At 32.0% G+C, this 72,089-nt stretch overlaps 5 protein-coding genes across 7 annotated transcripts; 3 read left to right on the forward strand and 2 right to left on the reverse strand.

Annotated features, from left to right (window-relative positions):
- Positions 1-6,707: 6,707 nt before the first annotated feature.
- On the reverse strand, positions 6,708-16,784 carry LOC142609726 (kinesin-like protein KIN-14L). The gene is made up of 20 exons (XM_075781432.1): positions 16,739-16,784; positions 16,401-16,509; positions 15,887-16,044; positions 15,469-15,615; positions 15,093-15,357; positions 14,457-14,557; positions 14,270-14,341; positions 12,606-12,707; positions 12,133-12,207; positions 11,388-11,469; positions 10,843-10,938; positions 10,540-10,713; positions 10,352-10,458; positions 9,949-10,129; positions 9,659-9,821; positions 9,239-9,489; positions 8,877-9,040; positions 7,524-8,212; positions 7,240-7,421; positions 6,708-7,106 (listed from the first exon to the last, which is right to left on the reverse strand). Exons 2-20 carry the CDS (start codon positions 16,465-16,467, stop codon positions 7,030-7,032), a joined length of 3,153 nt encoding a protein of 1,050 aa, XP_075637547.1. The 5' UTR covers positions 16,468-16,509; positions 16,739-16,784; the 3' UTR covers positions 6,708-7,029.
- An 8,129-nt stretch (positions 16,785-24,913) lies between these two features.
- Positions 24,914-30,423, forward strand: LOC142610877 (agamous-like MADS-box protein AGL18). 2 transcript variants are annotated; one of them, XM_075782846.1, is made up of 8 exons: positions 24,914-25,144; positions 27,258-27,339; positions 27,446-27,507; positions 27,826-27,925; positions 28,574-28,615; positions 29,386-29,427; positions 29,517-29,659; positions 30,071-30,423. In XM_075782846.1, the coding sequence occupies exons 1-8, from the start codon at positions 24,963-24,965 to the stop codon at positions 30,156-30,158; spliced, it is 741 nt and encodes a 246-aa protein (XP_075638961.1). In that variant the 5' UTR covers positions 24,914-24,962; the 3' UTR covers positions 30,159-30,423. The 2 variants fall into 2 exon arrangements, with proteins under 2 accessions (XP_075638961.1, XP_075638962.1); XM_075782847.1 differs by having other exon boundaries at positions 27,449-27,507.
- A 4,707-nt stretch (positions 30,424-35,130) lies between these two features.
- On the forward strand, positions 35,131-36,966 carry LOC142609536 (protein MIZU-KUSSEI 1). Its single transcript, XM_075781138.1, has one exon. The coding sequence runs from the start codon at positions 35,909-35,911 to the stop codon at positions 36,719-36,721; it is 813 nt and encodes a 270-aa protein (XP_075637253.1). The 5' UTR covers positions 35,131-35,908; the 3' UTR covers positions 36,722-36,966.
- Positions 36,967-54,160: 17,194 nt separating this feature from the next.
- LOC142611010 (putative disease resistance protein RGA1) lies at positions 54,161-57,943 on the reverse strand. Of its 2 annotated transcripts, XR_012839937.1 has the most exons (3): positions 55,223-57,924; positions 54,884-55,111; positions 54,161-54,747 (listed from the first exon to the last, which is right to left on the reverse strand). XR_012839937.1 is itself a non-coding variant. In XM_075783002.1 (2 exons), exons 1-2 carry the CDS (start codon positions 57,764-57,766, stop codon positions 54,953-54,955), a joined length of 2,703 nt encoding a protein of 900 aa, XP_075639117.1. In that variant the 5' UTR covers positions 57,767-57,943; the 3' UTR covers positions 54,161-54,952. The 2 variants fall into 2 exon arrangements, 1 of the variants encoding a protein (XP_075639117.1); XM_075783002.1 differs by having other exon boundaries at positions 54,161-55,111; positions 55,223-57,943.
- Positions 57,944-66,352: 8,409 nt separating this feature from the next.
- On the forward strand, positions 66,353-70,646 carry LOC142609910 (short integuments 2, mitochondrial). The gene is made up of 6 exons (XM_075781635.1): positions 66,353-66,870; positions 66,977-67,118; positions 67,241-67,311; positions 68,425-68,521; positions 68,909-69,126; positions 70,198-70,646. The coding sequence occupies exons 1-6, from the start codon at positions 66,499-66,501 to the stop codon at positions 70,447-70,449; spliced, it is 1,152 nt and encodes a 383-aa protein (XP_075637750.1). The 5' UTR covers positions 66,353-66,498; the 3' UTR covers positions 70,450-70,646.
- The last annotated feature ends 1,443 nt before the right edge of the window (positions 70,647-72,089 follow it).

Genomic DNA, 72,089 nt, shown 5'->3' on the forward strand with positions numbered 1-72,089 from the left:
TGACAAGATTTTTTTAATGAGTCATTAACTTGTTAATCGCCACATAATGGGTTAAAAAAGATAAATTCAAACATGTTTGATGCCAAAATTTATCAAATATTTAACAGATGTAAGAGCACATTTTACAATAAAAAATAGAATTGCGAAAAATAAAATTATATTTCTATAACTATTAGACCAATTTGTTTTAAGAACATCATTGGATTAATTCAAATATTTGGGGGGGCCAACTCTTATTTTTATAGACTAAACTTTGAAAATACTAAAATAATTATATATATATATATATATATATATAATTTAAAAATTTTCAAAATTTTGGAGGGGCCAACCTTCAACACAGCTCCGCCCCTGATCATAACGATGCAATAAAATAAGTAGTAATAGAAGATTGATTTTTAAGTTTATTTTTAATCCTCCCATCTTTTGGACAAGTATATATAACTTATTCAGCGGCAGTTCTAGGATTTTCTTCTAGGCGAGTCAGCAAGAACTAAGAAGATAAATTTTGAATAAGAGATGAATTTTGCAGTTTATGTAGATTTCTTATTACAAATTTGTTCATAGTGCTAAAATGAAAACAAAAGATAAACTATAAGTTCATTTGATATATTATTTCTTAATACAATAAACATATTAATCATTGTTGCTAGAATTAAATTTTAAAAATTATTTATTATTTATAAATACAATAAACATATTAATCATTGTTGTTATAAGTGAACTTTAATTATTATTGCTTAAAATGCTTTTATCTATTAGTTTATATCTTTACTAATTACAATTATTTTATTTACCAATTCAACTCAATTTTGACAACTATTTGTTTTTTTATAATTGTATTGAGAAAAATTTTGTTGTGTTAAGATTTGTATTTATCTTCACTCAATCATTCCCCTATGTCATGCCCCATGCCCCATGCCCCTTGTCTTTTTTTTTTTTTTTTAATTTTTAGAATCACCCATGTTTAATTATTTAATTGCTTTTTAGTGTAACATTTTGTTTTAAAAAAACTAAAATATTGTCAAGATGATCATATTCAAGCTTACTTCATTGAACTTTAAGAAAAAATGGGTGAGGGTTCAAAAGTTCATTTTAAAGGATCAAAACAAAATTATTTTAAAATAATTATACATAATTCTTCATTGAACCCCCTAAGCTTCATTTATTCCATCCTGCAAGCCTTTTCTCCACCTATTTTTGGAATTTTAATATGATTCGTGTATAATATGGATTATAAGTTTTATTCCCCTATGAAATTTAGAATTAGGCATGGTATTTAATTATAAGTTTCAAAAAGTTTGCTAAAATTAATTCTATGACACCACTCAAAAGATAAACCCAAACTCGATCACGTTACTAAAACATAGATTATATAATCCATATATACAACATATATATAGAGAATGTTTTTTTTTTCTCACATTCATTTTTTATTGTAAAATGTGTTCTTGTGTCTGTTAAAGTTTTAGATCATTCATGTCTTTGAATACTTCGTTAGTTCAATTGAAATTTTTTTACTTACTTTAGTAGACAATTTGGTAACTTATATTAAAAATAAAAACTTTAAGGATTTACTATGAAGGATACTAAATTATATATGTGTATAGATATATGTGTTTGTGTATGTTTATAAAAGTTTGTATAACCTAATAAATTAGTATCATAAGTTGACTTCTTCAAACAAAAATTTTTGGCTACGCCCCTGTTAATTGATATCATGAGATGTAGGAGTTTGTTAAAGCATCACCATCTAAATTTTTTCTTATCACATCTAATTTAGAGTTTTATCAAGAACATAATTAAAATTTTCCTATCCAGTTGTCTCATATGAGATGTCCAATTGTTCATAGATAGGCTAGTATTTTATTCAATAATTTGGCAGTTTGTGCTGTAAATCATACAGGTCCCTAACTAGTAACTAGTCCACCCTATGTGTGGCACTAGAGAGAGTAAAGTAAAAAAACAGTAAAATGAAAAAATATCTTAAACCACGTTCAAAGAGATGACCAGAAAGATAGAAAAAGATTTTAGAACGACTAGGTTGATTTTCTAAATAAATTAACATTATCAATAAATTTTTTGATGACCTCATTTCACCATAAGATGGAATAAATACAACTCTTAGTAGAGTTTTTTTATTTTAGAGAGGGACTTGATCAATTTATTGGTTGAGAACTCCTTTGAGCTCTGTCTAGGCCCCCAAGTTTGAAATTTATTGACCAGAATAAAATATTTTTGAACTATGTAATCTCTTCTGAAAATTGTTGGTGATGCAAATATAGCTAGATCATAGGTTCCTTGCCATGGAGGCAGCATTCTGGTGCCTCCATCTGCACCCAACCCAGGCACCCATATTCCCAGTGCATCATGGAGACAAAGAAAGAATCCTCAACGTCCCTATATGCTGCTGCATGGGGCTTATTATCAGGGCACCCATATCCCAGCAGCTTCAACAACCAGTACTACTGCTCCAATGCTAGGCACACCGTAGAAGAGTTCTCTCACAACTCCCTCTCTATGACCAAGTGGGGTACCTCCTCCATATCCATCCAACAGCCCCAATGAATATATGAACAATGTACACCTGTTCTTTATCTATACATATAGAACAGCAGTACTATTCAGAGAGAGAGAGAGAACTAGCCAGATGATAAATAGAGCAATTATATATTGTATGGATGGATTATATAAATCTATGTTTTAGTAACGTGATCGAGTTTGGGTTTATCTTTTGAGTGGTGTCATAGAATTAATTTTAGCAAACTTTTTGAAACTTATAATTAAATACCATGCCCAAATTCTAAATTTCATAGGAGAATAAAAATTATAATCCATATTATACAAGAATCAAATTAAAATTCTAAAAATAGGTGGAGAAAAGGCTTGCAGGATGGAATAAGTGAAGCTTAGGGGTTCAAATGAAGAATTATGTATAATTATTTTAAAATAATTTTATTTTGATACTTTAAAATAAAGTTTTGAACCCCTAACCCATTTTTTAAAAAAATTTCAATCAAATAAACTTGAATATGATCATCTTTACAATATTTTAGCTTTTTTAAACATACACTAAAATGCTGCAATTGAGCGTGGGTGATTCTAAAAAGAAAGAAAGAAAATAGACAGAGGGCATGGGGCATGGGGCATGGGACATAAGGGAATGATTGAGTGAAGATAAATGCAAATATTAACACAGCAAAATTTTTCTCAATACAATTACAAAGACCAATAGTTGTCAAAGTTGAGTTGAATTGGTAAATAAAATAATTGTAATGAGTAAAGATATAAACGAATAGATAAAAGTATTTTAAGCAATAATAATTAAAATTCACTCATAACAATAATGATTAATATGTTTATTGTATTTAGAAATAATAAATAATTTCTAAAATTTAATCTTAGCAATAATAATTAATATGTTTATTGTATAAAAAAACAATATATCAAATGCACTTATAGTTTATATTTTGATCTCTTTCTAGCACTATGAATAAATTTTTAATAAAAAAACTACATAAACTATAAAATTCACCTCTTATTCAAAATTCATCTTCTTAGTTCTTGCTAACCCGCCTAGAAGAAAATCTTAGAGCCACCTCTGGATAAGTTATATATACTTGTCCAAAAATACACTCAAAAATTAATCTTACATTACTGCTTGTTTTATGCCTTCGTTACGATGCATATAATCAATTTCATGTAACCAGTAAGCTGGATAAGTTTCAAAGGCACTTTCTATGGGAAAGATAAGAACACCAAAAACTATTACTAATTGGATTGGAGTGGTTAGCTCTACGAGTGAAAAATAGGTGGTTTGGAAGTTTGGTTCTTTCCATCATGAATCATGTCGTATGCGGAATGTATAGCTTTGGAGATCCAATAAAGTTGAAAATTGAGTTTTGTCGAGGCCCACATTTGAGGTTTCATTCATATTACAATGCCCTCATGGGCTCTACAAGGCACAGTTTTCCATGGAACAGCATATAGGGTCCGCGAAAGATTGCGCCTTTTGTATGGACAGATTGTTTTATCTCTTCATTTTTTTTCTTTACCTTGCATTAGTCAATATATTAGTCCCCGATTATTTATTCTGGCATTGGCTATGATGTGTCATGTGTGTGCCGGTGCCATGTTCTTCTTTTTAAGCTCCTCCTAACACATAATGCAACAATTAATTTATTGTCATGATCAACATTTTGACTGAGTTGGGTGAAATACAAAAGATTGTTCACAATCTATCACCCATTTTAAAACAGTAAGGCTATAAAAATTAAATGCAAAACCATATAAAAAATTAAAGGAACTAAAAACTTAGAACATATTAGACAGCAATTTCTTTCTCATTTACAATTTTTTTTATTCACCCAAAATTAATCAAGTTGAACATCGAGTTGTGGCTTAAAAAAAATTATGAAATAATTTCCTACTGAATTACTAACAAGCAATCCCTAAAAAGCAGTATAATTTAAAATATAATTTCATGATTTCATAATTATAACTGAAATTTAGGAATATGTGTACGGATTTGTGCAACAAACATTAACATTAATGTTTTCCATTAAGAGAAGTGCTACATCCATAATATTTTTAAACATGTTCACAACAAATCTTAAGTGATAAATTGTTCTTGGTTCTAATTTGAACCTAGCTCTAAAATTACTGTTTTACCCGTCAATAACTAAGAGTAATAACCTATCTTTTAGGATTCGTTGTGAAAGTATTATAAAAATGTTGTAAAACATAGTATATCTTTCCATTAATCCTAATGAGATTTTAATAAATAAATTATTATAATAGTACTCTAATTTAATAAGATAACCCTGAAAAACTCCTGAAATCAAAATATCAAAATTTAGCAAATGATAAAAATAAAAACCTACCTACATCCCTCCAATATCACCATTCCATTCCAACGCATTAAAACCTCTTAATCAATAGACCAATTATCTAAAATAGAAACTGCAAAGCATTTGTAAGTTGTGAAAACATTGATCAGTTAAATTCTCAACTCTCCTGGAATAAAGCAATAATTATATAGCAAAATTTGTGATTGCTTTTGTAGTTTTAATTAGGAGAAATCCATAATTTATATATTTTTTTAAAAATTACTTAGGTTGGTTTGTTTCACCATAAAATGTCAATCTATATTCGCCTTTTACAATATTTATGTTTCAACAAAGATATATAGATTCTGCAAAGACAAAGTATAAAGCCTTATGAATACATAGTCAATAATGTCTCATATTATTATTATTTTTCAAATAGAAGATAGAAAATGACACACAATATCGAAACTCTATTCACTATAACCTCAATATCAAAGCACAGAAACAAAAACATAAAAAATTAAAAAAAGAAAAAAGAAAAAAACTAGCTTTCTTTCTTATTTTTTAGTGGTGGTAGCAAAAAAAAGAAATTTGTGTTTATTTATTTATTTTATATATATAATTTTAATTTTGAGAATCTAATTTATAAGTGGATAAAAAAATTTGAAAATCAACAGAACAGTAACCCTATTTTTTAGGCAACATTTTAGTATGAGTTAGGATTGTATTTTTACCGGATTATCTTTTAGTTTTGTCTCTACTTTTTTTTTTTTTTAGGAAAAGTTTTGTCTCTAATTAAACCTAGAAAAATAGGGGTATTTAAAAAAAAAAAAAAAAAAATCTAGTTCAATCAGGGAAACCTTTTAATAATGAGAAATGATATGTCCACAACATTTTTACAACAAATCCTAAGTGGCAGGATGTTACTGGTTGTTATTGTTGGGGCAAAAAAGTAATCTTAGTGTTAGGTTCAAATTTGAACCAATAACAACTAACCACCTATGATTTGTTGTAAAAATGTTGTGGACGTAGCACCTCTCTTTAATAATAGTATAGAAAATGCCAAAAATGCCAAACCACCACATAAATAAAACCATGATTTGCTCTCCCTCTCTCTCTCTCTCTCTCTCTCTCTATCAAGACCATCATATTTTGGTTTTGTTTAAAAAAATTTTAAATGGGCTATTCCTATTTTTACCCCTTCTTTTTGGGCATGATGATTAGGAAGCATATAAACAAAATTGCTGCTAAGTTACATGGTGTTCCAGATATGCTAATGGGATACTATATATATACTATATAGTGATTGAAATTGCCGAGGCAACTTTGTTGCAGTTTCCAGCATTATAGATAGCATTTTTTTATTCTTATTGTGAAAACTAAAAGCTGAAAACTGAAAACACTGTAGTAAAATAATTTTTAAATGTATAAAAAATACTGTTGATGTCAAAAATTACTGTTCATTGGCCTAAAATTACTGTTCATGGCCAATGAACAGTGACAGACGCGCTGAAAAAAAAAGATAAAAAAAGAAGCTCAGACGTGGACGCTGGACGTGGACGCGCTATCCAAACTCCACCTCAGTTCTCGACTTGTTGCACTTTCTAATTAGTTGCTATTATATGTGGCGGTGGCCACTCCAGCAATTATGTTCAGAGCTCGTAATTGTTCATATTAATGGTTATAGGCTTCTGTTTACCATATGAATGGCACATCAATGGCAGAGAATAAGATGTGCAGAATTATCAAAACAAAAAAAAAGAGCTCATGCCTTCTTTAAACTTTTTCTTGCTATATATAATCGTTATATAGTATAACATTGGTATAAAACAAAATTTTATTTAACCAAACATAAATTTAAACTCAAGTAACATACCATTTGGAAAATGAAACCTTTTATTACAAAAAAAATTACAGCGTTTCAGTATTTTTACATGAAGTGATGAAGAATTAGTTAACAAGAAGCAAAAGACATTTTGCAGTCAAAATTGGGCTATAGAATCAAGTAGATCGATAACAAGTAGACATTATATTCCCTTTCTACATGGGCAGCATGTTGATCGCGTCAGATAACACAATCCAACAGCAAAATTCTCTTTCTAGGCAATGTTGGAGTATGTTGTAACTCAAATGTCAGCAATGTTAGTATGCTTCGAGTCAAAGCACTGCTGCAGTCATACAACTAGCATCATCATACAATCTATAGCCACCTCTTACTTATCTTTGTTGATGGGTGTACTGGAGGAGGTGTCTTAGCATTCCTATTTTCTTTTGTGTCTACAAAAGAAACCAACATTGATCTCAGATCATAAAGACAAAGAAGATTTCGCTTGTAATATGGTTTAAGGATAGTGTTAAGTGTGTAACCAATATTAATCTCATGCAATGACACTTGTATTGGTTTACTTACTAGAATCATTTGACTTCCCTCCAAGAGAAGATCTTCGGGATTTGTCAGACCCTGACGCTGGAATGCCAGTTAGTGATTGTCTCCTATGAGTCCTAGCATTAGCTGTCACTGGTGACTTGGGACCAATGACATTAGTAGCACCTTTGATGGGTGTCTGGAGGTCCGTCAAATTCTGTTGGTTCCTGAAATTTGACATTGAAATGTTGAAATGATAGTGTGCCAGCCAGAGTTCCTCTCTATTATTAGAAATGAACCTTTTTTTCCCCTAAACAAACTAGTCTCACCTTTTCTCAGAGACGTTAATCAGTTTTCCAATTGTCCGCAGTGATCTCCTTATTTGAGATCCCTTACCATTTGCGCTACCAATCAAGTTGGGTGTTTGGAAATCTGTAGAAAGAGTGAGCTCACTTTGCATCATATTCTGAACCTCATTTCTGGCACGTATCGGCGGTTCAGGTGACTTTGGTTGCTGAAGAGTTGGAATTTGTGTTCTACCATCTGTTCTAATAACTCGCTTCTGATAGGTAGTACTAGTAGGACTTCGAGGAGCCTTGGCATGAGAGGCCTCCATCATGGAACCACCATTGCTGAAATGCCCAAAAGGCCTTGTAACTGCTTCTGCATCTTGAATTTGGCCATACTTTGGGATTGATACTGCATCAAATGGTTGAGGTTTGATTGCATCATCTGACAATTTTATTAGCAAATTATCCTTCTTAGCATATTTTGGACCTTCCGAACTCAATCTTCTTGAACGAGTTGGTATGGAAGGGGTTCCCTTCCTATCTTCATTATTCATTGCTTTCTCAGTCTTTGTAGCGCTACAATTTTCAATGCTCAGTCTTCGAGGACGTGGAGGGGTTCTCTCAGGCACTGCTTTTGGTTTTTCAGTTGGAGATCTTGGCTCCTTTATTTTGCTGAACTGCATATTCTGTGTTTCCTTTCTTGTCAAGGCCTTTTTAAGGCTCTCAATCTGCAGAATTTAATAATCTATGAATAAGAGAAAACATTTCTTGGCTTCTATTAGAGGAGCCAAACATATAGCATACATGACCTATCATAGCCAAACATTTGTCTATCCATTTGTTTTTTTTCTAAGACACATAAAAGTCAAAGAAACCAACACTAAGACAATAACTATTCTCTCTTGTACAATTACAGGCACACAAGAAAACACGAGCCTTTAAAGTAAGAAGTTGATGAAATAGCAATAATCTTCAATTAGAACAGATTTTGTGCTATGAAATTTCCAAACAAAAATATTTCCCTGACAAATGTTCCGAACTAGGAAGGCATCCAAATCAATTAATACAAACACTGACTATAGCATTCTTTTTTTCTTGAAAAACAAAAAACGTTGACATTGGAAATGGTTTCCAACAAGATAATCCTGAAATCACAATTAACCATGATTGGTACTAGTGCCTGAAAAACTACTAATGCTCTATTAAAGCCCCATAACTGCAGGATGGCCCAAATAAAGTGGGCTTGCAGAAGAAAATCCAGATTCCAGACAGCCAATCAACTTTTGATATGAATGACAGCAACAATTGGTCCAAAGATGGGAGACTAAAGGGGATATAAAATGAAGAATTACAAAGCACAACTGAAATGGAAATTTAAGTGAATTTGATTACCTGTTCCTTGAGTTGCATAACCTCACTGCTCTCCTTGTTCACACGAGCAGCACCAAGTTCAATAGTTGAAACCCTCTGAGCAAACTTCAAAGTACTGACTGTTTCACCAAAAGAATCTTCTTCCGGACTCACATGAGCAAACATTAATGTTTTAGCATGTCCACCTATAATACAAATTTCCACGTAGAAGATATTGTCAATACAAAGATCATATGATTTTCTATTTAGAAAATGAATCTAATCCTTTTGAAAGAAACAATCCTATAAAGTAATGTGACATGATCCGATTGGAGAACCAATTAAAAAACAGATTATATTATAAAGAAACAAGCTAGTGGTTTGTAAAGAGGCACATTGCAGACCTAAGGAGTCTTGCAAGAGAAGTGTGAGTTTGCTGTTTCGGTAAGGAATGTGAGAGCTTTTCTGAGCCAAGGCTGTAATAACATCTCCTAAACAAGAAAGAGACTTATTAATATACTGTGCCTCCTTAAGCCTGTCTCCTGTAACTTCAGATTTGTCCACTCGTTCACTTCCAGCAAGGTCTACCAGATGCAGGCAACTGTGGATAGTGCTTCCTGATATATCTTTGCCATGCACATGTACTGTGAGGACACTGCATATACATGCAAAACAACCACATCTTTATCATACTTAACTATTTATAATTTTCAAACTTGACAAACTTCAAATACTGTATAGTCCAGCTGTGAAAAAAAAAAGGATTTCTTTCTCCAATAACTACTAAATTTAAATAGATCCCGAATCAGCTCCTAAATACTAACCTGTGGGAACGACTACTACTGTTGTTAATTGCGGTAGAGCTGACAACACGATTCACCTCACCAAGTTTCATCAAATTCAGAACATCAGTGGTGGACTTAACAGGATGCATTGTAGCATCTGGAAGACTTAAGCCATTGTCACCAGTACAGCTCCGAATCTCTAATGTATGCTTAGTTAAGAAAATAGACTTACTAAATTTACGTCATAAAAACACCACAAGATATAGAGTTTCATCTTCTATGACATATCAAGGTTCATTTGTAAAGTTAGAAAGCCAATATGAAAGGATATTTGGTGGTTGATGAATCTTCTGTAAGAAGGTCTCGTACTTGTTCATTATATATTTCGACCATCTGGACATGAATGTCATAATTTATGATGTCCTTCCTTCTATTAGACAGCTGGAACAGATCTTTCAGAGCAAGATAATTAATCCCCCTGTCCTTCATTGACCCACCTGATGGACCACTCTGTCACCATATAAAAGAGTCAGATGGAAGAATCTTGGTTAGAAATGATGAAAAACTCATAATAGCCTATAGCTGCCCTTTGTTCTGTATACATGGATTACAAAACATAAAGGCAATTCATTATCACAGTAAAGGTATCCAGAACAAATAAGAAATAGGATATAGGAAAAGCTGCTGAAGGTAATTACAATCAAGCTTAATCTGATAATGTATATATGTTACCATGGTATGTGTTTTTCCAGATCCAGTTTGACCGTAGGCAAAAATGCATACATTGTAACCATCCATCACAGACCTAATTAGTGGTTGTGTGTCCTTAAAAACCTCATCTGAAATTAAAAGGACAATATTGATTAAAAAATTTGATTAATGTAAGAGCCATAAATTAGAAAAATCTCATGTAATATTACCTTGGGTGGCAGCTGGACCAAACACCCGATTAAACTGAAAAACTTTCCTTCCATCTTTTTGGGATTTTAGTGGGTCTAAGATCACAAGTGAACCATCGTCTCCAACGAAATCTATCACAGTTTTGGCTTCATAACTGAAAGATGGTCTAATTCTACAGTAAACTCGAATATTACCTGAAAATCAGGAATTAATCATTAGATTCACCTTAATGCTGAAAATAAAACTGTCCCTTCAAATACAGCAAAAAAAAAAAAAGAGACATATACATATAGTCAACTTTTGTGTCTCAAAAGTACACCAACCTTTCAAGTCCTGGACCATGTTGTATAAATTTCTGTTCTCTTTTACAACCCTGTAATATCCAACAGCAGCAAAAGACAACTCCTGTACCTGACTTTCTGAACCAACAAAAAAATAGCATATTTTACACTTCAAGAAAAATTCATTGTAAAGGCCTCTATAATGTGCATATGGCAAGATCATTCAAGACATTGATTGATCAGTAAAAAAAATATTAACTGCTAAAAAATATGTATATTTTCAAGAAGAAAAATACTAAAGAACCCCCCTGCTTTTCAGAAATCATTGATAAATATCGGATTATGCTAAAACGTAGCAAGTGGAGTCAAAATTGCAGTTTACTCCGTCAGTATGGATGAAAGAGAACATGGTCTAACAAAAATATCTTTATAAATTGACACAAATTACAAAAATGGGAAATGGTTTGGTCTTTACTTTTTTGAAAAGATACATATAAGTTGATTTGAACTTTGATAACTAATTTACAGTTATAATCCATAACCAGAACATTAACAATTTACTGATTCTAGTTCCCCTAGCAACATACCTAGGTCTTTCAAATCTCTCTGCACCTGGGACTGCAAGTAGTTGAATTCCCTCTTTGTTGATGACAAAAGGCCCTTGAGATCCTGCAATATGAACACAACATTCTCAGATTAAGAGTCCATTTGGATACCGCTGAAAACTGAAAACACTGTAGCAAAATAATTTTTAATTGTGTGAAGAGTGCCGTGAAACCCATTTTTAATGAAAGTTTTGTTTAAAAAAGAGGTTTGTGGGTCCCGTGAACAGTGCACAGGACCCATTGGAACTCAGTTAATGCTTTTCTAAAAAAAAAAAACGTAAAATGCTGGACGTGGAACGTAGACTCAGTATCCATACGGGTACTAAGATTAGATATATGCAACACTCCTCCAATGCATGTCTTTTTATAATCATATTAGAAAACCAACCGCATTTTCCAATTGTCCTTTGGTTTAAACAGAAATTTTGTAATAAGATTTGATGTTAAATGGGAATAATTACATTAATCTCCATGCTTCCATGTTTATATTATCAACCAGGATTGAAAGATAATCAAAACTCTTCACTTTTAAAATTAATCAGAAATTTATAATCAAACCAATTTTAAAACTCATCATATCTGATTAGGAACTTGAGTATGCCACATAAGCCATTCAAACAGTGTAAATGGTAACCTTCAGACAATGGAAGAAATTTTTTTCCTCAAAATCTACAAGAAGTTTAGGATTGGGAGCAAATTAAAGAAAAAAAAAAAAAAAAAAACTTACCAAAAGTTCCTTTTCTTGCATTTGAAATAGACTCCTATGTTTGCAGTTACCTTTGCTCAAGCAAGCTCTGCAACTCTATAAAAGAGATGTACAAAATTCAAATGACAATCAGGTGCAATGTTTAACACAATATTTAAATCAAGCTAAAGTGAGGAATAAAAACATTTCATATAGTGAAATAACATCCTTCTTGGACAAGTTTCCTCCAAAGAATATCCTCCAACACATTATGTGTCAATTTATAAAACCATCCACATGTATTAAATCACATGACTCAATATATAGTTCATGTGACTAAAAGGATACCTGAATGATCGTTTGAATCACCACTTAGTGAATTGGAAGAATTTTTCTCCAAACTGGTTTAGAAGTAAACTCTATCCTCAAGAAGGCCAAAATTGACATAACTAGTAATTTTTCTTTGCTTTGAGACTTCAACCTTTTTTATAATAAGATTAAGCATAAGATGATACCTTGGAATTTTCAAGGGGGGATGTTTCCTCCAAAGGCATATGTGTTGATTGGAGAGCTGAGCTACTTCTATCTTTCAATAAATCTCTTAACTTCATTTGCAACTGATTTGGACAGAAGATATAAAAGCTTTTAGGGAAGAGAAACTTAAAATGATAAATAAACCCACACTTTTCAACTTAAGACTACAAGAAGTTAATTTGAAATTGAATTTCTACCAGGCTAAAATAAAGAAAGGGGAAACAGTTATGCAGTAAGACAACAATTGGAAATAGATGATTAATCTAATTGAAACCAAAGATCCTAGAGTCCCCTCCTTGGTGGTGACAAGTAATTTCTAATAGCGCACCGTACACTTTTCTAGCCTATATTTTAAGTTAGGTGATTGAACACCCAGACTGCACAAACCTAATGCCACTGACATATTTCAGTAGCAAACCTACAATAACTTTTTAACTGATGGTCCAAAAGAGTGTTTTGCATCATTACAATAATGAGTTCAGATCTAACAATGTTGATTATTACTTATTTTCATTGACAAGTAAAAAAGAACGAATTATTGATAGTTAAAATGTGGTCAAATAAGATTGTCAAATGTACATGCCACTGTATCAACTCTTGTTCTGATTATGATTATATCAATTATGTACTGTTTTAGTAAATAATAATATGAATACTGTAAACTATTGACCTTCACCTATTTCTGATTGATACCTCAACTCATCTCAACTGAGCCTTAATCCTGACTAATTGGTAACTACAGGCCTTAAATTGTCATCTTTATTTAGCTTAGAAATCAGATCGCTTAATAGCTATTACATAACAATTTATCTCTGACATGCAATTGTGATGTGGAAACCAAGTGATTGTCAAACTAATTAACAAAGTCTTTGTGTAGGTTCACAAAGAAATTCAACAGTTATACTTACAAGCGCTGCTTGGTGCACCAGAAAAACTATTGCCTGAGTTTGACACGAGTATGGGCAAAACAATCCAAGGCAGAAATATACGTTATCACATGTAATGTTCCCTACTTAATCTCCCATTTTAATCATAACAAGACCTATTATACTACAGCAAAGAAAAGTTTCCATAAACCATAGAACTTTTCCCGATATCAGTCCCTTATACTAAGGTGCGGTTTGGATACAGATTATCCTGCGTCTGCGTCTGCTGCTGCTGCGTTTTTTTTTTTTTTTTTTTTTATTTCTGCTGATGCACGGGTCAAGGGGACAGCGGCTACTGTTCATGCACTGTGCATGAACAGTAACCCGCTTTTGCTGACTTTTCAGCACATTTGTGGGTCCCGTGTACTGTTCATGGGACCCACAACTTCACTTTTCAGATTTTTTAAAATTAAAAATGGGACCCACAGCACTATTCACACATTTAAAAATTATTTTGGTACAGTGTTTTCAGTTTTCAGTTTTCAGTTTTCAGCAATAAGCTGTATCCAAACGGACCCTAAAACTGATAAAAAAGAGGAGCCAAACCAAGAATAAAAAAGGTAAATTTTTTTGAAAGTTCTATTTGGTTATCCTAATCTACAACTGTGTAATTCAATATAAATAAATAAATAGACCCTCACACTTGAAAATTAAACACATCTTCAGAATATGTGTCTAGGAAAAGAATAAAATCTTTTCATCAGTAAAATAAAACGGACCTCAGGGAATTTATTCTGAACCTGTTCCCCCAAACAACTTGACATGATTCTACTGAATAGCTTTACTGGATCCTGTAGCACAAGAGAAATATAAGAAGGAAAAAAAATCAACTTCAAATCTGACTGTAATTCAATATTTATAAGTAGAATCAAAGTAAACTTCTCTAATGATGTAACTTATTGTTACCATGTTTCTGTTATGGGAGGAAGCAAGGAGGTTCTCATCAATGTTTTCTTTTGAGTCAACCATGCAGTCAACAATTAACTTGACAAGTAATTCTATATCTGCTGCATCACATGAACAAAAGTAGAATGAATAACATTGTATTCACCAAGTAAAAGGGAAGAAAAAATAGGTACCGTCTAAAAATTTATTTTACAACATTATGTGAAATCATTCTGGATCTTTCTTTAGCAACCAATGCCATTATGCAAAATTTCTAGAAATGTCTATACAAGTTACCTTATGAAACATTTGATTTGATATAACAATGAGTGAAAGAATCCTGATAGATTATTTTAGTTCAAGAGCTTTACTAATTGTATACAAATGCAGTTATTTTAACTCGGAAGTCTATTGATGGAATCTTATTATTGACCATATTCACTGCTATTTAATTCAATGAGTTTGACATTGATTTTGATGATATTTAACAATGACTGTGAAATTGTCTATGTACAATGGCCTAATAAAAAAGATCAAAGCTAAGTAACGCCTCATTGATTTATCAAGCAAATATTAGTACATATGTATAACTACCTAGTAGACTATATGCATATATGAAACATAGACAAATACATAATGAAGAGTGACCAATTCAACCTTCAATAGGTGCCTGTTTCTGATTGTCACTGTCAATAGGTGGCTGTTTCTCACATGTTGCAGACATATCTAAGCGCCTACAGGAGTCTGATGAGATTGCAGCTGAGGCTCTAGCATGCATCCTACTAGCAGAATGCACGGAGAATGGAGATTTAACATTTTTTAGAAATCCATTCCCTCCGCCCATCTGCTTCCATTCATGATATGATTTAAGAGTCAATATGCAGTCAACAACCTTTGCTGCTGACCCTGCCTCCATTGCATCCTGAGAAAAGTGCATTCCAACAATTACTTAGCAATAGGTACATAGTACATACATACATACATACATATATATATATATGCGCATCCATATAAAATAATGTATATAGCTTACCCTGTCAAGATCAGAAGCTTCAAAAGCAGGCAACTTCAGCTCTTCAACAGCCACCAAAAAGTTCCGGACATTCTCAAAGTACTGATAGGCAGGTAGCGGTTGTGATTCCCAGAGGACTGATTGTAAATGTGATGGATTCTCCACAACCTTAAAATATTAATCAAAATCAAAGCAATCAGAATAAAAATTAAAATTAAAAAAAAAATGATGCCTAATCTCAATTTGGGACACACATAAAATGACTAATCACGGCCTAATAAGAGTATCGAGCCTAATTTAGTAAAGGTGGGATTGTTAACTTTTGAAAAAACGAAATCAACATATAAGATAAACATTCAGTGGTTCACTTTCCTCAGGTTTCTCAGCAACCAAACAAGAAGGTAGATAGTTATTATAACCTCAAGTAGCAATGTAATACCTTAGGCACTGCTCCTGGGTTAATCTTGTTGATGGCATTGCATAGGACCAGACCATTTCTCAAGCAAGAAATGAACTCCCTCTCTGATGGCTGCTTCGATATGTCCAGCGGACCCACCAAACTCTCAAGCCAACTGACTGCTTGGTATCGCCTCCAAGCTGCAAAAATTAGCATAAGAAAAGGGATCATTAACACTCATTCCTGAAAAAACCAATAATATTTCCATGTTTGGCTTCCAAGAAAATGCAAGAAATCACAAAAATAAATACATATAAATAAATAACAACAATAATAAGCTAACACTAAGACTCAAAAAACTAAAAACCTAAACTTGGCTTTGTACCTCATTTCTTGGAAAAAAAAAACAGAAACAACCGCTCATTAAAAAAATTCAAACTTTCCATTACTTTCTTTCCAATTCTTCAACTTTCTTTTCTTTTCTTTTCTTTTCTTTTCTTTTCAGCAACCAAACAGATACACAAAAACGTGAAACTAAATTGAGAGAAAGACTGACCTGCTTCTTCAGCCTTTCTTGAAGCCAAATTGAATTCACGCAACCCACTTCTTGCTCTGTCCTCCATTGTAAAAAGCCACCCAATCTCTTTGCTTTCTTGAAAAAGCACCTGAAAATATCAGAAACCCATTAAAACCCAGAAATAAATCACACAAATGAACAAAACCCAGAAATCACACTTCCATTTCAGTGATCAAAAACCCAAGAAAGTAATCACATTCCCATTTTACATACTTGTTCAGATACTGGGTACAAGTTCTTTCACTGTCGGATTAAAGAAAAAACCATAAAGACCCAGAAAACAGAGAGAGAGAGAGAGAGAGAGAGAGAGAAATTACTTGGAGTTGAAATAGAACAGAGAGAGTGAGAGAGTGAACTATGGTTGTTTTGGTTTTGGGTTTTTTTTTTTTTTTTTAATAAACTTTTTTATTAGGTTCGAATCCGAACCTGAGGTTTCGGAATCGTAACGTTACTAATTGAATTTTTTGAATTCAAATGAGTAGGGGCAGATGTGCTTTTCTTTAGGTAAGAATGATTGATCCTAGCCGTCTCTTTTGTTGACCAAGTAGTATAAATCAAAGGACCAGATTTATAGTAAAGGGTGTTGTATTTTAAAAGAATTTTTGGGTTGGGCTTTTACTAGAGGCCTTTGGGTTTTGGTTTGTTTTGTGATTTTGAATGTATGAGACTATCAGATTCTCTTCAGTGTGATTTCTTTCCATTTGTGTATGGCTTGCCTTATATAGGTACTAGTAATTAGTAATTTCAAATTCAAGCTTTTCTCTTTCTTTTAATCAAGATAGGAATTTTATTTCTTGAAAAAAACTATTTTTAATTAAAATTCTAAGGTTGTGTTTGGCATTCGCTTAAAAAATCAGGTTTTTTTACTATTTAACTTATTTTTGCTACTATTCAGCTTATTTTTGCTACTATTTATAAGTCTAATTGTACTTTGTGGCATTATTCATGGATCTCACTGTACTATTTAAGCTACTTTTTAGTTTTATTTACAATACATTCAGTAAAAAAATTTCAGTTTCAACTAAATAAGCTGATCCTAAATAGGCTTTAAAAGTTTATGGTATAATTAATCGCGAATGGAAAATAATATTATCATATTTAAAATGAAAAAACCTTTATATTTAACAATTAAAAATTCTCATATTTTTCAAGTATTGAGTCTCAACTCTCAAGTAGCGTAATTAGTCCTTAAATAAAAGTTGTAAATTTAGAACATGTCTTATTATTTAGTGAAGAAAGAGTTATGAATAAGGGATGGAAGGATATTTTGTAAGTTTCAATCGGTGTTTTTTGCTTCTTGGTGTTTTTTGCTTCTTAAATATTGTTATATGTAAAACACTTGCAAATCACATGCGTCAACCTTTGATTATTGTATTGGCGTGAACGTGTGCATGCACTAGAACCTAAATATTTGTTGGCTTGTTAACTAAAATTAGTTCTTATTTCCATTTCATGCTTGACTAAAGACCGTTTGGAAGCTATACTCTTTAACATTTCCAGTTCATACTTGACTTTGACTAAGGCTTGTTTGGCTCCTGTTAACTAACTCCTCTCCTTTTTACATTTTGAATACCCACAATAATTTTAGAGAAAATAGTCAAAGTACCATATTTAAAAGAAAAAGAATATCAAGATATGCAACCAAGGTTAAAAATAATGAGTATTAATTAGCTTTAACTTTTAAAAATTCTTATTGTCAAATAATTTATTTAATAATTGATGTGTATTTTATCGTTAAGAACATATTATATTGTATAGTCAGAAGTTTATAGATATACATGAAATTCCTAGGACTACTATAAAATTAGTATTGCAAACCCTTGGAACCGTATATTCAACTTTTTTACATGTGCCCACGTCCAATATTTACCACACACAAAAAAAAAAAAAAAAAAAAAAAAAACTCTATGCATGTTTTTTTTTGGGGCTTAAAAAGATATGAAAAAAAAAATGTCACGTTTTAGGGCTCATAATTCATAAAGCTTTATATTTTGTTTTCGTCATTATATAAAATATATTTTACTTTTATCTCTACAGTCACCTAACTAACAAAAATTCTTTACTACAAATGTACGGTTGTATTGTGCAATAACTACAATCGGTGGATGATGGATTTTTGGTAAAAGGTCTTTGTTACTTTACAAAGAAATTGGTCTTTTAGGTAAGGTTGTAAACTTGTAATTCTTGTATTAGATATATCTAATTACATTAACAGATGTGCACATTCTCAAAGACCGAAGGGCTACATGTTTCATGTTAGCATTTAGATACTAGGACCTTCACTTGTATTCAATAACAACTTAATTCTCTCTAGACAAAAAGTTGTGATCACCATTCAGACAAGACTGGTCATTACAAGGACCATTCACTGACATAGCTAACAGAATCTTCGGGTATAAAATTTAAAAAATGGTGACTTATTATTCTTTCCTCAAAAAAAAAACCTCCACCCCAACTTTCTTGTACTTTCTCTGCAATACTGCAACCGAGTACAATATACACGCTTTCCTAACTTTCTTTTTCATCATGGACCAAGTAGATCCACACAAGTCTTATAGTCCAAGCGAAGATCGAGGCTCAAACCCGCAGCAAGACTAGGGATGTTTCTTGATTTTAAGCAATCAAAGAGTTCATCAAAAAAAAAAGCAGTCAAAATTATATATATATCACTTGAGTAAGAAGAAGAAGCTATGGATTAATTTAATTTTTAAAAAGAGTAGATGAACTTGACTTAGCTCATGATTTTGTGATACATAGCTTAATCCAAGTAATAAATTTTTTTCCCTTAAAAGGGACTAGTAAAAGATGTAGTGTATTTTAAAACTATACAGGAAATAATTTCTTTCACTTTATGCTTATTTATTTTTTGGATTGTTGCCAATGCCTAATGGTATAATGAGTTTGTGAAAAGCTATAAATTTAAGTGGAATAAAATAATAAAGCTAATTTTTTTGGATGCGTGGATAGTTGAGAGGAGGGAGAGGTGAAGTTTGAAATTTTAACTATTAACATGAGACACTGCAAAGGATATCATAACCTTTTTATTATCACTTAAATTCCAAATTAAATTAAAAAGAGCTATTGAATGTGTCTTTGTCTCATCTACTAAACAAGTACATTTTTCATGATGTAAAATTTTTATTGGATGGATAATATGTGTGCCAAATAACTATATTAAAAAAAAAAACTACCATTGGTAATAGTAATAATTTTTTTAAAAACGTTTATTGAATAATGATATTCATATTGAGGGACTTTTTATTTTAGTTTAAATGGCAAATTCATTTTCATCAACAATTTATGTATTAAAATTATATAGTTTTGGGATGAGTTGACACTCACTGTTTTCATAACAGGACCGGACCGGGGGGTCGGACCGTGAAAACGGGGAACCGAGATGAAAACCGGTAGTTTAAAAATTAAAAACCATATTTTTAGTTGATTCCGTGAACCCCTAAAACTGGGGTTAGACCACAAGAACCAGTCAAGAACCATGCGGTCCAACCCCTTAGCAATTTTTTTTATAAAAATAACTTAACATAATTTTATTCTACTTAATTAAATTATCCATCTCTTACAATGAATAAAAAAATATAATTAAAATCCTTCAAAGATAATCAACTTTACTTCAAAAATTAATCATAAATTTTAATGTTTTCATGGTTATTATTTTATTTTATTAACTCTCTTATTTAATTATTAAATATATGCTTGAAAATCATTAAATTTTCCTCACATATATAGATATATTAGTCAATTTCGCTAGTTTTATAAATTTAATATCTATATTTAGGCTTTAATTAATTATTAAATTAATTATGATATCATCACGGTTCGACCCCGGTTCGACCTCGATTCGACCTCAAAAACCTTGAACCTCTCCCTTTTACGGTTCAATGAACAGTCTGGGTTTCAAAACCTTGGTTGACACACAAAAATTAATAGAAAATTCATCAACAGATATAGACAAACGTTTAAATCTGGATGCTATGTAATGTTAGGGGTATGAATCTAAATATTCAAATTTTAGGGGACAATCAAAATTATCCTAAACTTTAAATATGTAAATTACATTTAAATCATAATTTTAAAAGCCTTATATTTTTTAGATAAATTAAAAAGTACACCTCTGAAGTTTAAGGTTGTTTGTATTTTATACCTTAAAGTTCACCTCCATTAGCTAAAACATTCCATCTATTAGTGAACTCGCCTACGTGGCTGTCCAGTGACACGCTGGAGTCTAACATGTAATTTTTTTTGCATGTAGACGGGTTCTGTAATAGAGGGGATGCTTCTACAAATTGAGATAAACTTTAGGGTGTAAAATTCAAATTTTCAAATTTTTGGGTGTAAAATTCAATTTATCAAATTCCAAGGTGTAAAATCCAAGTAACTCTAAACTTTAGGAGTGTATTTTGCAATTTACCCATATTTTTCAATTTACCCTTATTTTGATTTATAGCTTTACCTCTGTGTGTGGACTCTAATTTACCGATAAGCCCTAAATATAATAAATATATTTTACCTTCATCTGTTCAATGACTCACTTGATGAAAATAAAAATGATAAATTCAAGTAACATTTGATCTAATTTTTTATGATGTTACATCATTCATTTTTTAAAGGAATATATCTACAAATCAACCTTTGAATTACAATGTTTTGTTATATTTTTTGTAATTACAAATATCGAGATGATTGAAGATCAATAACTATTTCATCATAAAAATTTTAAATTTCAAGTATGAAATTTATAAGCAAAACATGAGTTTTGCATAAATAATATTATACAAAACATAGGTTTATGGATTACACAATAAATAATATCCAATTAATAAGAAATATACGAGGTGAGATTCAAGTTACACTCAGGGTAATTTTTTGCAACATTACACAACTCAATAATTTTTTATTTTGACAAGTTCACCATAAAATTACATTCTCTCCTTATACCTTTCATGCATGCAAAATTTCAATACTATCAAATATCATTAATTATCTCGTGTAAAAATTTTAAATTTCAAGTTTATTGTATTTTAAAGTAAAAGTTGTTAAGTACACCTCTAAATCTTGGGATTGTTTGGATTTTACACCCTAAAGTTTGAAAATTTGAATTTTATACCTTGAAGTTTACTTTTGTTAGCAAAAGTAGCCCCACCAAAGTGGTAAAAAAAATTATTCATTTGATGCTAGTATGTCACTTAACGACTATGTAGACGAGTCCTCTAATAGAAGAGTTGCTTTGCTAATGGAGTTAAACTTCAAGGTATGGAATTAAAATTTTCAAATTTTTAGGTGTAAAATTCAAACAACCCTAAACTTTAGAAATGTACTTTTGCAATTTACCCTACTTTTTTTTTAAGGTATAACTGTAATTTTGCACATCATTTCCCAAATAAAATAAGATAATAATAGCTTAGTTGTACAGTCCCCTTTTCCTTTTCATACAAGGAAGAGGTTTTTACCCACCATAAATGTATGTGCTAATAAATAATAATATCTCATAAGTTATTTACATTTGATATATACATGTAAAGAAGTTGACTCTCTAAAAAAAAGGTTGAGTCTTTTTTTATTTGAAGAAAAAGAAGAAAGAATTTGAGAAACTAATATAACATAAGAGTAATGTTATAGCCACAAACTATTTTACAATATTTTTGCAAACTGTTAATATGTCCAGCTTTTTATTAGTTTTCATCTGGGCCCACTATTAAATTCATCTTTTCATTTACCAATAATAACTCACTACGTCCACAACATTTTTACAACAAATCATAGGTGGTTAGTTGTTATTGGTTCAAATTTGAACATAACACTAAGATTACTTTTTTGCCCCAACAATAACAACCAGTAACATCCTGCCACTTAGGATTTATTGTAAAAATGTTGTAAAAATGTTGTGGACATATCATTTCTCTAACATAATTGAATCCAAACTCATAAGTTTAAAGTTTTCAGTTAATTGATATTATTTCAAAGTGTTATCTTCCTAATAAGTGGTATCCATATAGGCTAATTCAAGATGTTATCCATCGAATAAGAAATATCCATATATATTATACTTGGAGATGGGGATGTGATAAATATGTCTACATCGCACAAGGTAAGTCCAAAAAAAACTACAAAAATGATATTTTAGGAAATTTGAATGTTAAAAAAAAGCGCCACAATATGAATTTTCATATATAGGATTGAGTGTTTACGCATGATTTCTAATTTTCTATATGAGAATCCATGGGTGACATCCACGATGTAAATAAGCCCAATAGGTTTTTACTTTTATTTTTAATATAGACAAGAATAGGTTGTACGAGTAGGATTGTCCATTACTTATAAGAAAAAGAGGTCTTTAAGGTTTAAGCCCACATATGAGCAATGTCTCTCATGCATGAAGGAGAGAATGTTGAGTGTATAAATGAAAATCTCAAAATGAAGAAAATTGAAAAACTTAAGAAATTAATACAATACAATACGAACAAAAATGAAAAATATCATTTTCCCACAAAAGAAAATCTAAAAAATAGCCCCATTATAGACAAAAATTGCTTGAGAACGAAGCAAACAAATTTATTTATTTATATATATTTTTTAAACTAAGCTTACCCAAAAATGCTACCAATAGATTTTCTAACAGGAACGAAGATTGAGGATTGACTATGCCTTTCTGGGAAATCAAAAAACCCTTTGAAAAAAATAGTATGTTTTATTTCTCTTTTTTGCTGAATTAGTATGTTTTATTTCTAATTATTGAAAATCCTTACCTCTTATTGTTTACTATCAATAGAATATATATATTTTGTCAAAAAAAAAAAGAATATATATATTATTCTTAGGCAATTATTGCCACATATATATATTTGCTATTTGGTAATAAGGTTGCGTTTGGGAAAAATAAAAAATATTTTCTTCTCTTTTTTCCAAATTAACGTACGGCATTCAAAGTTTTTCTTTTGAGATGGACGTACGGCATTCATATACTTGATCTTTTCTGAGTCCAACTCTAGTGTCACGGATTTCATAGAATCACATCGGATCAATATCTGACATAACAAGACCAATGAAAATAGAGGATGCAGCATTAGTTTCAAAATTTCCTTTAAAAGATAATTTTTGTTTTCATAATGAGCTAAAAAATTATTTCTTTTACCACTAATTTTTTTTATAACTTTTATTTAAATAATGTTTTTTGTGTTTACCATCTCGTTATGTGTTAAAAAATTATAAGCCTAGCACCTTTGATATGGGTTTTTTTTTAGTGTTTTATGTTGTACTATTTTAACACAATTGATGTAAATGCTCTAACAAATTGAAGTTATAATTTAAAGTTTTAAAAATGTTAAACTTTAAACCTCAATCCACAAAAACTACAAGCACAACGCAATTTCACTTAAATAGACTAAAATTTAATTTGTTACTTTAAAATCTAATTATTGAATTTTTTATTTTTAAAGTTATAGAGTTTAATTTGTTAAACCTATAAAATAAGGTTTAGAATAAAATTTCATTAAAAAAAATCAAACTTTTAAAGAGTCATTTTTAAGACACAACAAAATCTTACAAAATTTTCATAACAAGTTCAAAGTGTCAACACACCAACAATGACAATAATAAAGAAAAGATGATTTTTTTTATAAAAAAATTCATAAGTTAAAAAAATAGACCTTATAATTTTGAAGTATAAAGTAACAAATTAAAGTTTAGAATTTTAAGTTTTTGAAATGGTAAAAAATTAAACCTCAATCTACATTAACTACAAGTACAACACAATAGCACTTAAATGGATTGAGTTTTAATTTATTACTTTTGAAATCTCATTACTAAATTTATTACTTTCAAAACCATAGGATTCAAATTGTTTGTTTGTTAATTTTTATAGCTATGATAGAATTTTAGATTTATAGGGTTTGCTATATGATAATGGCTTTTTATTTTGAGTCAAGACACTAATTGATTTTTAGTATAATAGTTATCTCTTACCATTCTAGAATAGAATACTCTACTAATTGAGTAAACTAAAACCCACGAGGTTTAATTAGTTAAACCTATAGATTAGGGTTTAAAAAAGAAGTTTCTAATAATAATATAAAAAAGGATAAAAATCACTTAAAAGTAGTTTTTTTTTCTTCTAAAAAAATTCTAAAAAAAAGTAGTATTTTTTTAATGGAAAATTACAGTTATTAGTGAATAATCCTAATCACAAAAAGAGACCCTATTTGATTAGACTTCATTGTACCCCCCAAACACTTTCTAAAGAAAAAGTTCCAAAAGTGGGAAAAACCCACTCTTCAAGCAATAGGCAATTCCATTTTTGGATATTTGCCCCATATAGTATACCATCTGTCACCTTTCTATTTTGTATTCTAATTTTGGTCACACTTTCCTTCGTTAGACCTGCCCAAGAATCCCACCCTATTCAAATAACACAGCTTTATTATATATATTAGTCTTCTTTTCCTTCTGTTCTCTCTCAAATCATTTTTATCTGGTTGTTTCAGTGTTTGGAGGTCAAGAAAAAACACAAAAATCTCAAAGAGAAACATAATGGGTAGAGGGAAAATTGAGATAAAGAAGATAGAGAATCTGAACAGCCGTCAGGTCACGTTTTCAAAACGGCGTAGTGGGTTGCTCAAGAAGGCCAAAGAACTCTCGGTTTTATGTGATGCTGAGGTTGCAGTCATAATTTTCTCTAGCACAGGGAAACTCTATGAATTTTCCAACACTAGGTACGTACGTGTTCTTTCTTTCTCTTTGTTTTTGATGACTAATTGTTTATTTTCTTCTTGTTTGGCTTTTCAATCTTTGCTTTTCTTTTTCCAATATTTCAACAATTTTTGTTTTTTGAGATTAAAGTTTAATTGTTATTGCTTCTCTAAGCTAATATTTAAAATTTCTATGAAACGCATTAAAATCTCATAAACCGATAGTGTGGTTGATTAAATTCAAGAATTCCGGGTTTTAGTCCGGATTAAAGTTTTGACTTTTTAATGATGATGGGAATTGTAAAACATGATCAAAGATTGTGTTTTTTTTTTTTTTTTTTGAGTTTGAGTCCATGAATGCCAGGCAACATTGGATGAGTCTTTTCTGTTCGCCGGCAATCTTACGGCACAAGTCAATAACTTAAAAAGAAAGTAGTCTCTGATTTGAGCTAGTTGACCTTTTAGTCTCTAGCCCACAAAAAATAAAAAATAAAAAAAACTTTACCTTGTTGACAAGCGAGTAAAACTGAATATATTAGTAAATTACTAAAATAAAATATAACTGACAGGTTGTTACTTGGTATATTATCACTGAAAATAAAAATTAATTAATGGGAAAATCTAAAAGTAGCAATCTCTGGTATGAGAATATTTTCAGAATAACTGATTTAAGTGCAGAACTTAGTTTGATAAAATAAGAAATTTCATAAAAAGAAACCTATTTTTGTGTCTACAATGTCTTTGCTTTTCACAACTCGTTTTGTCTCATGCCTAAATATCACATATAAGAGAGGGTCTTTAGGAAAAATTAGAAATCCTCTTTTAGAACTTATCAAAAAGAATCCCTCTTTTAGTAAAAGATGGTAATTTTAATTTAATTTTTTTACGCAATTATCTTCTGTTTTAGTAATTTTAATTTAATTTTTACACAATTATCTACTGTTTTAGTAAGAGGATATTCATTAGGATTAGCAAATACGAGTTTCTATAATTATTTTTTTGGGTCGTGAATAGGCCCAAGTAGGCCCAGACACCATGTTGTGGTTTAGGTTGTCTTTTGATTATGTGGGCTAGCCCCTGTAAACTTAGGGCTCCATTAATAATGGGAATATATGTCAAAATAAGATTACTAAGATTATGGCAAAAGATTATTAGGATGATTAACTTCAGTTTTAAGAGGAAAAATTATTATTATTATAATATATTTTTATAAATGAAATTGGAAGCTTAATTTATTAAAAAAAAAAAGTTACAATGAATCATGTTAGCAATTATGAAAAAGATTATGTCCCTAGAATTATTGATGTATAAAAGAGTATCACGCTCATTAAAAAAAAAATCATGATTTTCATCAAAGAATGGGGTCTCTTCTGCCTTGAAATTTCAACGATATATGATATGTTTGAGCTCTTAACCAAAGAATTAGGAGGTGGCTTAAAGATTGTACAAAGTATTTATATAAATGGTTAAGGTATTTGGTATGTCGAGCATATGTAATGCCCCTCTCACAATAGGGTAAGTCATATACTTATAGGGTCTACCCCATATGAGGGGAGCATTACTTATGCTTGATACATATGATACTTTTTCCCAAAGTGTCTTTTCCCTTAAGATTTTGGTGTTGACCATAGTTGCCCCTTCATATTATTCACTACGATTTATATTGTTATCTCAGGGTCACATGCACCACTGGTGTGTAATGAACCCAGCTGAGTGGGAGTTAGTAAACTCTACAAATGTAACTTCTAGTAAAATAGCTGCAAGATTGCAAGAAAAGCATTAAATTAGTTGCAAAATTGCAAGTGAATTAGTTAGTAGGTTATTTGGATTTGTTCATGACTTGTATCAATACTTGTAAGTTGAGGCAATTTAATTATTGAAGAACCAAGGATTTATTTTTTTACTTATTTTTTCAAATTCTCTCTTCTCTGTTTATCTTCTTCGTGAAGAGTGGGTACCTTGATTCAGTCAATTTCCCATTCATTCTCTTTAATTTCCCCACCCCTTCCCATTTATTTACCTTAGAGCTTAGCAAGTTCTGGTTCATTACATAGTGTAGGACTAATTCTATCAAAATGAATTATATAATATAAGTGATAAATATTTCTTATGAATGCCCTTTTTCTCATTCATGCAGCATGGAACACACCCTGTCAAGATACAGCAGGGGCTTGGAAATGGATTATCCACAACATTCTTCAGATGACCTTGCAGTAGAGGTTTGTTACATTATTGTAGTTGTTACATTTGGTCAAGTTCTATGATATGTTTATTCCATGGACTTGATTATATTCACATGTATACATTGTTCTATTAATTAAACAGCAGGCGCAAGACGATGTGAATGCATTGAAGAATGAATTGGCAAAGCTACGTGTGGCATACTTGTAAGTCATTTGGATTATTGTTTTCTTTTTCATCTGCTAAAATCAAACACCTTGGCCATTAATGGAATTGCTCCAATAGCTATAGGAAAAAAAAACAGAAAGAAAGAAAAGAAAAGAAATTTGACACACACACACACACGGCCACACATTTTTACCAATTCCTCAGAATTGGTTATATTGGTTATTTGCATGGATTGAGGGGACCAAACCAATAAAGTTCTTTTGTATTATGAGTGCCAATAAAGTTCCTTGTAAACTATCCTCTTGGATTTATTTTTTACTTTAATTCCTATTCTTATGTACTTTGTAATTTTAAAGGCGAATGCTGGGTAAGGACTTGGAGGACTTGAGCTTGAAAGAGCTGCAGATCCTAGAGGATCAAATGAGTGAAGGGATATTAGCTGTGAAGGACAAGAAGGTGCTCAATAGATATTTGCATCTCTGTACACACACACACACATACCTTTTCTACTTTTGCTGTATGGATGTTCAAAATGAAACTGCAACTGTTTCTTATATGGTTGACACGAATGTTTATATTCTTTTATGTTAGACCAAGGCTAATGCTGCTGTGATAATTAAAGGTTTTCTTTTCATGGTAAAAAGGCTTAGGTGAAAGCAACCAAATTGATAATATTACTTTAATCTAAAAATTGTCGAACAAACTTGGTTTTTGTGGGTCATATTACTCATAATGGAAGATTTGGATTTCAGGAAAAAGTTAATCCTTTTCTTTTCTTTCTTATTTTCAGTCCAAACGTTACAGTAGTAAAAACTAAAATTTTCTAACAGCTTGGCCAATACAAACGGTTTTTTTTTTGGGCAAGAAAGTGCAAACTGGAAGTTTTAGAGACCAAAACTGTGGAAATTTCTACCAACTTCTAAGAAAAATCTGCATTGTTTTACATGTATACATAGAAAATCTACTTTCTTTCATATAGGCAACCACCCAAATTGTAATTAGTCCCTCAATTATTAGCAAAATGGCAGCCATTTTTCAATTTAATAAAGCTTGGTGATTATGTGGCTTCTACAATAAGTCTCAATTTCAATTTTAATATTGCAGGAGGAAGTTCTTTTGGAGCAACTTAAGAAGTCCAAAATACAGGTATACTAAGTATTCTCTTTAACTTTCTTCGATCTTTTGGTTGCTTTTATGAACGAGCTGATTAGGATCAATAAAAAAAGGGTCACAACAGTTAGAAAGTATTTCTTTTTGCAAAAGGTTGTTTATGATTGACCCTTTGAGTTATAAAACAGAAAGTTTTCACCTATTAACTTGGTAGGTCACTAACACTACATGGTCCAACCAGCAAAGGCCCAGAAAGAGGGTGCCTTTGAAAGTTTCCCTTTGTTCAGTTTGTTGTGAAAAAGTAAAAAAGTTTTATAAACTCTTTATAAGATCTTTTTTTTTTGGTTATTTCATATATCAATCTGGAGATTTATTATTTAAAATCATTCTTTTGGTGTTTGAGAACTCAATTGGGATTTTGGAATAGAAATTAGCATAGATTCTGTATTGGTTCCACCTAAGCACACTTAAAGTTTGCTCCCATGTGGTGATGGTGAACATATAGGCTCAACTGAAATCACATAAAAGAAAATATGGAATTCTGGTTTGAAATAATTTGACCAAAGTTGGAAACTTGAAATTTTTTTAAAGAAGGGCATAACATTTACTAGGGAATTAGTAATTAAATGATATCTTCTGCTGAAGTGTCCATGGTTGTATTATCATAGAAAGCAAGAAACAGACTCAGGCTAATGAAAATAGTAGTGTAGAACCCAATGAGCATGCTTCATTGGATTACCATTCCATTTCCAAATAAATAACTTTGGTATGTCTTTTATCTTCTTTTTGGCTTTATTTACCTTCAGGAACAAAAGGCCCTGCTAGAGAATGAGGCTCTGCGCAAACAAGTGAGATCAAAACCATTTCCTCTATACAATAATTTTTGCACACAACAAAAACCTGTTGCCTTAATTTTTCTTGTTCAAATCATAAACAGCTTGATGAAATACGGCGAACTTGCAAGTCACCTTTCCTCGAATTCAACCCTTTGGAGAAGAAGTTTTTACTCTCAGGTTCAAAAGCTGTTTCTACCTCTGCATCTGAGGAAAACGAACATTCAGACACTTCTTTGCATTTGGGGTATGCCTCAATTTTGCTTGAGCTCAGTTATTCCTAGCATTCTCGGATGTCTCTTATCAATTGTCAGTCCAATGTTTTCCTATTTTCTTGGATATGAAGTAAGGACAGGTAAGTTTTATCCTAATATAAAAACTGTCAAGAAAATGGGAAAAGTTTCATTATGCGCTTTGTTCTCAACTTTTGTTGGTACTGACACTTCCATCAGACTCATGTTAGTGAGCTATGTAGAAAAACTGCAATGTGACTTGATTGAAAAAAGAATATTGATGCAAGTCACCGAGAATGTCAAGTCTAATAAATATTAACAGCTTTAATCAAATCTAGAAATATTTTTAATCAAAATTCAATGTAAAATTGGTTCTGACTCTTAATTTGATCTTTACTTATTTTTCTTTGACATTTGTTTCTCAGATTGTCCACAGAAGTTCATCGCAAGAGAAAATCACAGAAGATCGATCACACATGCAATGATTCAGGGAGTCAAGTGGCCTCGGAGTGATATATTTGCTGTCTTGCAGTTAGAAGCTTTATCTAGTTAGTTTCAGCTATAAAATAGTTAATTTTCTTCTTTGACATATTGGGGTAGATGTCTTGAACTAAATTGAGGTGTTTTTAGATTTCTGTAAATGCTAAGGTTAAGAAGGCATTTCAACAAAATTTTCAGTTCATTTGATGCGCTAGAGTGGTAATGCAAAATGCAGATTGCCCTGATATAATGTGGGAAACTGAAAGATTAATTTAAAAAAAAAAAAATTTGCCTTGAATTTTGATATGAAAAATGATAAAGCTCTTTCTACCTGTGTGCTGAAACAATACTTATGTAAAAGAAGCCCCTTTTAGTATTATGTATATCTATTTAATAAGTGGACAAACAAGGAAGATTATAACAGGTGGAAACAAAACCACCTTCTTTTTGTATCTCCAATTCTCCATCTCTAAGAAAGTGATCAGAATTCATTTGTAAATCATCTGAGGATGATTTTCTTCCCAAAAGGAAAAGAATATGAAAATGAATTTACTGGACTTTTTGTAATATAACTTGAATATGCATGCACTAATTTTCTTTGAAGTTGCCTACATTTTCTTAACAGCTTCTATATTATTCTGTGATTTCTTTGCTGTGGCTAATTGAAAAATGTTGTGAATAAAATTGTGTCCTAGCATGGTAAATTGTGACGAGAGTAAAATCATTTTCACATTCGTTCACCATTGGTGTCATTTTTATTATGTACCACTATTATAGATCATGTCAATAGTTTTGTTTCAAAAAAAGATGCAGCTTAATTGCTCAATGATATTTTCAATGTACATTTCCCATGTAAAAGTGACACTCAAGCCAGCAAACCTGCCATATCACTGAGATATGCAGTTTCAGCCATTTGTATTGACAGTATTCAAAGTTCTCTGCATTCTCTAGTCAGGAATTTGGATATACTTCTATAGCTATTTGCCTCCAACATAATGTTACATCTTAATTTCTAATTTAAGAGTATGATACCAACAATGACTTTTTTTTTTGGGAACAAATATGATACTAGAGATCCTTCACAAAAATTTAAAAGATTCCCAATTGGACTGATTCAGAGCTATTGGAAGAGGAATGACCCATTGATAGAGATGTTCTTAATAAAACACAAACCAATTGTAGGTGCCATAGACATTTATTCATTTCAACATAAATAGGATTTATCTTTTCTGTGCTTTCGATAATTAAAGGAGTAAAGGACAGCATTTAAAAAAAAAATAGTATATGGAAAGATTATTTTAACTCATTAATATAGGATTATTCAAATGATTATTTGTGTACTTTGTTTTTGAGAGAGACAATTTGTGTACTTTAATGTATTAGATAATTTATTTCTCTAATAATTATATATATCGTTCAAAAGATTTAATAGATCATGTTACATGTGCAAATTAAAATATATGTGTGAGTAGTTATTTCATCTAGTAGTCACATTCTACATTAATTACATAGAAAAATTTCTATCCCCATCAGAAACAAAATATATCTTACTTATATAAAGTATGATATACATATATTAGACACATGAAAATGAAAGGAAAAAAAAAATTGCTGATTGCTAGTGGTGCTTACTTTGCCCACGTGGCACAGTGTATGATGAATTTTCAGAACTCAAAATGGTTAGGCTACCAAAATATGATTGGTCATGGGACAAAGCATGCCCAGTTCGGAACCGGCCCTAATTGATATTAATTTAAATAGAAATGATGATTAATTATAAAAAGGCATAGAGATTAAAAAAATAAAGTATTGTTTGGCTTTCCAAATGGATGGGGACATAGTGGCCTCTCACTCTCACACAAAACATAATTTTGTATTGACCTTCATCATCATGCTCGTCACCCTCGTGTCACCTCTCATATCCCCACTTCAAAGGATGGTCTCCTCACGCACCTTTTGGCTGCCAAAGCTAAATCAACATTATTTATTTATTTATTGGTGCATTTTGAATCTTCATATATGTCATTGTAATTTTTTTTCCCAGTGGATTACAAGTTGGTAAACATGAATGTAGCTTTAACCATTCGAGGTTCTGTAGTTTTGGTTAACTCAATTGATAAAGTCTCTAATAATTGAATTAGAAATTTAAGATTCAATTTTTGCCTACATAAAAAATTGATTAGTGTCTTGATTTGATGATAAAAAACACAATCATCATAAGCAGACGTCATAAGTTGTAAAACTCTATAATAAAAAAAAAAAAAAATTAAAGACTTTTTCTGTGAAAGATTTGATCATATTGTAGACATACATAAGAATATTTTGGATGAGGATTTAAGCTAAATTTTTTTTACTAAAGATCTTGGACTTGAAATTTGAGCAAGTTTAGACTTAGATTAGTCTAAAATTATTTCACGTGATATTGCACTTTTACCAATTTAAAACCCTTTTTCTCTTCTTATCAAAAAAAAAAAAGAAAAAAAAGAACCCTTTTTCTCTGTATTATTGTGCTTCTAAAATGTTGGTTCAAGTTGAGGGTCTATGATGCCTTTTCATTTATGATCTAAAGATTTCTAGCATAAGTTCAAACAAACTGATTAGCTGGTCGGAGATCAGTACAACTCCGGTAAATACAACTCTTAAGGGTTTGTCACATAATCATTAGTGTATCTTTCTTCCCATTTTAGTATAAAATTATGGATCATATTTTGTTTATATTAGAATTAAAATTAGGAAAATACTAACAGATGCCCTTAAAGTATTGATTAACAATCCATTTAAAGAAAGTTTTTATGGGAAAAGAAAAAAATTTAATGTTTTGATAGCTTTTTTCATTTCCTATAAATAAAAGTTGTATTAAAACTTTCTTAAAATAGGTTTTTAACCATTGTCCTTAGAGCACTCGTTAGCATGACCCAATGAATTATGGTTAAGTAATTATTTTTTAAAAGTTTTAGTTTTTGAAAGAATTGATAATTTGTCTTGATATCAGAGCATGTTAAAATAAATTCAAACCTTGTCTCAATTCTACCAATTTAAAACCTTTTTTCTCTTTATTATTGTGCTTCCAAAATGTTGGTTCAAGTTGAGGGTCTATGATGCTTTTTCATTTATGATCTAAAGATTTCTAGCGTAAGTTCAAACAAATTGATTAACTGGTCGGAGAATACAACTCCGGTAAATACAACTCTTGAGGGTTTGTCACATAATCATTGGTGTCTCTTTCTTCCCATTTTAGTATAAAATTATGGATTATATTTTGTTTATTTTAGAATTATGGTTAAGTGATTATTTTAAAATTTTAAGTTTTTGGAAGAATTGATAATTTGTCTTGATATTAGAGCATGTGAAAATAAGTTCAAACCTTGTCTCAATTCTACCTCTTATTATTTATATTTTTAAAAACAAACAAAACAAAACCCTGTTAAGCCTAATTTATTAAAGAGAAGTTTGGACTCATAAGTAAAAGAGAGTAATAGAATTATGATTAAATGATTAAATTCAAAATTTTCAATAAGTACGTTTTGGAAGAAGTGGTATTTTATGAGTTTCATCCCACTAAAAAATTAGCATCAATTTTACTTAAAGAAAGCATAAATTTTGCTTAAAGAAATCACAAAATAGTCCAATAGCATGTGAGGCTTAAGGACAATCCTTTCACACTAACAATGACGTGGGACTCTACCATGGTAGGTATTTGACTATTTATCCATCCATCGTGTTGGCAAACTTCATATAATAAGAACCCTTGATGTGAGTGACGATAGGCAATTGGAAAAAGCCGAGAGAAATTATTTTAGAAGATTCTGCCCTTTCATAAGGGCAAACTTTCTTCACCAATGAGCTAATTTGTGACTTGTCCCTAACTCCCAATTGGGAGTTTTGGACTTAGCGCATAGCCGAGTACATGCTTATGATTGTCAAAGCATATTGGTTATGTGAGTAGTTAAAGGATATATTGAGATCTTTTTATAATTTTTAGGATAAATCATTAACCCCACTGTGAAAGTTATTAAATTTTTTATCATTCATGATTAAATTAATAATTAATTATGTTATTAATACTAAAATTTGAATTGATTTATGGGTTCTAATTATCTCAATTTGGTAAAATATTTTGACATTAATAACCAATTGATATTTTTTTATTTTGATTTTCATTTAAAATATTAATGACTCAACGAGATCTAAACCAGTATATATTTATTCAATAATAAAACTTTAAAATTTTATGAAGTTCTTTATCAAATTACCATTTGAGCTTAAGAAAATCGTAATCAAGCCGCAGGGTTAAGTTGTTTGGTGACTTTTGTTTGTTCAAAGCCTGTAAGGAAAATAAGCCTTCTGAATAAATTACTTATTACTTCTGCATCATGTTGCAACCACTTCAATATTCTTTATGCTATCTAATCTAACGGTCAACACGGAATCATAAAATATATAATATGACCAAGAAATCTTACCGTGCGATCAAGAACAGATCATTGTGATATTACTTTCTATCAAAAAAATTAAAAAGATCATTGTGATATTAACAAAAAGCTGTGATAGTTACCCATTATACAGATAAGAGTCGTGTAATTGAAATTATGTTTTGAATACACGATTTTAACTTGAGTTTATAACTTAGCGCGTGCAATAATAATTAGCGGTGAATAAAATCATGTCAGTTTATTGATCAATCCCCTTGTATATACGTTCCAAATATCATGTATGATGATGAAGTGAATCGTAACCCTCGAATGCTCCAATTGATATAATAATATATGATGGAAAAGTTGTGAAGAAAGGAGCTTGGGATGGGATGAGATTGATATGATAGGAGACTTTGGATTTGGGCATTGACCAATGAAATTACTATATGCTAATGTTTAAAGTGGACCCACAAAATGGATGGTGGAGATGCATTAGTAGTGTGGTGAACGCAATAGTGAGCATATTGGTGGGTTTTGTAGGACCTATTAAAGCCTCCCCAAAGCACAATATAAATTGTCTAGCAAATTATCATCATCACCACAAGCCTCCATAGTCTCCCTTTATTTTGGCCACCTCCCAACACTATAATCACCTTGTCGGCCTCTTTATTCTCTCCTCTCGCACCCCACAAACCCCTCTCTAGATCTCCCTCGCTCACACGGCATTGCTCAATCAAAGTTTCCATTGGCTTTGTGTTTGGAAGCATATTACTCAACACAAAAACTTCTCTCTCTCTCTCTCCAAGTCAAGATTTTTCACTTCCTAATTTGTGCTTTAGAGGCATAATAGCAAACCAAAATTACTTTCTCCGAGCATAATTTGATCAAAGTTTTCACATCCTCAGTGTTTGGAAACATAAAACGCCTCAACAAAATCCATTCTTTCAATAATTCAATCAAGATTTTTCACTTCCATTGTGCTTTACAAGCAAAACGCCACCAAACCCACCTTTCTCTCTCTCTCCAAGTCAACATTTTTCACTTCCATTGTGCTTTACAAGCAAAACACCACCAAACCCATCTCCTCCTCCCCCCCTTCTTTCCAACTCAAGAGTTTGCACTTCCTTTGTGCTTTGAAAGCACAACACTAACAAATCCATCTCTCTCTCTCTTCCCACCATAAGTTTGTATTAGTACATAAAGCTCCCACTTCTACAGCATAATTCAATCAAAGTTTTCATTTCCTTTGTGTTTTATCAACACAACACACATCTCAATACAACCCACCTTTTCCACTTCCATTGTTCTATACACTCAAAAACACAACCAAACCCATCTCTCTCTCTCTCTCTCCTTCCTCTCTCTACCATGAAACAGCAAGAACTCACTCTCCAAAGAACCACAAGCACAGCCAGAAGCACCAGAAGAATCCTCCCTTCAAACTCAAGCCACGCTCGCTCCATCTCCGACGACAACAACACCACCAACATTTCTCAAAACCTCTTAATCCCAAAACCCTATTCCCCACTAGTTACCAACTCCCTCTCTTCCACCACAAAAACCAAAACCCTCTCTTCCTTCCTTCGCTCTCTCCTCAACTTCTTTTCCTTCCCTTCCGTCCTCCCTTCTTGCAAATGGCTTTCTTTCCCTACAAACCTGTCCTTCAACCCTTCCTCCGGCAGAAAAGTCACCGGAACCCTCTTCGGCCTTCGCCGAGGCCATGTCACCTTCGCTGTCCAGCTCGACCCTCGCTCTGAACCCCTTCTCCTCCTCGAGCTCGCCATGTCAACCTCTTCTCTCGTCAAAGAAATGTCCTCTGGTCTCGTCCGCATTGCTCTTGAATGTGACAAAGTTAATGTTACTGTTAATAATAGGAAGCTCTTCCAGGAACCAACGTGGACGATGTACTGTAATGGGAGGAAGTGCGGGTACGCGGTGTCGCGCGCGTGCGGGGAGTTCGACTGGCACGTGTTGAGCACAGTGCAGAGCGTGTCGGTCGGCGCCGGAGTGATTCCGGTGGTGGAGGACGCGAAGAAGAGCGGCGGATCGGAAGGGGAGTTGCTGTACATGAGAGCGAGGTTCGAGAGAGTGGTGGGGAGTCGTGACTCGGAGGCGTTTTACATGATGAACCCAGATGGGAATGGAGGGCCTGACCTTAGTATTTTTCTTCTCAGAATATGAATGGGGTATGAAGAATAGCTAGGCAAAAGTTGAAAGAGTAAACAACAAAAGAAAAGAAAAGTAAAAAAAAAAAAAAAAGAAAGGGAAAAAGTTATGTTAATGTTGTGATATGTAAGATTAGGAAATTGTAATGTGGAAAAGGAATGTTAATTTTAGTGACTTAATTTGTAATTTTGTATGGTGTAATTTTTTTTTTTAATGTATGTATTATCATGTGAATTTATCTTTGTTCTTAATTTTATTTTCGAATAGGCCTTATTACATATATAATTATATATACATGCATATAGAAGAAAATGTCAATAGTTTTATTAATTTTTTTTAAGTTAAGAATTAAGTATATTTTGTGAATTCTAGTTAGTTCAACCAGTAAAATATTTTATCATTGAATAAGAGATTTGTGGTTTAAATTTTTCCTATACTAAAAATAAATTAGTATCTTGATTGAGTAATTATATAATGAACTTCATAAATTAAAATTCTATCGTATTTATAAACAAAATTATATTTCTATTTTATACATACAACAAGAAGAAAATGTCATATAGTCTTATTAATCTTATTAATTTTCTTTGAGTTGATAATTATATTTTGTGAATTCTAGCTATTAAAATATTTGATCATCGATTAATATATTTGGAGTTCGAACTTTGCATATACAAAAAATTAATTAGTGCCTTGACTTAATGATAAAGAGTAATTATCTTAGAGCGAATTCTATAAACTAAAATTCGATTGTACTTATAAAAAATTATATTTTTATTATAAAAAAGTGTGGTTTAATTACAACTCATAACTAAATTGAATTTATTATTCCTATATTTTTTAGTACTTCTTTACAAGAACATATTATTTTGATTAAGGAAAAAGAAAGCATTACATCTACATATGCAATTTTTTTTTTCTCAATTTTTTCTTACAATTAGTGAGGTGGTAAAATTTTAATGGCAGATATCAAAATTGTGTCAACAGTGGGACATGTGAAAATCAATAACAAGTTACTACTTTATTAAGTTGTGATCAAATTTATAAAAAATGTTGTACATGTGCATGTGGCATTACTATAAAAAAATTACAATTATTTTTATTTTTATTTGAGAAACAATTACAATTATTATTAGTTTTAAAAAAACACTTACAAATTGATTTGATAATATTCTCTCAAAAAAAAAAAAACTAATTTGATAATAAATACGATTAGTTTTACTTAAATAACATATATGCTCTATTTATTTTGAAGTAAAATATTTTTCTATTTTCAAGTATTTGTTTGGATGTAAAATATAGTCAAAGTTGTATTTTTTTTTTCTAGTTTGACCAAAGTTTGTGCCTAGAAAATTGTAAAATATTTTACCAAAAAAATCAATTGTAAAACATTTTACAAAATTCTCACTCCCTCTCTTGATCCTTTCTCCATTTTCTTCTCAGTTCCTCTCTCCCTCTCTCACACTTCTTCTCTCCCTCTCTCAAACTCTCCCAAGCCAAACTAGTGAGACCAGCGACAGCACCCACCAGCAACAGACCATCGGTGGTGCCACACTCCCTACCAAATCCGATTTGGTTCTTTAGCTTTGAAATCACCCTTCAAGACCAAGATTGAAGTGATCAAAATCATTCATCGAGTAGTTCTCCAATCTCCACTTGCTCTAAGATTTTCAAGTTGAGTTTCTAGAGGTCAGATTGTGGCAGAGTTGTTTTTGGTGGGTCGGATTGCTGTGGATATGGTGAGTGGATGATTTTTGTGTTGATGGATTTTGGGTATGGTTTGCGTTTGTCGACGGTGGTAGAGGCGAGGTGATGGTGGCTTGGTGGACGGTGTGGGTGTTTGATGGATTTTAGGTATGGGTTTTGTTTGTCATGGTGGTGGGTTGACGATGGATTCATGGATGACTTGGATTGTTTGATGGGTTTCATGTGTAGCTTGGTGGGATGGATCTAATGATTGTTGCTGTTTTTTTCCTGAGTTGTGACTTTGGATTTACCGGTGATGCTTCAATAGCTCCAACTAGACAAAATTTTGCTTTGATTTGGTTGGATTTGCTCTGATCTAGTTGGACTTTGCAGTGATCTAGTGGGTTGTGGGATTGAAAATTTTTTACAAAGTGATTTCCTGAACATTTTTATGTATGCTACCAAACATTGTAAAATGAAAATATTTTACGGAAAATATTTTCAAAGTAAAATATTTTACATTTTAAAATATTTTTCATCGAAACAAACGGAACGATAATAAACACATGAATAGTAGTTTTCTTTGGATAAATTACGTATTTGGTCCTTATCCTTTATACTATATTTCAATTTGGTCTTTAACTTTTCAATTGTATTAATTTGGTTCCTAACATTTCAGTATTGTATCAATTTAATCTCTACCGTTATCTCTTATATTGAAATTATTTACATGACAAATGGATAAAATAAAAAAATTTAGTTTATTGTCATATTAACAGAAACTAATTTTTTTTATTTTGGCCGTTAGTTAGTCATGACAATAATTTTTATCTAAAAAATAATAATAGAGACTAAATTAACATGACATTGAAAGGTTAAAGAGTAAAAACCAAATTAATACAATTGAAAAGTTAGGAACTAAATTGAAATATAGTATAAAAGATAGGAATCAAATAAATAGTTTATCATATATTTTTTTTTTATGATTAATAACATATAGGATTCAAATCTTTACCTATCAATTATATATATACACACTTTAAGCAAGCACGGGGATTTTGATTGTAGAGAAAGAGGATCTTTTTTCTTTCCGTGAGTGCGTGCATTTTGGTTGTACCAAATTAAGCGAACATTTTCAAGACTGATGGGCACGCTTGTCATCTCATCTATCCCAAAAACCAGGATTAAGTTTAAGATTACCACGACTTGTTTTGCGGCGTTTTTTGGCAATATTTTTCTCTGCGTTCATTGGATGAGATTTCTGAAGATTGCTTAGTGAAACTTCTCTAAGGTCATGATCTCTTTTTTGATTATTTTAGTAGAATGAGGGCGTGACAGTCGAAGTAAAATGTAAAATTTGGAGTAACGTTGTGCTTATAAAAAGCTGCAAAAGTAAGATTACAACTTATGATAAGTTAAATTAAATGTTATAAGTTATAGTATGTAAGTGCATATTTCTCGTGCCACGCAGTAATCATTAAGGACGATATATTTTAAGGGCAACATTTAGCTCCTAGTTCTATTAAATCAAATTGAAGTATAGAAGTGAGGGAATTAAAAAATTAAACATGGCTTAAAGTGTGTTTTCTTTTAACCATTGAAGCTAGGTAATTGTTCCTTGCAATTTTTTATTTTTTTTTATTTCATTGGAAACATACATTTTCTAAGCTCTGATTGCTTAATTTGCAAATTGCAACCATTGGAACTATAGTTTTTCTAGATCTAGTCAAATAAATGATATTATAGCAGAATGGTTAAAATACAATCTGTTGGGTAAGCAATTTGCTAGAACCATAGTTTGGAGTAGATGGAATATCCGCATTTATAACTTAGGAATATAACTTGTACTGAGGATATTATTATAAGTGGCTCTAGAGCCACTGGTCCCATGGGATCTTATTGGATAGGGCCATTGGGGTCTCTACTAGCATCATTAATTTTAGATGCCATTTGGAGCCTTCGAAACAACGTGATACACAACGATGGCAAGGTGAATCTAATGACCACATTGATTAAATTAGAACAAAATTTTTATGAGCATGCATGTTATTGTCATGGACACAAGAATTTTTTTGAGCATGTAGTTGCTGCTGTAAAAATTGAGAAGGCAACCATCGTGTAGTAACTAAAGGCATGGGCTAGAATTATCGATATACTTTTGATCCCATTGGGTACGTAGTGTACATGTTTGCCAGTTTATTTACTTAAATGTGAAATAAAAAATGACTTTAACAAAGAATCGGACTTATTTCAAATAAGTGAATTATATCTTCTTCTTTTTCACTAGACTATGACAATTTTGGATCAATTTAGTTTTGTAAAACTATCAGATTACAGATTTATTCATTATATTTCATTTTCTCTTTAACTCATTCATCATTCATCCGAATCTTATACAAATCAGTCAAAAGTAACTTAATTTGACGGGTGATTATTATGGTGTGACCAACTGATCATATGTTCTTTCAAACGTTTAATGCCATTGTCTAAATAATCAAAGCACAAAAGAAAAATGATCCTACCAAATTTAAGTCCTATCAAATATAGTACATAAATGTCACTTTGATCTTATTAGATTCGTTCTTCGATCAATTGTATGTGACACTTTCAAATTGAAAGATTGTGAAATAGTTGCCTACGCCTCACATTGATCTTTCATTGAATGAATATATATGTGTGTGTGTGTGTGATACTGTGATATGGTGTCCTATTATAAGAAGCGTATATCGATGACTTTGAGGAAATAATCAAGTTAGCCCCTCATGCAACTTGGGCATTTGGTCCCCCCAGTGGACAATGTGATAATATATCACTAAGAAAGTGGCTCGACTAGTTGCCCAAACCAGAGAGAGCATTTGGTTAGTAAGAAAAGTAATTGGGTGTATAGGCCTAAAATCTTCCAGGATATGAGGAAAGTGCCACTAATATAGTGCATATCATTCGCTATTGTCGCACAGACAAGACACAAGTCCTTTCCTAGCTACATGGTGAATATTCGCCATTGAATTCTATGCTGATTGCAATAAGTTTGAAGATTCGGAATTAGTCAGGAAAGTGTGAGAAGTATGAGTACAATTGAAGGGAAAAAGAATTGAAATCCCAAAAATAAAAAGAAAATAAAATAATTGAAGAAAAAAGAAAGAAAGAAGAAGCACATGTTACTAGAAGCATGTCTTGCTATTTTAGAATTGTTGTCAATTTTAAGATAATATAAGAAGTGTTCAAAGTATACACAAACACATACATTCATACAAATACAACAATCCATATGTTTAGGTATTAACTTATTGATGAATTATTGACTTTCTTGGCTAAACTTAAAATAACATTTCCTTGATGTAGAAGCTTACAATTAATAATTCGACTTTAAAAGTACAAGCATTTGTGTCATACTGCTTGCTAAGAGATAACTACTACTCTCTCTCTCTCTCTCTCCGACGAAATAAGCAGCATATGATACAGAACAATCTAGTATATATATATATACACACACCCAGAACATATAACAACAAGAGTTGGTGAGTTTGATCAATACGATCACATTGCACAAGCATGCAGATCAAAGACATATGAACCGACAATCATGGTTGCACTAATATCAGCTAAAATTATGGTTGAGTAGCTAAAATCACTATTTCTTAGCTATTTAAGTTTTTGGGATAATTAATAATATATCATGATACTAAAACAAAATTTTATCCCTGTTTCCACTTTCCACTCTAATTATGGTTTAAGATGTTAAAAATCCCACATTTTGAATTCACTTTTTAAGGGGCTAATCAATATTAATCTGGATAGATATTACGCTCCAATGTGAACTAATATTTAACTTTTAAGACCAACTGGATTAACACAAAGAATGCAAATATTTTAATGTGCTTCAATGTGAACGGATATTAACTAGTAGGACCTACTATATTAACACAGATGCAAACATTACAGTGAATTAGAGGGAAAAAAATAACAAGATATATAGTTTCACATAATTGTACATGAGGGTGTCCTTTTCTCTCTATTATATTTTTTCCTATTTTGAAGGATTGAAGCTATATATATATATACACACACTATGCATTTGTCCTTTTGATGAATGGCATCAAGCCAGATTGCAGGGAGTACTTTTGGGGTAGTTATTGGGTACTTTCGAAGTACTATAAATGCGTACTCACTCCTTTCACATAACTGTAAGTTCTACCAATTAAATTTATGGTAGAACCCACAATTTATGTGAGAGAGAAGAATATACATTTATGGTACTCTCAGAATATTCAATAATTTTCCGTACTTTTGAGAGCATTTTTCAGTTTTGGTTTTAAATTATTTAATATTGTAAGATGGTATTAGAGCACTTATTAATTATTATCATCATATGACTCATGAACTTGATTGTAGTCACATGACCACTAGTAACAATAGCAACCAAAGGTCTAGTAGATATATAGCACTAGAGAAGAATAAATCAGATGAGAGTATGAGTATGAGACACGAAATTGAAGAAACCATGGCTTAATTAGAACCCCACCTAACACGCAAGACAAAAATGCCCTAAAAACAAGCTTACGATTTGTCCTCTATATTTTCCTTGGTCTTCACCTTATTGGTTATAAGCACAATTCATGGCCTGCAGGAAACGCAAATTCAGGCTGGAGGAGCGGTTGTGCCCCCTTGTCCTTCAACAATATGAAAAATTTTCTTTGCTTGATTCCTTAGAGAAAAATAAAATAAAAAGGCTTATGATGTATGATTTTGTTTATCACTTTTATTTGTTTCCTGTTTTTATTGGGTGATTAGACAATCTATTGAACAAATTTCAGATATTGGATTTGATAATACAGTATGGACAAAATTTAGGTACAAAATTAGTTATAGTTTAAGGTTACAGCCTTACTCAATATCATTAACATTATTACATATTTTAAAAATCTAATCGTTAGATTGCATATTTTGTACGCTCTTAATACACGTCAAATGTTGCGTTAATCAGATATTATTTACTATATAATCTATAAGATTATATCTAATGCATAATTTTAAATTATAAAAACTTGCAATTTAAATAATTTATTGATAACATAGTTATTGATCTTTAATTTTCTAGAAATTTTGCAAATATGGAAGATATAAAAAGAAACTGTAAGCCATTGGTGGATTTGTCAAAATTCACTTCTAATAAAAAGATATGGACAAAATTTAGCTACAAAATTAGTTGTAACCTTACTCAATATCATTAATATTACTACATATTTTGAAAATTTAACTGTTGAATTACGTGCTCTTTACCCTCTTAATGCTCTTAATACACATGTCAAATTTTGTGTTAATAAAATATTATTTATTATAAGATTTATTTTGATTTAAGATTATATTTTATATATAATTTAATTTGTAATTTAAATAATTTATTGATAATATAGCTATTGATCTTTAATTTTTTAAAAATTTTGCAATCATGGAGAATATAAGAAGAAAATGTAATCTAATAATGGATTTGTCAAAATTCACCTCTAATAAAAAGATACTGAGTAAGGTTATAGTCTTATACTACAATTAATTTTATTGCTAAGATATAAGTATGAAAGTATCAAAGTCAGTTTTTCCCCGAGAAACATGGCCACAAGTTTGCTATCCACAATTATTGACAATAAAATTACGTACTTATTATTATTATTATTATTTTAGTAAACATTATTAAGTACCTCAAAAATGGGAATAGTCAGGAAATTATAAAATATACTTAGGTTGCAATGAAATTTAAGGACTTGGAATAAAGAAATTTTGACTTTGTCCACAATATAGTTGAATGGATTTTGAATTTTAATTACAAATGAAGTTTGAAACTACAAGAATATTGTTTGCCAAATACCCTGTAATTTTTATACGTGCTTTAATTGATTTTTGATGAACTTAAGAAGTTAAGATAAAATTCCCAATTTCTTCCTTGACTTTCTTAAGGCTATAATTATATAGCAACAAACTTGGGATTTGGGAATAGTTGGGAACCAATTAGTTAAGTAAACAAATTCTAAAATTCTTCAAGTTATCTCTACTTTTTTTTTCTAAAGATACAATAAGATTGAACTTATGATGTCTACTCTATATAATAATTGTTTTATTTTTTGTGTAGGTGAGATTTGAACTCAAATTCTTTATTTGGTACAACAAACTTTACTAATTGAGCTAAATGAAACCCTATAGTTTAATTTTTTTAAAAGGGTGATTGTAAATTAATGGAACACTGTACAATGAAAAAAGAAATCATATGTTTGAAAATTAGTATTAATTAATAAACATATTTGGCATTCAATTATTAGAAAGAATAGCTTAAAAAATTAAACAAGGAATAATTTGTACTGTAATATACCAACTCTCGTTCATTTGATGTTTTCATTGATCTGGTTAAATTTCATGACAATAAGAATCATAAGGAATAATTCTCTTATATAAATTAAAAAAAAAAAAAAAAAACCATAGAGATGCATGCATGTAACTTGCCTGCATAGACAGTGCATCGATCCTTGTTGGCAATGGCACTGCACAAATGGAAAATGAAAACTAACATGGTCTTCTTTTTCACCAAGAATAATGACAATAAGATGTTGTATATGTATAAGTTCCCAAAAAAAAAAAAAAAACACTAAACAAGTGACAAAGAAAGCATAAGAGCACATGGAAAAGGAAATCTTGGTCATGGTTAGAGTAGCATATATTATTATTAATCCAAGAAAGATACGCGCTGCAATGCTGTGTGGCTTGTGATTTGTGAAGAAAAAAGAACTAAAAGAAAATCATAGAGAATGTAACAATGCCAATAAAAGTGCAAGACTGCAAGGAAAAGAAAGAAAATGAGTTCGATAAGATATTTGAAGAGAATATACATTGTCGGCCCAAGACAGTTGATTGATATTTCTTCAATCTCTATAGTCTATACAGCTAACCTAATACATAAACATATAGTTTTTTAAAGCTTTATACACCTGTCTTGATCAATGGCCTCCGAAAAAAATAACTTGTGTTAAGAATTTGTGTTAGAATCTCATACAATCATCTGTATAGCGATCATGCATGTCTCGTTAAAGTAATAATAGTTAAATGATTAAATTAATATAGTACGTTTTTATGATAATTGGTAATTTATACTTTGTATCATTTGGCTTCCCTTTGAGCATGGAGAATGCTTCCAATCTATGCCCTAGGTTAGGCATACACATGCTAAATAGGTATCATCTCCTAATCCAATCCTCAAGAGACATGACCCAATTTATCAAGTCCATCTCTACATGACATTGCATGGTGTAAGTGTCTAGATAATTAGGAAAATTGTGAAAATACTGCTTAAATAAGTTTCAATTGCCAAAGATAACTTGTTATGATAAAATGTCCTACCCAACTCAAAAGCCTAGTAATTAATACAATATAATGTTAATATAAGTTTCAGTTAATTCAATTGGTAAAGTCTAAAAACTTTTTATATAAAAAAATTGTGTTAATATTATAAAATATAGGTCCATATTATTAGACACAATCTAATGAATCAATTGTTACAATTGACGTTGATGGAACAATAAAGCTACAGCACAATAAAAGCCAAACATTTGCCAAATGAACTGCTTGCATCAATCACTGTGACTATGAGATGGGTCATTGGTCATTTTGGGACATGGATCACTCTAAATATTGACATCAAACCTTTACGGTATTTTTTATTATCTTCCTGCTTGTTAACTCTTGACTTTTTTAATTTTTTTTTTAATTATAGAGCTTCAACATACGGCGTCAACTTTTGATGGTTGTGATCTTTATTATTAGATCAAGACACTAATTGATTTTAATGTAAATGAGAATTGAACTTCAGATCTTTTCAATTATATAAATTTTTACTAGCTGAGTAACTGAAACCACAATTATGTCTTGAATTTGATTCCAATGCTTGCTCAAAAACCATAATTAGAATGGCCCATCACTTTTCCCAGCAGGCTACATATCTTTTTGGCGTAAATGCACTTTTAATTCCTATATTTTGGCATTTTTTTATTTTAGTCCCTACATTTTAATTTTACCACTTTTAGTCCCTAATTCAATTAACGTGTTCCATTTTGGTCATTTTCGTCAGTCAACCGATGGAAATTGCTGAGGTGGCAGCTGGAAGAATTAAAATATTATAAAAATGCCACATCACCTTAACACATCAGCATATAAATTAAAAAAATTTAATTTATTAATTTTAACTAAATAATAAAAATTAAAAACTAAAATTCATGTATTAAGATTGTTCTCATTTTACAGCATGTTCTTCATCTTCTTCCCAAATCAAACCCAGCAACCAAGAACTCAAACACATCACAAGAACACAAACCAGTCACCCCAAGAACTCATACCCAGATCACTAGGACACAAATGAAAAGAAGAAGAAAAAACCCAAATTCAACACCTCGGAGATCATCAAACCCAACGAATCAACACCGAATTCTCAGCAAATCAAACCTATAAACCCAGGTAACAAACCCAGATTAAACCCATATCAAGAAACCAATCATAACAAACCCAGATCAACACATTCAAACCCAGATCCCACCACCAATGACTGACACAATCAAGCCACCACCACCCCACCGATCAGTCAACAAACCCAAACCAAGACGGTGATCGAGATCGGCGAGCTCCATTGTGGCCAAGACCGGGACGAAGGCCGAGACTGGCGAGCTCCATTGTGGCCAAGATGGAGGCCGAGATCAGGACGAAGGCCAAGATCGAGACCAAGACGGAGGCCGAGATAGAGACCAAGACGTAGGCCGAGATCGAGACTAGGACGGACTTCATGTTCTTCTTTCCTTAGAGCACGAACTTCATGTTCTTCCCTAGCAAACAAACCAAATTCCAGCAAGCCATAAACTCAGAAATTTTCTTGGGAAACAAACACAAAAAACCCAAAAAATTTAGCTTAAAAAAATCATAAATCTCAAAGCCTCCATTTTTTCAAACCCTAGCAAAATCATCAAATCCCAAAGCCACAAAGCACCAAATCAATCCAAACATACATCCAACCCAAACAAAAAATCTCAAACACTCAAACCCAAAAATACCCAGCCACCACCATCATTCGATCAATCCCACCACCACCACCACCCAATCAAACCATCAAGAGAGAGAGAGAGAGAGAGAGAGAGAGAATCGGGTTTGGAGTGAGAGAAAGTTAGAGATTAAGAGAAAAAGAACCCATTGTGTTTAGCTCTCTTCTGGGTTTGTTTTGAATTGGGATATGTGCTTGTAGTGAAGCCTTTAGTGCATTGAAGCTGAACTCTGGTCTCTTGGTGGCATATTTAAGTGTTTTTGGTTTCTGGGTTTTCTTGGTTTTGACTTTTGTGAGTTGCAAGCAAAGCAGAAAGCCAAAAGCTTTTTTGTGAGTTGGGACTTGAAGCTATAATGTTGAGGTTTATAGTTTGGTGAAGTTTTTTGTTTTGTACCATGGAGCTGTGTGTTCAAAGTTGGAATCTTTGGGGGTTGTGGGTGAGAATTGTAAGGTGTGAATGAGGCTTACTGTGCTTTGTAGTGGATACGGTTTGGGTTGAAGATTCCGAAGTGGGTTTGGGTTTCTGGGTTTGTGTTACTGTAAAAGATGAATATGATCTAAATTTATGTTGTTTTTAATGAGAATGAGAATGAGACACGGATGAGAGAGAGAGAGAGAGAAGAGAATGAGAAAATTTGAGAGAGTGAGACACGAATGAGAGAGAGAGAGAGAAGAAAAACACCAGAGAGAGTTTTTTTATCTTAATTTTAGTGATTTTTTATTTTATTTCTGTTTTTTATTTAATTAAAATTGACAAATTATTTTAAAAAAAAATAGATGCTGATATGACATTTTTAATAATATTTTAATATTTCCGGTTGTCAACTCAGTTATTTTCGTCAGTTAACTGACGAAAATGACCAAAATGAAATGCGTAAATTGGTTTAAGGACTAAAAGTGATAAAAATAAAATGTAGGAATTAAAATGAAAAAACGTCAAAATGTAATGACTAAAAGTGCATTTACGTTTATCTTTTTTTTTTTGAGAAGCCTAATGGATTAAAGGGTTACGTCACTCTTCACTCTTATGAAAATCAAAAGGCCGTAGAGGGATTTCCTAAGTAAGAAGAAAAAAGGAAGGAGCAGATCAAACCATCGACGGTGTCTTATTAGGGCTCAGGGGCTGTGAAAGAAGATTGAAATCAGCCCAATTAAGAAATTGCGGGCTACCGCAACGGGTTTAGCCTGTAGTATCAAATGGACCTCAAGGTGACAAAGTTTGGGCCTCTTGAACTACTTTTTCTTTGTTAATTTAATTTCAAGGAGAAAAGTAAATGCGGTGTTGCAGGTGTGTATCCCAAGTCCCAACCCACCTCAAAAAACCTATTCTTATTTTTATTATAGCTCCCTTAATTATATAATTACCCTTTAATTATTTTTTAATAATCATCATGAAATGGACACAAAATTTTAATCATATTATATCTATTAAAAATAATAATAATTGAATAAAAAACTATTTTTATTAAGTCTAAAATTAGCTAACCCAGAGTTAACCCAACCCAATTCAATTTGTACAGTGTTAAATTGAGAGTTTCTTAAGAGGGACTCAAGAAATACCAAATGTAGTGAAACTTGACGATACTTATTGAGTAATACTATAGACAAACTATTTTAATTCATTTTTACAGACTGTTGTTGTGGCGAATTTCTTACTGATTCTCATTTTGACCTACTACTAATATCATTTTTTTTTTTATCAATAACCACTCGCTACATCAATAATTTGTAAAAAAATTTGTGTCTCTAGCATTTTTCATAATTATTTGTTGGACACAGTAGGATACTTTTATTTTTAAGTCAACAGATTTAGTTTGTATGTTTTTTTCCACCAAAAAAAAAAAAAAAAGTATGCTATGACTTACGAGTTATTCTCTTTCCGCTTCTTAAAAAAAAAGAGTTATTCTTTTTCCATTTTGGTAAAGTCCATCTTCACAGTCCCAATATTTATAGATAGTGTAAAATTTGAGAAAGCTATTCAAATAATATGAATGATTTGCTAATAATAATAATAATAATAAATGATGCTTTCAAGTTATGTGAATATATAAAATCTTCATATTTTACCAAGGATTGCTAATGCTAAGATTACATGTACAGATTTTTAAAATTGTAACAATTTGAAACAATCTTTATATTCCTTTGTACAACTTTGTATTTTTTATTATAAATATTTAGGTAATTTTTTTTAAAAAAAATTGTTACCTTACTACCTACCTCATAAATGTATTCAGGTGTATGTTCCGTCGTGAGTGGGTTTCTCTTTGTAGTTGTTGTTGTGAGTGGGTTTCAGTCATGGGTCGGTTTTGGTTGTGGGTTGGTGGATTTTAGTATTGGATTTGATGCCACGGGTAATGGGTTTGCTGATCGGTGTGGTGGAGATCAATGTGGTGGGTTTCAATATTGGTGAATATATTTAGTAACTTGCCCGCCTAGACAGTGCATCCTTGTTGGCAATAGCACTGCACAAATGGAAAATGAAAACTAACTTGGTCTTCTTTTTCACCAAGAATAATGACAATAAGATGTTGTATATATATAAGTTTAAAAATAAAAAAAATACTAAACAAGCGACAAAGAAAGCATAAGAGCACATGGGAAAGGAAATCTTGGTCATGGTTAGAGTAGCATATATCATTATTAATCCAAGAAAGATATGCGCTGCAATGCTGTGAGGCTTGTGAAGAAAAAAGAACTAGAAGAAAATCATAGAGAATGTAACTATGCCAATAAAAGTGCAAGACTGCAAGGAAAAGAAAGAAAATGAGTTCGATAAGATATTTGAAGAAAATATGCATTGTCGGCCCAAAGACAGTTGATTGATATTTCTTCAATCTCTATAGTCTATACAGCTAACCTAATGCATATATAAACATATAATTTTTTAAGCTTTATACACCTGTCCTGGTCAATGGCCTCCGAAAAATAGAAGTTGCGTTAGAATCTCATACAATCATCTAGAATAATAATTGTTAAATGATTAAATTAACATAGTAAGTTTTTGTGATAATTGGTAATTTATTCTATGTTTCATTTTCTGTTGTTTGCTTTCCTCCAATTACTTTGAGAATAGAGAATGCATCCAATCTATGCCCTAGGTTTGGTTTACACATGCAAAGTAGGTATCATCTCCTAATCCAATCCTGAATAGTCATGACCCAATTTAACAAGTCCAGCTCTACATGACATTGCATGGTGTAAGTGTCTAGATAATTGGGAAAATTGTGAAAACTAATACTGCTTAAACAAGTTGCAGATTGCCAAAGATATTTAACTACTTCTACTTGTTATAATAAGATTTCCTTCCCAGCTCAATAGACCAGTAATTAATACAATATTGTGTTAATATTATAGAATATAGGGTCCATATTATTAGACACAATCTAATGAATCAGGTTACAATTGACTTTAATGGAACAATATATAGCATACAGTTTTGGTGTTGGCGTGTAAGTGTATTCATTTATCTCATCTCCCTTCCCTTATATATATGTGTGCGTGTGTGTATTTCTCAACCCAAAAAAAAAAAAAAAAGACTTTAATGGAACTATAAAACTACGGCACAACAAATGGCTAAAAGCATTAATCTTGCTAATGAATAATGTTAGAGATGTAAACTGTTTTACAAAAAAATTTACAAACTGCTAATGTGGTAAATAATTATTGGTAAATGAAAAAGTAATATAAATGGTTGGCCTAGATGAAAACCAATAAGAGGTTGGCTACATCAACATTTTGTAAAAATGTTATAAAATAATTTGTGACTATAGAATTACTCTTGCTAATGAATAATGCTAGAGATACAAACTATTTTATAAATTTTTTTTACAAACTGCTAAGGTGATAAGTAATTATTGGTAAATAAAAAAATGATATAAATGGTTGGCTTAGATGAATTAAAATCAATAAGAGGTTGACCACATCAATATTTTGTAAAAATGTTGTAAAATAATTTGTGACTATAGCATCACTCTTGCTAATGAATGATGTTAGAGATACGAACTATTTTATAAATTTTTTTACAAACTACTAATGTAGTAGGTGATTATTGATAAATGAAAAAATGATATAAATGGTAGGCCTAGATGAAAACTAATAAGAGGTTATCACATCAACATTTTGTAAAAATGTTGTAAAATAATTTGTGGCTATAACATTACTCTTGCTAATGAATAATACTAGAGATACAAATTATTTTACAAAAAATTGTTATAAACTGTTAATGTGATAAGTGATTATTGGTAAATGAAAAAGTAATATAAATGGTGAGTCTAGATGAAAAGCAATAAGAGATTGACTACATCAACATTATGTAAAAATGTTGTAAAATAATTTGTGATTATAGCATTACTCTTGCTAATAAATAATGTTAGAGATAAAAAACTATTTTACAAAAAAATTTACAAACTGCTAATGTGGTAAGTGATTATTGGTAAATAATTATTGATAAATAAAAAAGTGATATAAATAGTAGGTTTAGATGAAAACTAATAGAGGTTGGTCATATCAATATTTTGTAAAAATATTGTAAAATAATACAAAATATTGTAAAATAATTTGTGACTATAACATTTGTAAGTGCACAATTGTACCTGGACCCAAAATCAAGTGTTGGGCTCAGGCCCAATGAGCCTTATGCAATAAGATTTGTAGAGTATGAATTTGAAATCTAGGTTCGGGATGTTAGAAGTTTGATTAGCAAGCTAGAGTGCCACAATCTATGCAAGTGGTGAACGAGTACAACAAAGAAACCTCCTCGGACGTAAGCCAATGACAATTTGTATACATATACTCTCTTTCTGTACCAAAGTTTACAACTCTTGGTTCCTGCTTACTCTCAATGGAAAGTCTCGATCCCCTTTCTCTTTTCTCTCTCGTTTCCTTATATACTTCTCATTCACTGGTTCATCCACGTGTCATACCAATCTTCCCCCTAGATACTTGTCACATCCACCACCTTCTTGAAGTCTTCAAATAATAGCAGGGAGGCTGAATCCTCCTGTTCATAGGTCACTTCCCCATTAATGCGATCAGGGAAGTAGATGCAGGGTCTTTAATGTGGAGGCAGCAGCCTTTTTCTTAGATATTTCTCTCACGTCCTTACTTCTAGAGGGTGCTTGGATCACCCTCTTACCCATCAGTTTTTCCAAAATTCTGCCTTTAACCCCTTCAGCAAGTCCCAGGGTCACCGCTAGGCCCGTCCGAGGAGACATTCCTCTTCGGACAACTCCTCGAACTTTTACAGTGCAGACTGACTTGTGGACCTGGAGGCTATGATCAAAAACAGACTAGTACCAACCAATCAAACCCAAAGCCCAAATATTTATTCAGGAGTTTTGACCCCCCACAACATTACTCTTTGCTAATTGAAGTTGATTCAAATGTTTGCTCACAAACAATAACTAGAATTCTTCTATAAAAAAAAAAAAAAACTAGAATTTCCCATCACTTTTCCCAGCAGGCTAGATATCTAAGCGTAAATGCCTAATGGGAAAAAGGGACTAATGAAAATCTAAATGTTGCATTCAAACACAACTTAATAGATTTCCTCTTAGTAAGAAAAAAAAAAAAAGGAGAAATGATCGAAGAAAGATATGAACAGACCAATACGTACGTAGGAGGTTGCGGTTCCTGTGAAAGAAAATTTGCTTTTAAATTCTAGCTTTATCAGTTATATTTTTACTAATTATAGTTAAACTTTGGTATAAAGAAGTTTATAGAAATTTAGAATATCAAGTTATTAATATAAATAAAATGGGAAAAGTGTAATTTTTTTTAAAACTCAAAGAAAATTAAGTGTTTTTTCTTTTCAAATTTGGGATGAAGTGTCATTTTTATAAATCTCAAAGAATACGAGTATAATTAGTAATTACCCATTTATTTAATTTTTTTTAAATCGAACAAGACCCAACTTAATTATTTAATATATAAATATATTCAAAACCATATGCATCCTGTTCCCTACTCGCTTTAGGCCTTTATCAACCAAGCAATAATGGCCTGTTTGGGAGTTTAGAGAAGGAGGAGAGTAGAGGGAAGTAGAGAGGAGGGGAGTAGTGGGGACGAGAGTAGAGAAGAATGATTACCCTCCACATTGTTTGGATGTTTTTATAATTAGTAAGGGGGAAGAGAGTAATTAGCCCTTCCCCTTGTTTTTAACATTGTAATTTTATAAATATAATAAGGGTAAATTAGGTAATTTACTTTATCAATAATTTTATGTGCTCTACTCTCCCTCCAAATCTCTCCAATTTGAGGGAATTAAAAATGAGGGGGTTGGAAGTAGTTGAAACCCCTTCAAACCCCTCCAAACCCCTCCCCCTCCTTCCTTAAAAAACTCTCAAACAAGGTAATTGAATTACTCCCCTTCCCTCTACTCTACTCCCCCTCCTTTTTTTAACATCCAAACAGGCCATAAATGCACTTAAAAAATAGACATTCTTCAAAAACCATTAGATAGTTAACTCGCTTAAAAGTTTAAGTTTTAAACCCTTAACCTCCCGGTCTTCCAGTATCATTTTCCAGTAATCGTAAGCTGAACAATGTGATAAATATTCCCCCTAGCTGATAAGCCCTCAACTGTTATTGTGTGAATTGCTTCTTCAGCAGCATTGTCTTGAACGCTAAAGCCCAACCCGATTACACATAAAGCCCAAAAATACAAATAATTGAACATGAGTTACAATCAAATTTTACAGGGAATAAAGTCAACAAAAACTATAAAAAAAAAACATATATATAGCAATACAGATCAAAACTACAAAGTCACCAGCCAAAAAAAAAAAAAACAAGGCAGCGTACAATGATCAGGATAGACCCGAAAACATGCAGCAGAGCAGCTGCACAATGAAACAGCCAGACACACTAGTCACTAACAAAAAAAACTCAACACAAAGCAAACAGCACAAAGACAATGTAAATCAGCTTAATCAACTAGAAACAACCCAAAACATCTAAGCAGCCACCAAAGCACCAAACCAGCAGTACAAACTGCTCAAAAGCTCTGACTTAATCCAATGGGTTATATTTAGCTTTAACTCCAAGGAATAATAGCTGCATCCCAAACCAGCTTGTCCCAATTAACCTCAGCACTCCCATATCTAATAGCCTCCCAGGCAGTTTTGCAAGCCATTGGTAGTAGGAGTCCAAACCAGAGTTTCTTCCCCATAAAGCTGTACTAACTGACAATCTTGATGCAGATGTTTTTGGTCCAGTGATCTGGGAGATCTCCATTGCTATTGCCCATTTGCAAGAACCCTAGACACCTTAGCAGATGGGTAACAACTAGCTGCAAAAATTGCCCGAACATCAAATTTAAAACTAAGAACTCCTTGAGGGTGCCAATTGTCATATTATATGCGTATTTTGCTACCATCACCAACCCTCCATTTGAAAAAAAAAAAAAAAAAAAAAAAACCTCTTACAGTCCCTCTAATCTTCAAAATCTGCCTCCAACCCCATGAGCAGTTCTGGTGTTTTAACCTCCCAAAAGATTAGGAGATTCCATGCCACCCATAAAGGCCCTGCTTTGATTCATGAAAGTGCAATGCTTCTTGTGATTCAAGTGTAGCTATACGTAGTATTTCTTCTCGTTCTCGCCAGCTAGTCCTCCAAAATTTGTTGTGCCAACCATAGGAATATCTTATCTTAAGCTGTATGATAAACATATAAGATGAGAATAAATTTAGGAAAAATGTGTGCGCACAAAAGAAAATTAAATATGTAAAACCTTATTGTGCTCATTTTAGTTTTCGTGCCAGTACCTGGTCTTCCAAACGAGCATCACCAAGACGAACCTTTGGTACATGAGCAATCTTTAACCAATCTTCTTTGCATTTTCTAATCAAATCAGGACACACTGTAATATTCAATCGTGTTAGTTTAGTGAGACCTTGTATCCCCTCAGGGAGAGACAACAACTTACTGCAATTGTCAATCCCAAGTTGCTGAAGTGATTTCAGACATGGCAGCCACTCAGGAAAAGTGGTGAAATTTTCACAATCTCCAACCTCTAGCATCTGTAAAGTGTTTGCAGATCGTTTGAGCCACTGTGGCAAAACCTCCAACTTAGGTAAGCCTCTAATCACTAGTTTTCGAAGGCTCAACTCGAGATTATGACTGCCTTCTTCCTCCATCAAATTAAGCTCTTTACAATCCACAATGATCAAGATCTCTAGGGCAGTTAGATCTTTGATATTGAGGGACAAAGAGGTCAAACTTGGACAGTGTGCAATAGTCAATGTTCGAAGATTGATGAGGTTGAGGTGCCTGTTCCCTTCAAACAGACACTTGAGATTCTCACATCTAGCAATAAACAAAACTCGTAGAGAATTCAAGCAGCCCATTGCCTTCTCCAACAAGCATTCTTGATTACTTGTAATCACCAAAAACCTAAGGCTAATCATGTTCCTTATACCTTTGGGCAACCGTTCAAGATTTTTGCAATCAAGTATTAAAGTCTGTAAATTGTGTAGCTTGCAAATGGAATTAGGAATTTGCTTGATCATGTCATTACCTGATAGGTCAAAAAATCTCAAATGCTTTAAAGAACCAACAGAACTTGACAACACCTCAAAAGACGAACCTTTTAAATTAATCATCCGTAAGTACTTAAATCTTGAGATGCATGCTTCAACTAAGGACACGGATTGTTCAATTTGGAAAATAATTGTTTGAACTTTGCTCAACTTCTCTGATTGTATTGTAACTTCTTGGCCATTGGCACTATTTAAAAAAGACAACCAAGAAACTTCTGCAAAAAAAGTGGACTCCTTGGTCACTACTGAACATTCACCTTTGGCAATTGAGAGTGCAAGATCATGGTAAAGATCATGCATTTTAAAGGTATAACAAAAAATTTCTTCTTGAGCATCTTGAAAGAAAGATCTTGACAACAACTCCTTGATATACAAGTCACCAACATCTTCCAACTGTTGATTTTCATCGGTTGATGATTGAAGAAGTCCATGTGCCATCCAAATTTGAATCAATTCAACACTTCTGAATTCATAATCCTTTGGAAAAAGAGAGCAATAGACAAAACACCGTTTCAAGTGAAATGGTAATTGATTATAACTGAGTTGCAATATAGGTAAGATGTCATCAACCCCTTGTTTTAAAAGCCACATATCATTATTTTTCACTCGTTTCCACTCATCTTCATCAACTTTTGAATAAAGCATGTTGGCTAAAGTACTCACAGCCAATGAAACTCCTTTACATTTTCTGACAATTTCTTCTCCAATTTCTAAGAGGTTTGGATTTTTATTTTTTTCTTCTTGTTCCTTGAATGCCAATTCCACAAATAAAGACATACAATCCTTTGTGGATAGAACATTTAAATTGTATATATCACCTGTGCCCATAATAGTGGCAACCAAGCCATTTCGCGTTGTCACTATAATTTTACTGCCACTGGAACCGCCGTTTAACAAGTTTTTCAATTCAATCCATTTATTACGATCTTCATTCCAAACGTCATCCAAAACAAGAAGATATTTCTTATCTTTTAAAAATTCCCTCAATTTTTCTTGCCATTGATTAAGACTCAAACTCCCATTGATCGTACCAATTTCATATTTAATAATTTCTGTTATTAATCTTTTAAGATCAAAATTCTCAGACACACGTACCCACATCCTCAATTGAAAATAGCTAACAACCCGGTCATCGTTGTATCCTAACTTGGCAAGTGTGGTTTTCCCCAAACCTCCCATCCCAACTATAGGAATTACACCGACATTTCTGCCAGCATTTGGCTGCATCAAAAGACGTACGATATTTTCTTTGTCATCATCTCTACCGACGATATTCTCAGGAAGAATAAAGGAGTGGGTCTCCCTCCTCTCCTTCATACTTATCTTCTTATCTTCAAGTCCTTGAGCAAGATTGAAGGTGTTCTTAACAGCATCAATAGCATCTAAACTCTCCCTAATACCCTTGATTTTATGTGCCATAGCAAAACGGACTGCAAGTGCATTAGAGCTTGAAAAGAAATGACTCACCTTTTCTCTAGTGCTCCCGTATGTCTTCATCACTTTCTTTTGCAGAAGTCGGTACTGAAATTCATCTAGCACATTCTCGGCATCAATAAGGACATCTTTGAGCTCCCCTAGCCAAATCTTCAGTCTCTCGTCACTTGCTTGCTTCTGCTGAGCATCTTTGATTACGGCTTTAATGGCTGACAGAGTGAGCTCAAGCTTTTTCAGATCACTTCGGACTCCCCATGCCGAGCTAATCTCTTGGAGAGCACGGGATCCAAGCTGCTCCAAGACCTTTTCTACGATGCCGTAGCCAATTTCAGCCATTTTCTCGAGGTAGTGGAATCTGGAATGGAAAGGAAGTTGACGGTGGTGGTTGTGGCGCTGAGAGGAGAACGTTAAAATGAAAACTGGTAAAAAAACGAGAGATTTTTATGGTTACGGGAGTGTGTGTGTGTGTGTGTGGAGGTTCTCGAGACTCAAGTCAGGGTATGTATGTTGGCCGTCGGTGCAGGAAAAATAGAAATTGAAATAGCTAGCAATGCTTATCGCCTTATCCAATATCCACTTTTCCACCACAACATTTATTAATACTGGAAAATAATTACTAACGATTTTTGTGGGTGAACGTTGTTGATCGTTGTGCATCAACCATTCTGGAAAATTAATGGATAGTCATGACTGCAAGGTCAGCAAAATTTTAAGAATATCTTATATACTTGCAAAATTTCAAGGTTATCAAAAATTAATAATTTTATCATCAATTATATGTTTGAATTTTAAGTTTTTATAATCTAAAATTATGCATAAAAAAAAGTTTATTGATTAAATAGTAAATATATCCGATTTAAATGAAATTTAACATATGTGTTAACAACATAAAATTCATGTAATTTAATAACTAGATTTTCAAAATTTACCTCCAATAGAAAGATATAATAGGAGTTTGAAGAGTTTTTATTACATACAAAATATTTTACATAGTTGGTGTTGTTAAGAATTTGCACTTGGTTACTACCGCGCACCCTTGGTGCAGTGGTCACTCCACAAGTATATAAGTGCTTGTAGGATGTGGGGGACATGAGTCGAGATTCCAGTCTTCAAAAGGGAGCTTTATACATTTATATACTTAGATTAGACTAAAATAGAAATTCTATCTTGTATAAAAAATTAAAAAAAAAAAAAAGAATTTGCACTTGGTTGAATTATGTATTCATATGTTAGTCATAATTTATATATATATATATATATATATATATATATATATAGATATGTGTGGGGGAGGGGGGGTAAAAGCTCTTGAATGAGCATTTGGGATTTGGGCCTGATTGGCTGATACCAGTTTGTTTTGATTAAGATCTCTAGGCTCACAAGTCAGTCCGCACTGTAGAGGTCCGAGAAGTTGTCCGAGAAGGAGTGTCTCCTCGGACAGGCTCGGCAATGACCTTGAGACTTGCTAACTAGGTTAGAGGCAGGATTTTGGAAAAACTTATGGGTAAAGGGGTGACCCAAGTACCCTTTGGAAGCAAGGATGTATGAGAAATATCTGAGGAAAAAACTGCTACCACCACATTAAATGCCCTGCATCTACCTCCTTGGCCGCATTAATGGGGAAATGACCTCTGAACAGTAGAATTCAACTTTCCTGCCATTATTTGAAGACTTTAAGAAGGTGGTGGATGGGACACATGTCTAAGGGGGAAGATTAATATGACACGTGAATAAATCAGTGAATGAGAAGAAGTATATAAGGAAACGAGAGAGGAAAGAGAAGGGGACCGACCTCTTAGCTAAAAAAGAATAAGAATTGTAAACTTTGGCATAGAAAGAGAATATTTATACAAATCGTTGTTGGCTTGCGTCCGAGTAGGTCTTTTTGTCATACCTATTTATTATTTGCACAGATTGTGGCACTCTAGCTTGTTAATTGAACTTCCAACATCTTGAACTTAGGTTTCAAATCCATACTCTACAAATTTAATTGTATAAGGCTCAGTGGGCCTGAGCCCATCACCTACTTTTGGGTCTGGGTACAATTGCGCGCTTATAATATGTTTATTTATTTATTGCATATAAAATTTTCATATTTAACAAATTATAATATTTCTAAACTCAAATGAATATATAAAGATTATTTAATTTGCTATAAAGATGAACAAAATATATTAAATGAAGAATTTAGCACTCCCATCAAAGTTATGCTTGAAGATATCTTTCACGAAATAAAATTCATGCATTATCATCTCTTAATCTTTAAGAAAATGATTAAACAATTACTTTGAGAAATTATTAAAATTTTAATTTTAATTAATAATTCCTCTATGGTATGGCTTTCACTTCACCTATTCAAGTATTCCTTCAAGCACAACATCTTAATCAACCAATAACAAACAATTGCAAATTTAAGCTGATAAAATTTACATACATAATTATTAAACTCATTACACATAACTCAAGAGCAAATTCTACCATAAAAAGGAAAATATTAAAGACAAGATATATCTTGTCTCTATCACAAACCCAAATTATCTTCTATAAACAAATCAATATTAGAAATTTGGAACAACTGTTTCTTAGGGGAAAAAATGGAAATTTGGCACCTAAATCTTACCCAAAAGATTAAAAAAGAAGTAAAGAGTGATGTTTAAAGATTAAAGAAGAAGAAGAAGAAGAAGAAGAAGAAGGGGGGGGGGGGGGGGAATGACTCACTAAAGTGCGGTACACGTTTCCAATGAATCTAAATTATATCAATCAAGTTATGATATTTCTTCCTTAACTTTCTTAAGACTATAGTAACAAACATGGGATTTTGAAATAGTTGGGAACCAATTAAGTAAGCAAATTCTAAAATTCTTCAAGTTATCTCTTTCTTTTATTTATTTATTTATTTTTGAGAGAGTTTCAACCTATAACGTCAGTTCCTGATGAGCGATTTTTGTCATTAGACCAATACACCAATCAGTTTTTGGTGTAGGCGGGGATTGAATCTCAGATCTCTTATTCAACCATCAGAGACTTTACCAGTTGAGCTAACTAGAACTCACTTTTCTTACTTTTATTTTAAGATACAATATAATTGAACTTATGGTGTCCACTATATAATAATTGTTATTTATCATTAATCCAAGACACAAACCGGTTTTTTTTTTTTTTTTTCTTTCTCAAAAAAAAAAAAAAAACTGGTTTATTTTTTTGTGTAGGTGAGATTTGAACCCAAATTCTTTATTTGGTACTACAAACTTTACTAATTGAGCTAAATAAAACCCTATAATTTAAATTATTTAAAAAATGGGTGATTGTAAATTAATGGAACACTGTACAGTGTAAAAATACATTATATGTTTGAATAATTAGTGCTAATTAAGAAACATATTTAGCATTCAATTATTAGAAGGAATAACTTTAAAAAACAAGGAATAATTTGTACTGTAATATACCTAGTCTCGTTCATTTGATGTTTTCATTGATCTGGTTAAATTCCATGACAATTAGAATCATAAGGACTGAATTATAGTTGAATAATTGTTCTGATAAAAAAATAACCATCAAGATGCAAGCATGTAACTTGCCTGCCTAGACAGTATATCCTTGTTGGCAATAGCACTGCACAAATGGAAAATGAAAACTAACATGGTCTTCATTTTCACCAAGAATAATGACAATAAGATGTTGTATATATATAAGTTCAAAAAAAAAAAAATACTAAACAAGTGACAAAGAAAGCATAAGATCACATGGGAAAGGAAATCTTGGTCATGGTTAGAGTAGCATATATTATTAATAATCCAAGCAAAATATGCGCTGCAATGCTGTACATGTGGCTTGTAAAGAAAAAAGAACTACAAGAAAATCATAGACTTAGAGAATGAAACTATGCCAATAAAAGTGCAAGACTGCAAGGAAAAGAATGATAAGGAGTTCGATCAGATGTTTGAAGAGAATATATATTGTCGGCCCAAAGACAGTTGTTTGATATTTCTTCAATCTCTATAGTCTATACAACTAACCAAATGCATAACATATAATTTTGAAGCTTTCTACACCTGTCTTGGTCAATGCCCCCATGAAAAAAAGAACTTGGGTTAAGAATTTGTGTTAGAATCTCATACTCTCATCGGTACAGAGATCACGTACGTCTCACTAGAATAATAATACTTAAATGATTAAATAGGTAATTTATACTGTGTATCATTTTGCTTCCCTTTGAGCATGGAGAATGCATCCACTATATGCCATATATAGGTTAGGCGTACACATGCTAAATAGGTATTATCTCCTAATTCAATCCTCAAGAGTCATGACCCAATTTACAAGTCCATCCCTACATGACATTGCATGGTGTAAGTGTCTAGATAATTAGGAAAACTGTGAAAATACTGCTTAAACAAGTTTCAGATTGCCAAAGATAACTTGTTATAATAAGATGTCCTACCTAGCTCAAAAGATCAGTAATTAATATAATATTGTGTTAACATAGGTTTTAGTTAGCTCAACTAACAAAATATTTGATGATTAAATAAAATATCTGGGTTCAATTTTCGCCTACAACAAAAACTAATTAGTATCTTGATTTAATGATAAATAGCGTAGTCATCAGAAGCGAATGCCATAGATTGAAACTCTATAAAAAAAATTGTGTTAATATTATAGAATATAGGTCCATATTATTAGACAACCAATTGTTACACTTGACGTTGATGGAACAATAAAAGCAACGACACAATAAAAGCCAAAGCTAGCATAAGAGCATCAATATATGGAGTTGTAAAACTTTGGATATGCTAAATCTTAGCATCAAACTACTAAAATGATGCATTACCTGGTGTTGTATTTGTAAAAAAATTTACGATTGAGCTATAGTGCCATCCTAAATTTATGATGGTATTGTAGCTCAATTGAAATAATAAAATATTCTTTTATATTACCCAAAGCATCTCATTCTTTTTCTCTCCCTAACTTACTTCTCTCTCTCGTCCAAGTCTCTTCTCACACTCTCTCTCTGGTTGAAGGTGGCGACGTGGATCGGTGTGGGTTGCTTGGATTTTCTCTGGTTGTGGGATTGGGTTTTAGGTTAGTGGGTGGTGGCGGCGTGGTCGGCCTAGGTTGTGGGTCTGGGGCTGAGTTTTGATGGTGGCTTTGGTGTTTGGTGTGGTGGGCCGTGGGTCATGGTGTTTTTCATGTGGGTTTGATCAAAGGCTTTAACCAAGGTTTTAAAAACCGGTACGATGAAAGAACTAGAAAATGAACTAATTACCGGTTTTCTAGTCGGACCCGATGGTCGAACCGGTGTCGTCATAAATCATTTAATTATTATTTATTTAAATTATATAAATAATTAATAATTTTTTAATATACTAAAACTAACAAAACAATAGTAATAAATATGTTTCCTTAAAAAAAATACAATATATAACATCTTTTTAAAGAATTTTTTTTTTATGAACATCTTTTTAAAGAATTTAATATAATAACATTACAAAACAATCATCCTTAACATAATAAACTTAAATATTATGTTTTTAGGTTCCTGCCCAAAATGACGTAGTTTTAGGCTGGAAAAAAAAAAGTCAAAAAACGGTGTAGTTTTAAGTTTTCAACCCAACCGGTCATAACCAATTCAACCACACCGGTTCCCAATTTTCCATTTAAACCGACCGATTTTTGAATTTTTTCGATTTTTAAGTCATTTTCGGTTTTTTCCCATAACCGGACCAAATTGAAGGCTGGTTCTCGGTTGAACTGGTCAAACTAGCCGGTCCGGTCCCGTTTTTAAAACATAGGCTTTAGCTAAGATTTTTGTGTACAATATTTTGGGGTTGGGTAGCCATAAACCTAGCAGTGAGGTTATCAAGTGCATGCTCTTTGTTCTTGTTATGTTCTTCTTTACTTTCAATTTTTGGTGATTTCAATTTCATCTTTAATGTTGGCACTAGAATCCCAAGGCAGGTTAGCTCTTTTTGGTAAATCGGTTGGTTTGATTGAAAATGAGAATTTGCTAAATTATTTCTTTTTTTGGGTGGTGTGACTGGGTTAGGTTGCTCGACGGTGGCAATGGTGGGTGGTTGAGAGAGAGTAGGAGAAACAGAGATTAGAGAGAGAAGTGAGATATATTTTTATTTACTATTTTTATTATGTTTATATTATTTTTAATGTGTTGTATGGTAAAATAAAAGTTGGGATGTTAGGTGTATTATAAAATGATATGGTATAATAGATAAAGTAGTTTTTAAAATGGTAAAATGAGATATTTTTTAGAAACCGAATACAAATACTAACACTAACAACATTTGTTAAATGAAATGCTTGCATCAATCACTAATGCTCTAACACTAACAATATTTGCTAAATGAACTGCTTCAATCAATCCTGATGTGAGATGGGTCATTGATCATTTTGGAATAGTTGCAATGTTCTGAAAGCACATGGATCACTCTAAATTTTGACACCAGACCTTTCCAGTTTTATTTTTATTTTTATTATCTTGTTGCTGTGTTAACTCTTAAAGTTTTTTTTTTGGTTGATAGAGTTTTAATCTATGGCGATGGCATTCGTTTCACAATCATCAGGTCAAGAAACCAATTGGTTTTTGGTGTAGGTGATGATTGATCTCTAGATTTCTTTTTTAACCATGAGAATTTTACTAGTAACCTACCATTAACTCTTGAAGATGACTCCAATGCTTGCTCAAAAACCATAATTAGAATGTCCCATCACTTTTCCTAGCAGGCTACATATCTAAGCCTAATGGATTAAATGGTTAGGTTATTTCCACTCTTCACTCTTATGAAAATCAAAAAGGCCGTAGGGGGATTTCCCAAGTAAGAAAGAAAGAAAGGAGCAGACCAAAACATAGGAGGTGTCTTATTAGGGCTTAGGGGCTGTGAAAGAAAGAAAGGAGCAGACCAAAACATTGGAGGTGTCTTATTAGGGCTCAGGGGCTGTGAAAGAAATTTGAAATCAGCCCAATTAAGAACACGTGGGCTACCGCAACAGGTTTAGCCTGTAGTAACAAATGGACCTCAATGTGACAAAGTTTGGGCCTCTTGAACTACTTCTTCTTTGCTAATTATTTTCAAGGAGAAAAGTAAACGTAGTTTGTGTTTGGCACCCAGAGTAAAAAGTCTGTCTATTTTATTACTTAGGTAATTTTTGTTATTATTTATGAACTTTATTGTATTTTTTGGTATTATTTATGGGTTTAATTATATTATTTTAACTAACTTTTATTTACCTTTATCTACAATGCTTTCAGCAAAAAATTTTCAATTTCAACAAAATAAGTTGATCCCAAACAAATATTGCATGTGTATATCCCAACCCACCTCAAAAGCCTATTCTTATTTTTATTATAGCTTCGTTAATTATATAGCTACCCTTTAATTATTTTTTAATAATCATCATGAAATGGACACAAAATTTTAATCCTATTATTTTATCTATTAAAAATAATAATAATTGAATAAAAAACTATTTTTATTAAGTATAAAATCAGCTAAACCAATGAACTCATCAACCCAACCCAATTTGAATTGTATAGTGTTACCTTTCAGAACTATCATGAATTGAGAATTTCATAAGATAGACTAAAAAAATACAGATTGTAATGAAACTTGACTATAATTATGGACACTCTAGGATACTTGTATTTCTAAGTCAACAAATTTAGGTTGTATGTTTTTCTATGGATAGAATAAAATTTGAGAAAGCTATTAAAATTATATGGACGATTTCCTGATTTAAAAAAGAAAAAAGAAAAAAGAGAGAGGATGCTTTCAAGTTATGTGAATATATAAAATCTTCATATTTTACTAAGGCTTGCTAATGCTAAGATTACATGTGAAGATTTTAAAAATTGTAACAATTTGAAACAATCTTTATATTCCTTCGTACAACTTTGTATCTATTTATAAAAATAAAAAAGGTAAAATTATTTATAAAAAAATTTGTTGCCTTGCTACTTACTTCATAAATGGATTCAGGTATATGTTTTAAAGAGTAAGTTACTAGGGCCTATTTGGTTAATTAGTTTAAGTAATGTTGTTTAAGTGTTTTTGATATACGTGTGGGTGAAAAAATGTATTGAATTGTGTGTAAAGTTGTTTTAAATGTGTTAAAATATGTTAAATCTCAGCTGCCAAACAGCTCTTAAAATATCTAAGCTATTAATAATTTGAATATATATATATATATTATGTTTTACCTTATATATTTTACAATTTACATTAATTTAAATTTAACATAGTTTAGTAAAAAGGAAAATCCTAAAACTATAAACTATTTTATAAATTACTAATGTGATGGATGATAATTAGTAAATAAGTAAGACAGTGATCATAGTGGTGGACCCATATGAGAACCATTTAAAATTAACCATATTAACAATTTGTAAAAATATTATAGAATAATATATGCATGTAATGTATTTTTTTTTTCCTTAAATTTTGGGTAGAGTATCATTCTCTCAGGAAGTGTAATTACTTTCATTTTCTTAATTCTATCTTCTTTTTTTTGGAAGAATTTCTTAATTCCATCTAGATTGTATAGAGAACTCATTTTCAAATATTTAGAGCATATTTGGTACATCAACTTAAATATATTTTTTCAGTTTTTAAACAACATTACAAGTATTTCTACACACTTTTTCACCTACATATATTTTCAAAAAAACTGTTGATTAAACACACGTAACAGACTCTTAATTATTTTTTTTTGGTTTCTTTTTCTTTTTCAAAACCATATATGCATCTTGTTCTATACTGTCCTTTACCAACAAAGCAATAAATTCACTTAAAAATAGAAAAAAAGAAAAAAAAAAAAAAGACATTGTTATTGGAAAACTATATAAGAAGTTAGCCAATCGGGTGTACTAACTATATAGTTGGAAAGTAATGGTTAATTTGCTATTTTTAGCCGCAATAAGTTAGCTGGCTTAAACCCTAAACGGCTAAAACCTCCCAGTCTCCCACCATCATGTTATTTCCAGTAATGGTGAGCTGAGACCAATTGTGATCAATAAGCCCTCAACTGTTATAGTGTGTGTGATACTGATAGAAGAGAAGATGGGATTGGGAGAGGCAAAGAGAGTAGTAACTAACAAGAAACTGAAGGGATTAGGGGAGATGGCTTTCGCCGTCGGCGGCGGTCCCGTCAACTGGTTCCCCGGCCACATGGCCGCCGCCACGCGCGCCATCAGAGACCGCCTCAAACTCGCCGACCTCGTCGTCGAAGTCCGCGACGCTCGCATTCCTTTCTCCTCCGCCAGCCACCACCTCCAACCACAACTCTCCTCTAAACGACGCGTCGTTGCTCTCAACAAGAAAGACTTGGCCAACCCTAACATCATCCCCAAATGGATTCGCTACTTCGATTCCTGCTCCACCAACCAGGATTGCGTCGCCATTAATGCCCATAGCAAGACCTCTGTTAACAAGGTCAGTGATAGTAATTAATTATATTTGTTTGTATCAAATTATGTACTTAAATTTTTTAAGAATTATGGTGTTGTTGTTGTTGTTGTGTGTGTTCATGTACTGAAAGCTTCTTGAGCTTGTGGAGTTCAAGCTGAGGGAAGCGATTTCAAAGGAACCTACTCTACTTGTTTTGGTGGTTGGTGTTCCTAATGTTGGCAAGTCGGCTTTAATTAATTCAATTCATCAAATTGCGTCGTCTCGATTTCCTGGTAAGTTGTTACTATGTGTTTTTTGCTAGATTATGGTTGGATATGTCATTGTCTTGAAATGGGATTGTGGTGAAAGGTTGTTAAATTGTTTTAACAATGACAGCTTCGGTTTTCTTTCATAGTGCAGGAGAAAATGAAGCGAGCTAGAGTCGGCCCATTGCCCGGAGTTACTCAAGATATTGCTGGATACAAGGTTAACTGATTCTGTGTTTTATGGTTTATATATACCTTTGAAAGTAATAAGAGACTGAAATTTTTAGCTTCATGTGTTTTTCATGCTTGTTAACATTCAATAATTAAGACTAGATGTTTGGGATTGGACCCTGATATATTGATAATGTTGGTAGGAAGATGTAGGTTTGGTTGTGAATTGTTTGATTGACCATTATCGCTTAATATTTGGATTATGTTCTTGCTTTTATGAGCAACAGACTGTTTGCAAGGAAGGTATTTCTGACTCGTGTTATATTATTTGACCACAGGTAAAGTGCACGGGTTATAGTATGAGTGTATGACTTGGATCATATTTTTGCCCCATTCGATTGGTTGTCTCCCCCCCCCCCCACACACACACGCGCGCGCGCACAAAAAACCCATCCACTGATTTGCTAGATTTCTACTATTTTATTCGTTTATTGTTTTACTTCTGATTTTCTTTTAAGCTGGTAAGTTTTGGTAGGTTTATATGTATAGTGGAATAAACTATTAGGCTTAGGTCTCTGGTTTAATTATCAAAAGTTTGTAATAACTGAATCAGTTGCATATGCCTTATTTAAAGACATGTTTTGAAAATCAGGTCAAATCATCAAGCATTTGGCTTCAATCTCACTGTTTTCTTCTATATACTGCTACCATTCTCCTTCCATTTATATCTTTTGCTGAATATTTCTGTTTGAACATTTTTGAAACCCCCACCCCCCCAACCCCCCAACACACACAAAGACACAAAAACCCCATCCTCCGATTTGCTAGCTTCCTTACTATTTTATTTGTTTTATTGTTGATTTTATTTTTAAGCTGGTATGTTTCAGACTTTCAATAGGTTTATATTTATAGTGGAATAAACTATTAGGCTTAGGTCTCTGGTTTAATTATCAAAAGTTTGTAACAACTAAATCAGTTGCATACGCCTTACTTAAAGACATGTTTTGAACATCAGGCCAAATCATCAAACATATGGCTTAAATCTTAATGTTTTCTTCTATCTACTGCTACCTTTCTCCTTCTATTGTATATCTTTTGCTGAATACTTCTGTTTAAACATTTTTGTATGTTTAGTTGTTGACATTAAATTTTTTAACTGCAGATTGCGCATCAGCCTAGCATATATGTCCTAGACACTCCAGGTGTATTGGTTCCAAGTATCCCCAACATAGAGACAGGACTGAAGCTAGCTCTTACAGGTATCATCCTCTTGCAAATAATTTCTCTTAAGTTTCTTATGAGATCTCTGGATCAGCTTTAGTAATTTTGGGTGAGGCCTAAAGTTTTATGCCTGAAGTTGTGTTGGTTTAATCCTTCTTTTGACCTCCAACCAACACAGGTTGCTCAAATTGCCACTTGTAAAATTTTCAACCTTGGTGTCTTGAATTTTATCCTTATTGTTTCTTTTACTATTGCTCATGCGTTTTTTTTTTTTTTTTTGGGTTTGTGTGCGCATGGGAGGGTGGGGGAAGGAGGAGGGGGGGTGTGGGGCTGGTATTGGTTCAGGTCAACATAAAATTACTATTGCCACATTGTATTGCTTGTTCTATCAAATAAAGCTTACCAATTTCTTAATTCACATGAAGGGTCTGTGAAAGATTCAGTGGTAGGTGAGGAGCGTATTGCACAATACTTGCTGGCAGTTTTGAATACTCGGGGGACCCCCCTTCATTGGAAGCACTTGAACAACAGGAGACTGGAAGGGATTCGGTATGATTCTACGGAAAAACATGGGTACAATCTTAAAGATTTTCAGCCAAAAAGGAGGAAGCCGCCAAATGACTCTAATATGCTTTACATTGAGGTAATATAGGATCGTTCTCATTTAATCATTTTATTTAGGATGACCTAAGTATTTTAAAACTTTTTGTCATTGGGACAACATAGAACCAAATAAACTTCATGATAAGTCTTTTCATTGGATTATTACATGAGCATTGACACCATTTTTGTTCTCCTGAATGGATGGCAAATGATTAGCATAAGAAGCTAGTTTTTGGACAGTTAGTTTTCTTGTCATGAACGAATTAAGTTTTGATAACATATTTTCTGGTCATGAATGATTTACAGAGAGCTTTTAGTTTTGATAAAATGTTTTACTTGCTGGTTATGGACGTTCATGTAGAACATCATGAAGTTATTCTAATGTGCTTAGTGTATGAAGGGGTTTTTCATGACCGGGCAAGATAATGTAAATCTAGATGGCATGCTTAATTTGAAACAGATGATCAGCAATTCAAAGAAAAATTATCTTTATTTATTTATTTAGCTTCAGTTGATGGCTTTTCAAGAAGGATGAGAAGCTTTTTTTATTTTCGGTGACTGTAATGTTCTTTTGTTAATACTTAAAAAAAAAAAAAAAGAATTGTTGAAAGAGTGACAATAATTTATGGTAGGGATAAATGAGCAAACAACAAAAGCTTGTTCTGGGGTGGTTGAGATGATGACAAGGTAAGCAAAAGGGTAGTATATTGGTCTTTGATTTAGAAGTAGATAAGAGAAACTTACTAGGAACCCTATAGACAATACATAAATTGAGGAAGAGTAAATTCACATGTTTTGCAATATCATTGAGAAAGATTGTGTTGCTTGAGGTCGATATTTTGATTTTAATGAGAAGATTTGAAAAAGAATAAATGGGATTAGTGGTAAGAGATAGGAGAACAAACATTTGTCACTACATGGAATCAAAAGCTGCCAAGCTTTTCCAAATATATATATATATACACACACTCTAGCTCTTTTTCAGGTTACTTTTATGTCATTTGTAGTTCTTATTGTTGTAGCTTAGATCGGGTCTCCATATGACCTGTGAGTATCTTGTTTTATTTTATGTCATTTATGAATTTCTTGTTCTCTACGTTTTCCCTTTCAGGATCTTGTCACAGAAGTCCAGTGTACTTTGTATTTAACTCTGTTAGAATTCAACGGTAATGTAGAAGATGAGAGTGACTTGGAGGGTCTTATAGAGCAGCAGTTTGAAGCACTGCAAAAGGCATTTAAGATACCTCATAAGGCCTCAGAAGCTCGTTTGATGGTATCAAAAAAGCTTCTTACTTTATTTAGGGCAGGTAAACTTGGTCCATTCATCCTTGATGATGTCCCTGATGCAAATACTGTGTCTTGACTTGTTAGTTACTTTTTTTTTTTTTTGGGTGTAACATAACGATTGTATATGCAGGTCTTTTATTCTCCTCTTTTCCCTCCTACTTTGTTGTGTTAATGTCTCAAAATTTACTCAAGTTGTATTACAAAGCTAATGCTTGCATGTGTTGGTGAGTTCTTGTCACATTCTTAATGAAAAATCTGCGTTCCAAATGCTAATGATGCTCCATTTTGGACACACTAGATGATAGCAATCTTTTTATTTTTATTTTTTAGGGGATTGTAGCAATCTTTGTGTCCAAAATTAGTGGTTAGGACTCAATAAAACTAATTACAAATTGCTGCTTAGATTGATAAGCGTTTTTTTATTCCAGGTATTAAAAAAAAAAAATGGCTGGCTCTAAAAATTCCAATACATAGTCTTTCTGATTGGATGTAAAAGGGAGATGATGGAAAATAAGAGACTTCCCTTGATTGGTGTGGTGGAAAAGACAAAAGAGTAGAAAAAGTAGGGGAAAAAATGTTTAAATAAGTGGTGTTTATTATTTTGTCTTTTTTTAATTAAATCTTTTCTTTCATCTTTTGATGTAAAAAGACTAAGAGCGTATAATAGTAAGGTTTTATTTTAGCATGGTCACTAATTATTCTAGTGAGTAGAAAGTAGTTGATTCAAAAAAAATTCAAAGCTGCATCTAATTTAGAAAATGATTAAAATTCATGAGAGGAGATCAAAGTTCATTGGTCCTTTGCTTGTATGATGTAGAGCAAAGTTGATCAATATGAGATATCATTTAAAAAAATTGAAGGCATTATTCCACAAGACTGTTTGGAAATGGTTGTTGCGTTTGAAGATTAGATTTAAATTGAAGGCATTATTCCACAAGACTGTTTGGAAATGGTTGTTGCGTTTGAAGATTAGATTTTTTTTTTTGGGTGTTTGATTGATTTGTGGAGCTTTGTATTTGAATTACGATGAAATTAGCTTCCCTAGGATTTCGTTTTTTGGGCAAGATGACAGGGACATTATCAAGGTTTTTTTTATCTATCTGTACTCTTCACTAGTGTTCCTAGAATATTTACTTTATTATTATTATTATTATTATTATTATTATTATTTTTATGCCAGGAACCTTTGCATTGTTCGAAATTGAGTAACACATTTCTACCCAAAAATTGTGTAACATCTGCCTTAGAAAAAAGTTGGATTGATTGCATAATTTCTATTATTACTAGATACATTTTGTATTAATAAAAAAAATTGCGTAACATTTGCAATTGCATAAGTTCTTGCAGAAATCCATGTTCATTTTAGCATAAGAATTTTTTTTTTCACACCCATTTTTCAAAACACACTTAATCATATTATCGATTATACTATACATTCTATTTTATTTAAATAATCAATATTCATTCTTTATTTATTATTATCTTCATAAAGAGATGGAGAAAAAAAAGAGGAATTTGATGAGACAAGAGGTGAGAGAAATTTTTTTTTTTTAATAATGATATACAAATCTGAAATGTGTATATTTACAAGTTTACTGTAGTCACTTTGCAAATTTACACATCTTTAGTTTGACTGATGTGAGTAGTTTTAGGAGTTGAATGTGTAAGTTTAACATATTTTTCTGTTATATACATCTTCATGATGCAAATGCTCTA

Source organism: Castanea sativa, chromosome 9 (genome assembly GCF_040712315.1).
Source record: "Castanea sativa cultivar Marrone di Chiusa Pesio chromosome 9, ASM4071231v1".
NCBI classification, from domain to species: Eukaryota; Viridiplantae; Streptophyta; class Magnoliopsida; order Fagales; family Fagaceae; genus Castanea; species Castanea sativa.

Bases quoted from the DNA above. Each gene is read 5' to 3' on its own strand.
- LOC142609726 (XM_075781432.1), bottom strand. From the start codon at position 16,467: ATGGAGGACAGAGCAAGAAGTGGGTTGCGTGAATTCAATTTGGCTTCA. The intron at 9,041-9,238 runs GTCTGCAATGTG...TTTGTATTATAG, and splicing joins TCTCTTGCAAGACTCCTTAG to GTGGACATGCTAAAACATTA. The intron at 8,213-8,876 runs GTAATCAAATTC...TAAATTCTGCAG, and splicing joins TTATGCAACTCAAGGAACAG to ATTGAGAGCCTTAAAAAGGC.
- LOC142610877 (XM_075782846.1), top strand. From the start codon at position 24,963: ATGGGTAGAGGGAAAATTGAGATAAAGAAGATAGAGAATCTGAACAGC. The intron at 27,508-27,825 runs GTAAGTCATTTG...GTAATTTTAAAG, and splicing joins AAGCTACGTGTGGCATACTT to GCGAATGCTGGGTAAGGACT. The intron at 29,428-29,516 runs GTGAGATCAAAA...AATCATAAACAG, and splicing joins ATGAGGCTCTGCGCAAACAA to CTTGATGAAATACGGCGAAC.
- LOC142609536 (XM_075781138.1), top strand. From the start codon at position 35,909: ATGAAACAGCAAGAACTCACTCTCCAAAGAACCACAAGCACAGCCAGA.
- LOC142611010 (XM_075783002.1), bottom strand. From the start codon at position 57,766: ATGGCTGAAATTGGCTACGGCATCGTAGAAAAGGTCTTGGAGCAGCTT. The intron at 55,112-55,222 runs GTACTGGCACGA...TTTATCATACAG, and splicing joins ATGCTCGTTTGGAAGACCAG to CTTAAGATAAGATATTCCTA.
- LOC142609910 (XM_075781635.1), top strand. From the start codon at position 66,499: ATGGGATTGGGAGAGGCAAAGAGAGTAGTAACTAACAAGAAACTGAAG. The intron at 67,119-67,240 runs GTAAGTTGTTAC...TTTCTTTCATAG, and splicing joins TGCGTCGTCTCGATTTCCTG to TGCAGGAGAAAATGAAGCGA. The intron at 69,127-70,197 runs GTAATATAGGAT...TTTCCCTTTCAG, and splicing joins CTAATATGCTTTACATTGAG to GATCTTGTCACAGAAGTCCA.